This window comes from Gossypium arboreum, chromosome 10, assembly GCF_025698485.1.
Source record: "Gossypium arboreum isolate Shixiya-1 chromosome 10, ASM2569848v2, whole genome shotgun sequence".
Classification (NCBI taxonomy): Eukaryota; Viridiplantae; Streptophyta; class Magnoliopsida; order Malvales; family Malvaceae; genus Gossypium; species Gossypium arboreum.
Window position 1 is genome coordinate 45,631,621 of NC_069079.1, and position 72,089 is coordinate 45,703,709.

General features: G+C 32.4%; 2 protein-coding genes and 2 long non-coding RNA genes across 4 annotated transcripts; 1 reads left to right on the forward strand and 3 right to left on the reverse strand.

The window, feature by feature from the left end:
- Positions 1 to 24,760: 24,760 nt before the first annotated feature.
- On the reverse strand, positions 24,761 to 28,351 carry LOC108487208 (3'-5' exonuclease-like). The gene is made up of 6 exons (XM_017791485.2): positions 28,059 to 28,351; positions 27,796 to 27,975; positions 26,019 to 26,149; positions 25,757 to 25,918; positions 25,441 to 25,551; positions 24,761 to 25,101 (listed from the first exon to the last, which is right to left on the reverse strand). The coding sequence occupies exons 1-6, from the start codon at positions 28,300 to 28,302 to the stop codon at positions 25,030 to 25,032; spliced, it is 900 nt and encodes a 299-aa protein (XP_017646974.1). The 5' UTR covers positions 28,303 to 28,351; the 3' UTR covers positions 24,761 to 25,029.
- A 1,113-nt stretch (positions 28,352 to 29,464) lies between these two features.
- LOC108488936 (uncharacterized) lies at positions 29,465 to 30,425 on the reverse strand. Its single transcript, XR_001871836.2, has 2 exons — positions 30,134 to 30,425; positions 29,465 to 29,833 (listed from the first exon to the last, which is right to left on the reverse strand). It is a non-coding gene; the product is annotated as an uncharacterized LOC108488936 (long non-coding RNA).
- A 7,135-nt stretch (positions 30,426 to 37,560) lies between these two features.
- Positions 37,561 to 40,351, reverse strand: LOC108489305 (serine hydroxymethyltransferase 4). The gene is made up of 4 exons (XM_017793749.2): positions 39,574 to 40,351; positions 38,483 to 38,873; positions 38,295 to 38,396; positions 37,561 to 38,172 (listed from the first exon to the last, which is right to left on the reverse strand). The coding sequence occupies exons 1-4, from the start codon at positions 40,249 to 40,251 to the stop codon at positions 37,928 to 37,930; spliced, it is 1,416 nt and encodes a 471-aa protein (XP_017649238.1). The 5' UTR covers positions 40,252 to 40,351; the 3' UTR covers positions 37,561 to 37,927.
- Positions 40,352 to 55,742: 15,391 nt separating this feature from the next.
- On the forward strand, positions 55,743 to 57,153 carry LOC128281562 (uncharacterized). Its single transcript, XR_008271796.1, has 2 exons — positions 55,743 to 55,815; positions 56,999 to 57,153. It is a non-coding gene; the product is annotated as an uncharacterized LOC128281562 (long non-coding RNA).
- Positions 57,154 to 72,089: the final 14,936 nt, after the last annotated feature.

The window sequence follows — 72,089 nt, forward strand, 5'->3', positions numbered from 1 at the left end:
GAGGGTAAAACAAGAATTACAGAATCGAGAGTAAAATAGTAATTCAGAACCGAGGGTAAAACGGTAATTACGTAAATCGAGGGTAAAACGGTAATTTTACAAATCGAGGGTAAAACAAGAATTCTATAAACTAAGGGTAAAACGGTAATTCAGTAAATCGAGTACTTTGGTAATTTTACAAGTCGAGGCATTTCAAGAATTGGTAAACTAAAGTATTCTAAACATGGATAACAATACGAATGGGCCTAAAGCCTATTCTCTACCAAATGGGCCCACACGCTCGTGTGGCCCTTTTAGCCCAAACCTAGCCACAGATATGCGATTCACCTAGCCTAGTCCAATATTTACTACACAATCAAACAACTTATCCAATTGGGCTGTGAGGCCCATTGGGCCCACATGGCCCCTTTCTACCATCGCGGCCAAGTAGCCATCCAACAACAAGAGTAGTGATAAATACACACCGATAGGAGACTGAGTTAATCCACGCTCCGAGCACTCTTAGCCGACGCCTTGACCCAAACGAGCACGCCATACAAATGAAAGGGATCACCAAGAAAGGTACATTTACTCTCTTCATGGTTCCTCTATTTAAAGCCGACTTCACAACCACTCTTATATTAGCTTCGATGTGGGATCCCTCCAAAGATTAGAGTTTAAATTCAACACCAACTCGCGTCACCTGTTAGCAAAATAAATGCTCTTTGCTTGCCATGGGATTCGAACCTATGCCTCCCCTTAAATGCTCCACACGCTATTGCCACTAAGCCACAAGGCTTTTTTGTGTCATATTTTATCCCCAATTAATTATAAGGTCTAAAGGCCAAAGTCCGGTTCCCTTTAAAAAACAAAATAAATTGCAAGAGCCAAGGCTTGAACCAGTGCTCCCATACAACCTTAATGACACCACAACCACTAGACTACAAGCTTCCTTGTGTCATTTATTTAACACAATAATTTAAAACCCTCATCCAAGCATCCAAGTTTTTTTTTTCACTTAATACCAAAATTTTTGCTAAAGCCCAAGTTTGAACCCAAGATTTCTCCAACACTTCTCAAAGCCATTAACCACTAATAGCAAACATTTAATTGTGTTATTTCATTGCACAATTAAATACCTATATAAAACCTCTTTATGGACCCACACTCAAGGCCCAATACTTCTAGGCCCAAATTCGGGGTGTTACAGATCAATCAGAATGGGAAGAGCTCAATGAAATGGCTCTATCCACTATTCAATTATGCCTTACGAATAATGCATTATAGGAGGTTTTGAAGGAGAAAACAGCATATGCATTATGGAAGAAACTAGAAGTCTTACATATGACAAAATCTCTAGCCAACAGGTTAGTATTCAAGCAACGTCTCTATACATTCAAAATGACCGAAGGTGAGTCCATCATAACTCATATTAGCGAGTTTTTTTACCCTTCTTAAGGACTTAAAGAATCACAAAGCAAAGATTCGTGATGAGGATCAAGCTATGTTGTTTTTATACTCTTTGCCCTCTTCTTATAAAACTTTTAGGAAACTCTGATTTATGGGAGAGATAATCTCTCATTCAAGGATATGAAGGGGAATCTTCTGAGTGAGAATAAACTCAACAATGAGTTAGGCCCAAACAAAAAATTAGATGAGCAAACTTCAATTCTATTTGTAAAAGGAAGACAACAAATTAGAAAAACAGATCGAAACAAGTCTAAAGTAATGTCTAAATCCAAAAATCGTGACAAATATTGTGGCTATTGTAAAAAGGTGGGCCATGTTAAGGCAGAATGTTAGAAACTTCAAAATAAAATCAAAAAGGATGTCGAAAATGATGAAAAAGATAAGTAAAAATCTGAAGTTACTGATGCTAGTATAGTCGAGGATAGATGTGGTGATTTCCTGCTCATGTCAATGAGGGAAAGCTCTCATCTTACTTTCAAATAGATCTTAGATTCAGGGTGCTCCTATCACATGTATCCCAACAGGGACTAATTTTCTACATACAGTTCAATTGAAGGTGGACTTGTGCTGATGGGGAATAACTCTTCATGTAAAATATCTTAAATCGAAACAATACAAATTAGGATGCATGACGGAATTATTCAGACACTTTCAGATGTCAAGTATGTTCTTGATTTAAAGAAAAATGGCTTAAAAGTTTCTCGTAGGGCTCTTTTTGTGCTGAGAGGAAAAAAAAAGGGTAGCCTATACAATCTGCAAGGGTCAACAGTTATTGGTACGGCTGCGATTACTCAAAAAAGTTGAAATTGCCACCACTTTGCGATGAGAATCAACCCGACGTCACGATAACACAATGTGACTCTTTCTCTACCGATTCTAAGTCAACCAAATGTTAGCACATACAACTAGGCCATATGAGTGAGAAAGGTATGACAATCTTGTATAATACAGGTTTTCTCAAAGACACTAGAGTTGGTAAGTTAGGTTTCTACCAGTATTGCATTTTCGGGAAACAAACTCAAGTTAGTTTTGATTCAGCAGTGCATAGAACAAAACGGACTCTAGATTATATTCATTCCAATTTATAAGGTCTATCTTCTGACCTCTCAAAATGAGGTAATAAATATTTTTAACTTTTATTAATGATCACCGCAGAAAAGTTAGGGTTTATTTCTTGAAACAGAAAAATGAAGGCTTTGAAATCTTCAAACAGTGGAAGATACTGTTAGAAAAACAAACTGGAAAATTTGTGAAGCAATTAAGAACGGATAATGGTCTTGAGTTTTATTTGTATGATATTAATAATTTTTGTAAATAGGGAGGAAATGAAAGACATCGAACCATTGTTGAAACTCTACAGCAGAATAGAGTTCTAGAAAGAATAAACAGAACCTTGCTAGAGAAGGCTTGAGGCATGCTTTCTAATGTAGGCTTAGAGAAGGATTTTGGGCTGAAGTCGTAAACCTGGCAAATTATTTGGTAAATCGATCTCCTCATCGAACATTGAACAGTAAAGTTCTAGAAAAGATATGGTTAGGTAATCCTCCCAATTATCCTAATCTTAGAATTTTTAGTTATCCTGTTTATGCTAAAATTAGCCAGGGAAAGCTCAAACCAAGGGTCATTAAATGCATCTTTTTAGGATACTCTGTCGGTACAAAAGGTTTTAAGTTGTGGTGTTCAGAATTTGACAAAATATTTATTAGTAGGGATGTTACGTTTGATGAATCTATAATGCTTCGGTCAAAAAAGGAGACTTTTACTTTTAAAGACATAAAAAATTAGATTGTCTCAAGCAAGGTAGAGTTAAAAGCTAAATAAGAGGTGACGTCAAAACAAGCAAATGTCCAACGTCCCAATGACGCGACGAATAGAGGTCTCATCCTGATGAAAAGTCTCATGACGTCGTGGCGACACAACAAAATTCTGATTCTGGGAAGTTTAAAGCTATTTTGGATTTGTTTGGGGTTCCATTCGACCCTTAGATACCCTTACCATCTCAGTTAACTAATTATAACTTGGCTTGTGATAGGAAAAGGTGAGAAATACGACCACTAAAGAACTATTGTAAAGGAAACCTAGTGGCTTATGCTCTAGGTGTTGCTAAGAGTATTGATTGAACCGATCCTTTATGTTATTATGAGGTAGTTCAAGCCTCTAATTCTAGAAAATGGCTCATTGTACTGGAAAAAGAGATTGAATCACTTCAAAAGAATGAGACTTTGAGGCTAGTTAAACTACCCATCAGTAAAAGAATTGTTGGTTGCAAATAGGTGTTTAAAAAGAATAAAGGTTCGAGTGTCAAGACTGATTGCAAAGGGCTACAGTCAAGTGGAGGGAGTTGATTTTCATGATGTTTTCTGTCTCATTGTGAAACATACGTCTATTCGAGCGCTTTTGAACCTTGTTGATGATATGCTAATTATGGCTAAGAATCCATCTAAAATTGATTATCTTAAAACCATGCTTAACTTTAAGTTTGAGATGAAAGATTTAGATGCAGCAAAGAAAATTTTGGGATGAAAATTTTGAGTGATTGACATTCTAGGAAAATTTTTTTTTTCTTGCAACAAAGGTATATCAAGAAAATCCTTGAGCGATTTAAGATGCAAGATGAAAAACCCGTAAGTACTCCTTTAGCTGCACACCTTAAACTCTCAATTTCATATTCCCCAAAGAATGAAGAAGATGAAAGGTACATGTCAAAAGTACCTTATTCAAGCGTAGTTGGAAGCTTGATGTATGCAATGATATGCACTCGTCCCAATATTTCACATGTTGTTAGTGTTGTTAGTTATTATATGGAAAATCCTGGTAAGTTACACTTGCATGCAATTAAATGGATTTTCAGATATTTACGGGGTACTTCTAACATGTGCTTAGATTTTGGAAGAACTCAAAAGGGTCTAGTCGGATATATTGATTCTGATTATGCAAAAGACTTAAATCGAAGAAGGTCTCTCACAGGTTACCTATTTACTTTTAGGAATTGTGCCATTAGTTGGAAAGCGACACTTCAAGCTACAGTGGCTTTGTCGACTACTGAAATAGAATACATGGCAATTATAGAAGTAGTAAAAGAAACAATTTGGTTAAGGGGCCTGTTCAGTGAACTGGTAAGTGAAAAAAAGGCAAGTATCATATATTGTGATAGTCAAAGTGTAATACATCTCACCATCAATCAAATGCATCATGATAGAACGAAAAACATAGATATTCATAATCATTTTGTTTAAGAGGTGATCATTCAAGGGGATATTCATTTTCTTAATATTGGCACAAAATACAATCCAACCAACATGTTGGACAAAGAGCCTTCTAATTTCAAAGTTCGAGAATTGCATTAACTTGGTAAATATCCGAGGAAGAATCAGTTTAGCCCATAATAGGGCTCAGCAAAGGAGTTGGTCCAAATACGAGTGAAAGTGGAGATTTGAAGGAGAATGCCTCTTATTTTGACCAAAATTTATTTTGGCTTTTTTTCTCCTAGTTAAACTTTAATTAACCTAGAGTTGTTGTAGTCATATATGCTACGAATTTTAGGCTATAAATAGTCCTTAGTTACTCTAGGTTTTACACAAATAAAATATTTAAATTGGGAGAGTTTTGTTCTTTATTTTGAAGGGTCTTTTTCTTGTGGAGCTATAGGTGTTTCTTTTAATTATCTCCATCTTTTGTACTCTCCTTTATTATAGTGAAATCTCCTTTTTCCTGTGGTTTTTTATCTTCTTTAAGGAGTTTTTTCATGTAAAATTTGCGTGTTCGATCTTTTCGATTTTTATTTTCTTCACTTTTTTCGTTGTTTAATTGGGTTTATCCCCTACAATTTTCAAAGGGCATTGAGCTACTTGACGCTGGAGAAGTTCATCAATCTTTGTTTGGACAAGCACAGCTCACTAGAAGGCAATGACCAGGTGGTAGGAAAAGTAAAGTCCCTGACGAACTTACACTCTAACAAAAATATACTTAGACAATCCAAACCGTGTTTACTTCCTATTCGCAGCATTAAATGCTCAACCTCTTCACCCTAGCACTTACTGAATCATAACATCTCAAATGCCAATCTTGGTTTGTCGAGGTGAGACTAAACAAATTTTGAAAAGCATATCATCTCTTTCATGAATCTGCATAAAAAACTTATAAAAATCCACCATAATTCCCTAAGCAATTTCCTAGAAGCCACCCCAAAATAATTTAACTCCCCAAAAATAAATTCATACAAAAACAAATGAAACCCAACCTCATCTAATGCATAAAGAGGCAAATAGAAACCTAGCTTCCATCCATCGTGTTTTGGGCCACCCATAGTGTTTAATTCATTCTCCTTTAGAGGAATGTTGAACTTAAACTTGTAGTTGTTCAACTATAATCCCTAATACCACAACAGTCATTACATCTCGCTTATCCTAAGGGTACACTTAACCAAACCCCCCAACACAAATAGTCATCATCGATCTCTTCGTTGTTGTCTTCCACCAACCCTCGGCACCCGCACTACTACTAGCCTCCCCACCTCGATTCTCCCCAACCATTATCAACTAATATATATTAAAACAAACCCTAAAAACTATAATGGAATAATATACCTTACCAAGAATGCGCACAAAGAATCAAATATGAACTACGTTGGTGAAACACAAACTCAAGAATAAGGGACTTAAGATTTAAGACATAAGAAACTTTCAATTCTAATAAGGGACAACAACCTTCAAATCCTATAGATTTATAAACCTTTTACTCCAAAGAAGCTTCTTGAACACACTCGTTTGAAACACGATGAGAGCCTCACATATGGTAATGTCAAACATTGAAACGACAAGTACTAATTGGTGACACTTCCTGATGATGCATTGTAATGCTTAGATATTAATGCAAGCAAATACACTACGCACCCTGAAACAATATTGTAATGCCCTGATATGTATATCCCTGTTTCTATAAATATCTAGCACAAATGTGTATCTACTTCAGTGGTTAAGTGTTTTGGGTGTGTATGAGAAGTCCCAAGTTCAAGCCTTACCTTTAGCAAATTTTGGTTATTTTTGGATCTAAGCTTTATTCTTTTTTGAGTGGGCTTATATTAATTTCCTATAATCCATATCAGAATGAGCCTGCTGGTTTAAGTGGTAAGGGAGTTGGTGTGCTGGAGATCTTATGTTCGAATCCCTGTGTGAGCGTGGGTATTTTTTTGTCTGATTTTGGTGATTGAGTTTCAATTGTATTCGAATTCTGAGTAGTGGGTTGCTTGATGGAGAAAATATTAGGGGGTTGAGATATGGGGGTTATCTAGGTTTTTTTCTTTTTTTCTTTTCTTTTGTTTTATTTTTAAATTTCGGCTCTCCCTCTCTTAAAAAATCTAACGTTCACTTTGCTTCCTTATTTCTTTCTTCTCTTTTGTTATTTCCTCAATCGGTATTCTCTTTTAATTCTCTCAAATTGTGGTTTTTTGCAATTCATGGGGTTTGTATGCGTTGGTAAGTTTTAGTGGTATTTTGTTCAAGTAGGGAGTTTTTCCTCTTTAATCAGGTTAAGTGATGTTACCTTTTCTGTTAGCATTGAATCTGTGTTTTTTATAGCAAAAAATTGTAAAGAACGAGGTCCTTCTTTTGTAGAATCATAGTCGGTATTCTTTGGGGCTTCGGAGTAAGTGTTGGACGTTCGTTTTGAAATTTGGTAGGTTTAATGATTTCAATTTAGTCATGAATTAAGACTGATTTTGGAGTTTGGTTTGTCAATTTTAGGTTTTGAAAGGCTCGGAAGTGGTTTTACATCAAATTGATACCAGGTGTGTACCCAAAACGCAAAAAAAAAGGAGATTCGGCAAAAGCCAAAAAACTATTCTGTCAATTCCACATGGGCGTGTGGTCACCTGTGTGGTAGGCCGTGTGCGAGGACACAGTCGTGTGGTCGACGAAGGTATAGCTGTGCATAGCACACGGCCGTGTGGTTGCTCGAGTTGGGCGTGTGGGCCTACACAGGCATGACGCACGAGCGTGTGGATTCTTGGGCTAAGCCGTGTGGGCCACACGAGCAAGGACAAACTAGGCGTGTGGGCCACACAGGCATGTGGGTCCAAATTTCTGAAATTTCTCTGAGGGTCGCACAGGTCGTCCCAATTGACTGTGGGCCTACCGTAGGGTTGGTAATGGCTAACCAAACCGCAAAACTGTAGATCTGATAGACTGATAATCTATTCTGAGTATGATTGTGCCATGCATATCTGATTATTCTGCTATCTGTACATAGCATGTTGAGCATGTCCAGTATGTATTCTGTATCTATGTTGTATATGAATGTGGAGTGGGTTTTATATTGATGGAGGAAGTGTTCTATATGGTGTTTATCGTCTATTACCTGACAGCTTAGCTGCACTATATCTGATACGTGTTGTAACGGCACAACCTAGTGTGTAGGGATGGGTGGGTGTTTTTAACCCCACATGGTGTGTTGGGATGGTCGGAGATAGTGTATAGAGGATGAGGGTAGGACTCTAATTGTCTAGTTCTATTTATTGTACCTGTATCTGAAGTGTGCTTAAGCCTGAATCTGTATTTGTATCTGTTTCTGACTGTGTATATGATTTTGTATGATTGCATGCTTAATTCTGCTAGGTTACATACTGAGTTTACGTAAACTCACATCTATTTATTTGTACTTCAGGTAATCCACAATCTTACGCGGATCAGTGCAGCTGAGAGTTGCTGGTAACCATTTTTCTGTAAAACTGTTTAGATTTATTAATTTATGGTTTATTTAATAATTTGGGTTATAATTTTGAGAGTTTGTAATTTTTGGAACTTTTTGGACTATTTTGGTTTTTAACTTGATTTGGTTTGATATGCTCGATATGTTGCATGCTTGATAAAATATTTTACGGAAACGAATTTTACACCAAAAGGAGGTTTTCTAAACACGATACAGATTTCTAAAATGATCTGGTTTTGCTTAACTTCCGCTGTAATAAGTGTTTTGACAATTGAACTGTTAAAATAATTTTTTTGTAATAAACATGAAGGAATGTGAGTTTTATTAGTGATTAGCTAATGGAATCAACTTGTTTTCAAAACCAATTCTTTGTGACATCTCTGGATTCGGCGATAATGTCTTAGCCGGGTTTAGGGTGTTACATTTAGTGGTATCAAAGCCAGGTTGCAAAACTTGGCTATGAATTTTAGGTTTCAAAATTGTGGTTTATAAATATATTTGGTAAAATAGGAAGTAAGTGGTACACCGAGTCTTCGACGCTGATCTTGAAAGTGTTTCTAAAATTTTGGTAGATAACCCTGAAAATGCTATAGATTAGTACTTTCTGAAACCGTAGTGAGTAGTTAGAGACTGTCCACAGCGGGCAGATCAGATGCAAGCTCCGAGTTCTGTGCAGCCTCAGAGGGTAGTTCACCAGCCACCTAGGGGTCGTGGAGTGACTAGGGGTGGTAATGGTTTGGGCCGTGGGTAGAGAGCACCGGGCAGAGCTTCTAATCAGATAGAGGCGAGGTAGACTGCACTTGTCTATGCTACTCAACACCGCGAGGACAGAGATGCTCCAGATGTTATCACCGGTACGTTCTTAATTTCTGATGTACCTTATATTGCTCTTATAGACATAGGTTCTACACACTCCTGTATAGCTAGCATTGTGTCTGAAAACTTGGGGGTTACTGTTGAGAGCACTCCTAGTGAGATCACTGTACTGAGTCTGTTGGGGCAGTCTATTCGAGTTAGTAAACTCTATAGGGATGTTCTGTTAAAGGTGCAAGGGATTTTTTTTTTTGGTAGATCTAATATAGCTTCCGTTCAGGGAGTTCGACTTAATTCTGGGCATGGATTGATTGGTCAAGCACCGGGTCAGTTTGGACTACGCAATTAAGAAGGTCATTCTGAGGACTGAGGATGATAGGGAAGTGGTCATAATCAGTGATCGTTGAGATTATCTGTCCAATGTGATCTCCGCTCTGGTGGCCGAGAAACTGGTCCGGAAAGGGTGTGAGATGTACTTGGCTTATGTCAGTGTTTCTAATTCTAGAGGCTCTTCTGTTGGGAATATCAGAATTGTTAGGGATTTTTCAGATGTTTTTCCTGAAGAGTTACTAGGTTTACCTCCGAATCGAGGGGTTGAGTTTGGGATTGAGCTTCTTCCGGGTACAGCTCTGATGTTTATCGCTCCCTACTGCATGGCACCGAAAAATCTTTCAGAGCTTAAGGCTCAACTGCAAGAGCTTTTGGATCGTGGTTTCATCCGTCCTAGTGTGACTCCGTGGGGAGCACCAGTTCTGTTTGTTAACCAGTTCTGTTTGTTAAGAAGAAAGATGGGACCATAAGGATGTACATTGATTATCGGCAGCTGAATGAGTTGACCGTGAAAAATAAGTATCCGCTTCTGAGGATCGATGACCTATATGATTAGTTCTGATGGGTTTCTGTGTTTTCCAAGATTGATTTTCTATCTGGGTATCATCAGTTAAGGGTTAAGGAAGCTGATGTTCATAAGACTACATTTAGGACTCGTTATAGATATTACGAGTTCCTAGTTATGCCTTTTGGTTTGACAAATACTCTGGCCGCATTCATAGATCTGATGAACTGAGTGTTTCAACCCTATCTGGATCAGTTTGTTGTAGTAATCATCGATGATACCCTTATTTATTCTAAAACTGAGGATGAACATGATGAACATCTTAGGATAGTGCTTCATATTCTACGTGAGAAGTAGCTCTACGTTAAGTTAAGCAAGTGTGAGTTCTGGTTACAAGAAGTAACTTTTCTAGGGTATGTGATATCTGCTGAGGGGATTCGAGTGGACCCGAGGAAGACAGAGGCTGTGCTGGATTGGAAACAACCTAAGAACGTATCTGAGATCTGTAGTTTTCTGGGTTTGGCGGGATGTTATTGGCAGTTTTTCGAGGGGTTCTCTCTGATTACAACTCCCTTGACTAAGCTTCTGCGTAAGAGTATGCCATTTGTTTGGATTGATGCGCAACAATCGAGCTTCGAGAAGCTCAAGTCTGTTTTGACTCAGGCTTCTGTTCTGATACAGCCTGAATCCGGTAAAGAGTTTATGGTTTACAGTGATGTATCGCACATTGATTTGGGGTGCGTTCTGGTGCAGGATAATAAGGTTGTGGTTTATGCTTCCCGGCAACTTAAGACACATGAAGGAAACTATCCAACGTATTATCTCGAGTTGGCTGCTGTAGTCTTTACGTTGAAAATCTGGAGGAACTATATGTATGGTGAGAGGTGTATCATCTATACTGATCACAAGAGCCTCAAGTATCTCCTTACTCAGAGGGAGTTGAACCTTAGGGAGCACCTTTAGATTGAACTGCTCAAAAAGTATGACTACACTATAGAGTACCATCCTAGTAAGGCCAATATAGTGGCCGATGCTTTTAGTCGAAGAGTGATGTCTGATTTGAGGGCGATCTTTGCTCGCATTAGTCTGTTTGATGATGGGAGTCTATTGGCCGAGTTGAAAGTTAAGCCGACTTAAATTGATCAGACTCGAGATAGACAGTTAGTGGATAAAACTCTGGTTGTGCAGTTCTGTCAGGTTGAGAGTGGTACTACTTCTGATTTTGGGCTGAATAATGATGGTGTGCTATGCTTTCGAGGTCGGATCTGTGTGCCGAATGATTCAAATTTGAGGCAGTCTATTCTGAGGGAAGCTGATGGTCACAAAACTATCTATAAACTCGACTAAGGCAAGCGCACCTATCGAATAGTAGTATAGTTCTGGTGAGACCGAAAATATCGTATCCACGAGGACTAAGAGTACTAGTAATTGCTATCTTTTTATTATCTAACCTAAGAATTAAGGTGTGTTTTTACTAAAACTAATTACCTAATTTAACTAAGACTACGACAGAGAGAAAAGTTGGAAAATACTTTAGGAAAAACCAATGGAGAAGACAATACCCAAGGAAGAATCCACCTAGACTCCTCTTATTACCTTTAACTTAGAAGATTTATTCATTTGACTTATTTCGTAGAAATCCCTAATTTATGTTACTATCTCTCTCGAGACTAGAAACAACTGACTCTAGGTTGATTAATTGAAATCTCTTTCTAATTAAACTCCTATTGTTGCATTAACTCAATTTATGGATTCCCTTACTAGATTTGACTCTAATCCGGCAGATTTACATCGTCCTACCTCTAGGATTGCATTCAACTGCGCTTAATTATGAATGACCTACTCTTAAATAGGGGCTTTTCCTCCACTGAATAAGCACATCAAAAACCTGAATTAATACCCTGGAATATTAAAACAAGAATTAAAACTCACAATTAAGAATAAGAACAAATATTTATCATATAAATCAAAGAGTAATAAGATTCGTCCTAGGTTTCATCTCCCTTAGGTATTTAGGGAGTTTAGTTCATAATAATAATGGAAAACATCTTAAAGTTTGGAAAACAACAAAACATAAAGAAACCCAAAGAACTCCTAGGAGATTGAGTGGAAATCTTCAGTCTTAATGTCGATCCTAGCTCCGAGATGATTCCGTTGGCTTTTCTTGAGTAATCTCTGCCTCCAACTCTGTGTGTCCCCTTCAATCCTCCTCTAGGGTGTTTATATAGGCTTTAAAATGCTTCCAAACCCTCAAAAGTGCCCTTTTCTGAATAGAACTAGGCTTGGGCTCGACAGGGACACGACCATGTGCCACGCCCATGTGCAAGTGTTTCAAACCGTGTTAGAGTCTGTTAAATAGACACGGGCGTGTGATCTATTCGTGTGAGGAAGTCCAGGCCATGTTGTTTTCCCATGTTGACCTATTTTCTCCATTTTTGGCCCGTTTCTCGCTTTTTTTACTCTCCTATCCTCAGCTAAGTATAAAATATGAAATTAAGAGATTAGGAGCATCAAATTCCAACAATTTAATGATAATTCATCTAAAAATGTGCTAAGCATGGGATAAAAATATGTATAAATTACGACTTATTAGAGGCGCATAGCAGCCTTTATGCTATGCATCCCGGTGGTAATAAGATGTATCAAGATCTTCGTGAACTGTACTGGTGGCTGGGTTTGAAGCGTGAAGTTAATGATTTTGTTGACCGATGTTTAATGTGTCAGCAAGTTAAAGCTGAGCATTAGTTACCTTCGGGTTTACTACAACCCGTTAAAATTTCCCTATGGAAATGAGAGCGTGTGACGATGGATTTCCTTTGTGGGTTGCCCTTGACACCCATTAAGAAGGATTTTGTTTGGGTCATCGTGGATCGATTGACTAAGTCTACTCATTTTATTCTGGTACAGACAGACTACTCTCTGTAGAAGTTAGTGAAGCTATATATCTCCCAGATAGTTAGACTACATGGGGTTCCTGTGTCGATTATTTCTGATAAGAATCCTCGCTTCACTTTTCAGTTCTAGAAGAAGTTGCATGAGGCTCTGAATTCAAGATTGGACTTCAGTACTGCGTTCCATCCTCAGATCGATAGTCAATCTAAGAGGGTGATTCAGATACTGGAGGATATACTTCGGAGCTATGTGATTAATTTTCAAGGTAGTTGGGAGGATTATCTGCCACTAGCGAAGTTGGCCTATAATAACAATTTCCAGTCTAGTATTCAGATGGCACCTTACGAGGCTCTGTATGGCCGTAAGTGTCGTACACCACTATCTTGGATTGATAGGTGAACATCGAGTTTTGGGTCCTGAGTTGGTTTCTGAGACTAACGACAAGGTTCGACTGATTCGATATCGTCTGAAAGCAGCTTCTGATAGACAGAAGTCTTATGCGGATCTGAAGAGGAGAGATTCTGAATCAAGTTTCACCATGGTTACTATTTTGTTACTTCGTGGTCACAGAATCAGTCTATCAGAATCGTCTAAAACTCTATGGGGGACTTCGTTTTTCTTAAGGTTTCTCCGTGGAAGAAGGTTCTGAGATTCGATCGTAAAGGCAAGTTGAGCCCTAAGATCATTGGGTCGTATCGAAAACGTGTGGGACCGGTCGTGTATCAGTTGGAGTTACCTCTAAAGTTAGACTGAATCCATAATGTGTTTCACATCTTGATGTTGAGGCGGTATCGGTCTGATCCATCTCACGTTTTTTTTGTTGGGGAGGTCGAGGTTAGACCAGACTTGACTTTTGAGGAGGCGTTGGTTTTGATTTTGGATCGCGATGTGAAGGTTCTAAGGAGAAAGTCTATTCCATTAGCAAAGGTTCTATAGTAGAATCATGGTACTAAGAAAACCACGTGGGAACCTGAGGACTTTGTGCGACAGCAGTATCCTCATCTGTTCTGATCAGATAAATTTTGAGGTCAAAATTTCTTTTAGGGGGTAGAGTTATAATGCCCTAATATGTATATCCCTATTTCTGTAAATATCTGACACAAATGTGTATCTGCTTCAGTGGTTAAGTGTTTTGGGTGTATGTAAGAGGTCCCAAGTTCAAGCCTTACCTTTAGCAAATTTTGGTTATTTTTGGATCTAAGCCATATTCTTTTTCGAGTGGGCTTTTATTAATTTCCTATAAATCCATATCAGAATGAACCTGCTAGTTTGAGTGGTAAGGGAATTGGTGTGCTAGAGGTCCTATGTTCGAATCCCTGTGTGAGCGTGGGTATTATTTTTGTCCGGTTTTGGTGATTGGGTTTCAATTGTATTCGAATTCTAAGTAGTAGGTTGTTTGATGGAGAAAATATTAAGGGGTTGAGATATGGGCTATCTGGATTCTTTTCTTTTCTGTTGTTTTTTTTTTAATTTCAGCTCTCCCTCTCTTCCAAAAATCTAACGTTCACTTTGCTCCCTTCTCTTTTTCTTCTCTTCTGTTACTTTCTTCTTAATCGGTATTCCCTTTTGATTCTCCCAAATTGTTGTTTTTTGCTATTCACAGGGTTTATATGTGTTGGTAAGTTTTAGTGGTATTTTGTTTGAGTAGGGAGTTTTTCCTCTTTAATCGGGTTAAGTAATGTTTTCTTTTCTGTTAGCATTGAATCTGTGTTTTTGATAACAGAAAATCGTGAAGAACGAGGTCATTTATTTGCAGAATCTTAGTCAGTATTCTATGGGGCTTCGGGGTAAGTGTTGGACGTTCATTTTGAAATTTGGTCGGGTTTGTGATTTCGAATTAGTCATAAATTAAGACTGATTTTGGAGTTTGGTTTGCCAATTTTAGGTTTTGAAAGGCTCGGAAGTGGTTTTGCATCAAATCGATACCAGGTGTATACTCGAAACGTAGAAAAATGAGATTCGACAAAAGCTAAAAAACTGTTCTGTCAACACCACACGAGCATGTAGTCACTCGTGTGGTAGGCCGTGCGCAAGGACACGGTCATGTGGTCAATGAAGGCATGGTCGTGCGCAGTACACAGTCGTATGGTGGCTCAAGTGTATCCGTGTAGGCCACCAGGGCTACGCCGAGTTGGGCGTGTGGGCCACACAGGCGTGTAAACCCACACGGGCGTGACACACAGACGTGTGGATTCTTGGGATAGGCCGTGTGGGCCACACGGGCAAGGCCAAACTGGCCATGTGGGCCTAAATTTCTAAAATTTCTCTGATGGTCACATGGGTCGTCCCAATCGATTATGGGCTTACCGTAGGATTAGCAAGGGCTAACCAAACACCAAAACTGTAGATCTAATAGATTGATAATCTGTTCTGAGTATGATTATGCCATGCATATTTGATTATTCTGCTATCTGTACATAGCATATTGAGCATGTCTTGTATGTATTCTGTATCTATTCTGTATATGATTGTGGGGTGGGTTTTGTATTGATGGAGGAAGTGTTTTGTACGATGTTTATCGTCTATTATCTTACAGGTTGGCTGTACTATATCTGACACGTGTCGTAACGATACAACTTGGAGTATAATAATGGGTAGGTGTTTTTAACCCCACATGGTGTGTTGGGATGGTCAGAGATAGTGTGTGGAAGATGGGGGTAGGATTCTAATTATGCGGTTACATTTCTTGTACACATGTCGAGAGTGGGCTTGAGTCTGAATCTGTATTTGTATCTGTTTCCGACTATGTAATGATTTTTTATGACTACATGCTTAATTCTGTTGGGTTACACACTGAGTTTACGTACACTCACATTTGTTTGTTTGTACTGTCAAGTAATCCACAGTCTTAGGTAGATCAGTGAAGCTGGGACTCGACGGTGACCATTCTTCCGTAAAACTATTTAGATTTATTAATTTATGGTTTATTTAATAATTTGGGTTATAATTCTGAGAGTTTGTAATTTTTTGAACTATTTGGACTGCTTTGGTTTTTAACTTGATTTGGATTGATATGCTCGATATGTTGCATACTTGATAAAATATTTTACGGAAACGGATTTTACAACAAAAAAAGGTTTTCTAAACACGATACGAATTTCTAAAATGTTCTGGTTTTGCTTAACTTCCTCTGTAATAAGTGTTTTGGCAAATGAACTATTAAAATAATGGTTTCTATAACAAACATGAAGGAATGTGAGTTTTATTAATGAATAGCTAATGGAATCAACTTGTTTTCAAAACTCATTCTTTATGACATCTCCAGATTCGGCCATAACGTCTAGGTCGAGTTTGGGGTGTTACAAATACAGACCATAAGTACATTTCACCCGCGAACTCTTACGTTTCAATTTTCAAGCGTTAAGCAGTAGTTACCACAAAACATCTCGAAGCATTAAACGTCTAGCAACGCCTTAAGGGTGGCCATTATATAACCACTGTAGTAAGTTATGCACCGATTTCAATTGCACCGACCAGTGCACACCTTTCCAGTAATAAACTGGAACAACCACTTCTCCTTTCTGCATTGGTGTAAATTTTTGTTCGTACCAATTGCACCTATTCATTGTGACCAATTTTGATTGCACCTATTCATTGCAACAAATTTCAATTGCACCGGTCGATGCATGAATAATTTTAAAAATAGATAAATTTTTCATTATTTTACTAGCTTTAAAATTTTTAATTAATCAATTTAAACTTTAAACTTTATTCAAGGTAAAAGAACAACTTTAAATTTTAAAGTAGAAAATTAAATAATAATAATAATAATAAACGTAAAGAGAAAAAAATAAAAGACAATATTTCTAAACTCATCATGAAAACAACTTTATGTATATGTTTTATTAAACTTTCATTTTATATATCTAGTATGGGATGATTTTTTAAAATAATGTTGTGGATAATTTTGTTATTTAATGTGTGAGATGTTTATTTTCCTTATTTACTTTAGATTTATTGAATGATGAATTTATGAGAATTTAACATAAACAAATAATATTTTTATATTTAAAATTATTTAATCTAATTCATTTGATATATTTAAATATTTTATATATTAAAGATTTTGCAAATACATCGATAAATCCAAAATAGTACACTGAAACATATAGATACTGGTACGTACCAATTCCAATAGAAAAATGATGCAGCCACTGGTTCGCTACTGACTAACTTGATATAAATCCCCTTACGGTTGGTGGGCACTTTTATACCCGAACTTCTAGGACTAAGTAGTTAGCTCACTGAACCCTTCGACTTAGCATGAGGACCCCACTTATTAATTGTCACATTTGATTTTAACTATCACGTCTCATTTAAAATGATTCAAAACACATCCAATCATCACCCTATCTAAACCTATAATGATAAACCACTTGGTCACTTGCCTCCAACCCATTTGTAATATAAAACTCAAAACTATAACAAGGCAAAGGATCTCTCTCTCTTCCCTTATCTTCTACTCTAACCACCTTTATTAGCAGCCATTCGTCTCGTATCACTTAATTTCGCATCAATAATGATAATAATTATTTTTTTTAAAAGAAACAATAATAATTCATATAGTTTTATTGTAATTAGATACAAATTTTAAATATAAAAATGGTTTTAAGTTTTTAATATAATGTTGTAAAAGAAGATGGGGTTATAACCCAATGATTACTACAAAGTGGGGAAACAGGTGAAGATGGAAGTGGAAAAGGGACAAATAGCAAGGCCACCTTTACGGCTAATATTTGTTCATAAATCAACTGGTTACTATAATTGCTCCTTTTCTTTTTCCTTTTTCGTATTATATATATTTGCATGTCTGAAAGCTGCAATTCACAAAGAAGAAATAGACAAGACAGTGGTGGGGATAAACTGTTGTGTGTTGGGGCATGTGCTTATGCATGTGGATTGTTGGATTTTTTTAAATAAATAAATAAATAACATCCAGGGAAACCGGTGCTCCATTCTTCCGGAGGGACCATTCATTTTATCAAAGATTTTTGTTCCTCGTCAAATCTTCCTTTTTTTGTGTTTACTGTTGTTGTTGCCTCTTTGTTTCATACCATTTGCCATTTGCCATTTGCCATTTGCCACCCACTGACGCCGTAATGGTTCAAGTAATCATATATATATTCTATTGTTATTTTCTCTTCTTCTTTCCTCCAAAATCATGAGGGCGTCAATGTATGAAAATATCTCTCATTAATAAGGAAATTCAGTCCAAAAATAAAATTATATTTACACCATCGCAATAAAAAGTCACAAATTATATTTTTGGGTCAAACTTTTGGACTTTTAACTTCAATTGTTTTAAATAATTTAATTAATTAAATTTTAAAAAATTAAAGATTACTTCATTGAAAGATTTCATAATATAATTTTCTAATCCATAATAATTTTAAAAAAGTAAATACTAAAAATTGAAATTTTTAGATCATTGCTTTAATATTTTAATATATCGTTATGAAATATAATTGGTGGTCAAACATCATTTGATTTTTGATTAAAATACCTCAAAAAGCGAACAAATTTAACATGTGATCAACTTGAATACATAAATGTACTAAACCTCTATTTTTTAATTTATATATTCTTTTTAAAAATAGAAAAAAAATCATATCCTATGAAAATTTTCATTTTGATCATAACTAAAAAAAGTGACAATTTGATCATTAAATTATTCAAAAAATTTCATTTAAGTCATTGGACTAAAATCAATGATATATTACTCTATTAGCATTGTCTCTATCAATAGAAAACTTTTTTTTCCCTTCTATTTTATAATTCAATTTTTTTCATAAAACGACTTTGGACATCACAAATCTATGAACTAAAATTCAAATTTATTTTATCCGATCTCTGACATTGACCGTCAAATCGACTTGGACCTAAGGTATATTTTTCTACTCCTTGATACATACTAATCCACCATACCAATAGTCAAATCATCACTTAGAACACGCTAGTGTGACTTTTAAAATTTTAAAAAAAAAATCTTAAAATCCAAATGAATTGAATAAAAACTTTTGAATAGTTCAATGACTTAAATGAAAACTTTCAAATAATTAAGTGACCAAATTAGAACTTTGTTTAGTTAAATATGTTGGAAAATAATTATTGAGTGATGAATGATAATTATATCTCTTCATTTAATATTGCATTTTCCATATAGTTGTATCTTTTGAAAAAATATATCTCTTGGTTTAATATTGATTTTTTTATATTCATTATCTCTATTCACTCATGTCTATTAATTTTTCAACAAATCTCTTCATTCATTTCCTCTCCTCTATATAAAGTCAAATTAGGAGATTTCGAAAACATATCATCATCAAAACTATCAATATCAAAAATTCCTTATAAATTCATTTCTCCTGGTAATAGAGAAAGGCAAGATTGTGTTCGATTGATCATTGTTGTTGTGCTACTACTGTGATCTTTGTTGTTGTATCTTGAGAGACAGACGTCCGACGTTACTCAATGCACAGAAGAGAGGACGAATTTGTCTAAGGAAACTGTTTATACAGGCCTCAACAAAATTCTTCTTCTAATTTTTTAACTTTGTCCAATTATAGGTATTCTGTTGTGTTACTGCTACTGTATTGTATTACATTATCATTGTTATTGACATATTAATACTACATATGATATCAAATTTTCTTACATTCTTAAGATAGATTAATTGTTGTAGTTATAATCTAAGGCGTACAGATTACCATCATAACTTATTTAAGATTGGTTTATACTTTTGTTTCAGATTTTAATTTATTTAAAGATTTTGGTTCTTTATTCCGATCACATAAATGTCTCATACGTCAAACAACTCATCCAATTCAAAGGCTAAGGCAATTGTCGCTACTCAGGCTCAGGTTGCAAACCAAACGTTACATGTGACTATGAGTCACAATAAAAAGCCTGTGAAATTCACTATAAAGAATTTTAAAACATGGCAACAAAAATGTTGTTCTATTTGACCATGTTGAATATGACAAATATTTTGAAGGATGATCCTCCTATTTTTGGAGAGGATGAAGAAGATGCTATTACCACCTTCAACATTGCCGAAGCATGGAACAACTCTGATTTCTTATGTCGTAACTACATTTTGAACAGCTTATCTGATGAACTTTATAAAGTATACAGTATCAAGAAATCAGCTAAGGAATTATGGAAATCACTGAACCATAAATACAAAACTGAAGATGTTGGTGCTAAGAAATTATTAGTTAACAAATTCTTAAACTTTGTAATGGTTGATTCTAAAGCTGTTGTAAATCAAGTGCATAAATTCTAACTGATCATTCATGGTATTCTCATAAAAAGGATAGAGATAAGTGAATCCTTTCAGGTGGCAGCCATTATTGAAAAACTTCCCCCTGCTTGGAATGACTTTAAGAACTGAATGAATTTAAGAACTATCTTAAGCCTAGAGAAAGGAAATGATGATGGAAGATCTGATTGTTAGACTTAGAATTGAAGAAGACAATCGAGGTTAAGCTGAAAAGCTAAACAAAGAAACCAATCCTAACTTTGCCAAGGAAAATGTAGTGGAAGTTAAGAAGGACTCCAAAAAAAGAAAATATTCTCAAACTAGGTTTAAACTAGGACCAAAAGGCAGTATTTTCAAGAAGCCAAAATTCCAAGAAAAATGCTTTAATTGCAATAAGATGGGACACAAGTCATCAAATTATAGGTTTCCAAAGAGGGTCAAAACAAACGAGGCCAACATTATGGAAAATATTTCTAAGGAAGTATCTAATCTTGACCTCTACTATGATTTTTGAAGTTAACTTGGTTGATTCAAGTCCAAGAGAATGGTGGCTTGATACTAGTGCCATACGTCATATTTGTTGTAACAATGACTCTTTTGTTGAGTTGGTTCCTTGTGAGAAAGGGGAGAAAGTCTATATGGGCAACGTTGCAACTTCCAAGATTAAAGGGAAAGGCACTGTGCTTTTGAAGTTGACGTCTAGTAAAGAGTTGAAACTTCAAAATGTGTTGTATATGCCTAACATACGCAAGAATCTTGTCTCTGGGACCCTCCTAAGTATGCATGGCTTTAGGATGATATTTGAATCCCAGAAGTTAGTTTTGTCAAAAGGAGGAACATTTGTGGGAAGGGGATATGTATTAAATGATATGTGGAAACTCAATGTTATCTCTGTAAAAGTTAATACTATGAATAAGAATAATGTTTCTTCTTCTATTTATATGCTTAAGTCATTTGATTTATGGCATGATCAACTCGGACATGTTAATTTTAATACTTTACGTAGATTAATTAACTTAGAGCACATTCATTCGTTTCACATTAATTATAATCATAAATGTGAAACGTATGTTGAGGCAAAACTAACAATGTCTTCATTTCAATCTGTTGAAAGACATACTGAATCACTTGATCTAATACATAGTGATATTTGTGACCTAAAGTTTTTTCAAACTAGAGGAGGGAATAAATATTTTATTACCTTCATTGATCATAGCACAAAATATTGATGTGTATATTTGCTTAAAAGCAAAGGTGAAGCTATAGACAAATGTGTTCTCTATAAGCAGAAAGTTAAAACCCAACTTAATAAAAGAATTAAGAGGGTGAGAAGTGATCGTGGTAGTGAATATGTTGAACTATTTGATAAATTTTGTACACAACATGGTATTATTCATGAAGTGACACCACCATACTCTCTTCAATCCAATGGAGTAGCAGAGCGTAAAAATCAAACCCTAAAGGAAATGATGAACGCAATGTTAGGAAATTATGGGTTGTTACAAAACATGTGGGGGGAAGCTATTTTATTAGCGAATTATCTTTTAAATAAGTTGCCCCATAAGAAAAAGAACAAAATATCATATGAGTTATGGAAGGGCAGGAAACGTTCCTACAACTACTTGAAAGTGTGGAAGTGTCTTACAAGGGTAATAGTTCCTTTTCCAAAACAAATGAAAGTAGGTCCTAAAATGGTAGATTGTATTTTCATTAGTTATGCACAAAAATCTTGAAATTCACAAGAATACGATATTGGAATCTAAAAATGCCTCATTCTTTGAAAACATATTCTCTTGTAAAATTATGGAAGATAGATCAAGTTCAACAAAATGAACTCTAGAAACTATTGATAATCAAGACTTTTAACAAGAAGTTGAAGTCAAGGCAGAACCAGGAAGAAGTAAAAGGGCAAAAATGGAAAAGTCCTTTAGATCAGATTTTCTAACCTATATGTTAGAAATTGAACCTCAAACTTATAGTGAAGTTATATGCTCATCTGAAAGTATTTTTTGGAAAGATGCTATCAAGAGTGAAATTGATTCAATCATGAAAAATCATTCGTGGGAATTAGTGGATCTACCTCAAGAAATTAAACCACTATATTCTAAATGAATTTTCAAACGAAAAATAAAAGCAGATGGAACAATTGATAAGTACAAGGCCAGATTGGTTATAAAACGTTATAGACAAAAGGAAGGCATTGGTTACTTTAATACATTTTCTCCTGTATCAAGAATAACTTCTATAAGGATGATACTTGCTATTGCCGCTTTGTGGAATCTAAAAGTTCATCAAATGGATACTAAGACATCTTTTCTAAATGGAGATCTTGATGAGGAGATTTACATGGAACAACCTGAGGGTCATGTAGCTCTAGGGCAAGAAAGAAAAGTCTGGAGATTGGTATAATCTTTGTATGGACTTAAGCAAGCACCAAAGCAGTGGCATGAAAAGTTTGACAGTGTCATGATATCAAATGGATTTAAATTTAATGAGTGTGACAAATGTATATATGTCAAAACCACTATTGATGGATATGTAATTCTATGTTTATATGTTGATGACATACTCACTATTGGAAGTAACAATGAAATGGTAAAACGTACCAAAAACTTGTTAAATTCAAGATTTAATATGAAAAATATGGGACTTGCTGACGTGATATTGGGCATCCAAATCAAAAGGTCATTTGAAGGTCTCGTATTGACTTAATCACACTACATAGACAAGATTCTTGAGAAATTTGACAAGGATGATTTTGGTGTAGCTAGAATTCCGATAGATATAAATCAACATCTGTCCAAAAATAACTGTGAAAGTATTAACCAACTGGAATATGCAAGAGTCATAAGCAGTCTAATGTACCTTATGAGTTGCACTAGACCTGATATTGCTTTCACTATAAGCAGTTTAAGCAGATTCACAAGCAATCCAAGGGAGAATCACTGGAAAGCGATTGTGAGGGTACTGAGATATCTCAAATATACTCGGAACTACGGATTACATTATCCCAGATATCCTGCTGTGTTAGAAGGATTCTCTGATGCCAATTGGATATCTGATATTCAAGATACCAAAGGCACAAGTGGTTATATTTTCACATTTGGAGGAGGAATTGTGTCATGGAAATCCTCAAGGAAAACGATTATAACCAGATCCACAATGGAATCTGAGTTTGTAGCTCTAGAAAAATCTGGAGAAGAGGCAGAATGGCTACGAAACGTTTTAGAGGATATTCCTGAATGGCCAAAGCCTGTGCCTATAATATGCATATATTGTGGTAACCAAGCAACAATTGGTGGAGCACAAAACGTAATATATAATGGTAAGTAGAGACACATGCGTCGTCAACACAATACCGTTAAACAATTGATCTCAACTAGAGTTATCTTTATTGATTTTGTAATATCAAAAGATAACATTGTGGATCCGCTAACCAAAGGGTTAAACCGAGATCAAGTTGATAAAACATCGAAAGGAATGGGACTAAAGCCTATGAATATTTAAGGCGCTATGTGAAGGAAAACCAAACCTAATTGACTGGAGATCCCAAGATCTAGGTTGAATGGGATAACTTACTTTCATAGACCTTGTGAGGTCACTGTGAGGGTTCTTATCCCAAGTCCACTCATATGATGAAAACAATGATTAAAATGTGGAAAAAGGTTAAGCAATGCTTTTAATGACCATTGTCTATTTCAGTGAAACAGGCAATATAAGTCACCTATGTGAGAGTGAAGTGAGGTCGCTTCAAGGAGACTATTGGGGCATAATTCTCTAAGCTCTTGTAGAACAAGGAGGATGTTCACGACCATATGAACATACCCATGAGAACCAAAAATCTTGCAAGGGAGGTATATGTGTAAGGAATATCATCGTTTACACAAACGACAGAACAGTTTAAGGACATCGCGTTTACTAGTCAACTAGTAAAGTAAATATACTTTCACAATGGAAGATTAAAAGGTTGATGTCTACCTATCCTATGCAAATATCAAACGAGATCCATCAATTTCATTCATGTGGGGAATTGTTGAAAAATAATTATTGAGTGATGAATGATAATTGTATCTCTTGGTTTAATATTGCATTTTTCCATACAATTGTATCTTTTGAAAAAAAAATGTATCTCTTAGTTTAATATTGAATTTTTTCATTCATTGTCTCTATTCACTCATGTCTATTAATTTTTCAACAAATCTCTTCATTCATTTCCTCTCCTCTATATAAAGCCAAGTTAGGAGATTTCAAAAACATATCATCGTCAAAACTATCAATATAAAAAACTCTTTCTAAATTCATTTCTCCTAGTAATAGAGAAAGACAAGATTATGTTAGATTGATCACTATTGTTGTGCTACTACTGTGATCATTTGTTGTTATATCCTGGGAGGCAAATGTCCAACATTACTCAAAGCACCGAGGTGAGGACGAATCTGTCTTAAGGAAACTACTTATACAGGCCTAGACAAAATTCCTCTTTTAAATTTTAACTTTGTCCGATTACTGGTATTCTGTTGTGTTACTGCCACTGTATTGTATTGCATTATCATTGTTATTGACATATTAATACTACATATGATATCAAATTTTCTTACAAAACAACCAAAACAAAAACTTTCCCATAATTTAATGACTACTGGTATAATTTACCCAAAAAAAAACAAACTAAACTCCAATGCTCAATAAACTTGATCATGTACGAATTGAGTTTTTTCTAATACTAATTAAATGAAAAATATATATTTAAATAATCAATTAAACACGAGCTACGTTAAGATATTCGAAATCGATTTGTAATAAAGTTTTAAGCCGCATGAAAAGTACAAATTAGATGATGTTGAATTAACAAATACAATATTTGTTCATAAATAGAGATGCAGATCATCTTTGCTGCAACATTAAATCATATACAACAATTGCATATAAACAAGGAATTCGAAAGTGGCCAAAAACAAACACATGCAATTACCAACTAGATAAAATACTTTACCTCTTTGTTTCTTGGCCTAAACAAACTGCCTTGACTTAAAACCGACTAACGGCAAGCACAATATCAAACTTACTATGAAAATCATTGAGATGAAATGGTTTCACTTCGTTTATCTGCCGGATCCTTCACTGCATCAGGAAGGCTCTTTAAGACCTGCATTTGCAATGCAATATCAAAATACTTATTAGGAAAAAGAATAGTGCTATAAGTCTACATTGCTCCAACTTCAGTTTTCTTGAAGTACTCATGTCCAACACCCATAGTTCGATGTATATCCAGACATAAATATGGATAAATGATCCTCCAATGACTTTTTAAATACATAAAATCTTGAAAATATTTGAACATATGAGTCCAATAAAAACTCAAGGCCAACATAAATAGTAGCAATTGTAACAATGGTAACGTAAACTTACAATGAAGGCTGAAAATCCAAGCCTATCTACATTTATGATAGGAGAATAGAATATTTTATTGAAATTGTAATATTACCTGGTATATTTGCCATGAAGCGAAAGCATCAGTTGCTGCATACTGTAGTTGCGCATTGGATAAAGGATATAACTCCCAGTTTCCCAGCCTAATTTTCTTGGGCTTCGGAAGCTGCAATACTCAAATTTCAATAAGATTTCCCAATGAAAGCATTCTGCCTCTATGCTCAAAGTGAAACCAAAACAAAATATCATGGTGGAATCTGAAAAGCTAGTACGATTTACCGAATGAGAACTAATATCATATTACGAGTACATAAGATGAAAGACTGCTTCAGTCTTCTCCAGGCTTTCAAATAGAAGAATTATATGGATACCTCTTTGCAAATAAACTCCTCTGTCAGAGCAGCAAGACTCCAGTGCCGGCAATTACTACCAAATTTTTGATTCGCTAGATCTGAAAGATCTTCCAAAGCATTAACAGATACTTTATAGTCACTGAACACCTTGACAGCATCGCCATCAATTGCAACTCCAACCTGTTCATTCACAAGCATCATTTCGAAATAGTATATAAACCTGATACAGAAATTCAGGAGTTTAGGTTGCCAATTAACAGATTAACTGTAGAGATATTACTTTTATAATTTCGGAGTCCTCAAGAAGAACCTGCAGACTTTGAGGTATGCCAGAATGAAAAATATGCATCACATAACAATACTGACTGTCACAACATATCTGCATCACCGCAGCCTTCCCAGGCAAAATTCCTACAGTGTCAAAATTCCAAAGATAAACATTTATCCATGCAGTATTGTATAATGCAATTATAAACAAACTCCTTGTACCCTTTGCAAAAGCATGAAAATGAGTATAAAGTTCTGTTCTTATACATATAATTGAATGGGATGCAAGGATGTAACCGTAGTTTTTATTCCCAAACTAGGCAGCATTTTAACCAATTCCATCCACCCAACACGATGCAAGAAGAGGTTCTAAAGGTGTGTTTGTAACACTTAGATTGAAATGTTAGCAAGTAATTAGTCCCCTGTTATAGAGTTCTAATCTGCAAAGTCCCAAAAAGTCATCCCCATTTCCCTTAAGTACATTACATGGACTTTTCAATAAAGATTGCCACTTCATCAATATGATACGGCACATAATATGTGTTTTACACTTCATCACAAATGTGGATACAACTTACTGTTTTAGTTGGATGATGAAGGGTGGTGGTCCGTCCTTTCTATGATTCACCAATAAAATGTATGTTAATTATTAATATAAAAGTAAAAAACAAATACTCATTATATTTGGTATTGCATTATTTTCATTTATGTATCTTTATTTAAGACATTGTTAAAATATGCATCCACATACTTTTATCTAACTTTTAGATCCTTTTTAGCCAATTCCAAGACTTAAAAAGAAAAACCAAACATGCAGACACATACAAGTGTTGGATATCAATACCAGAGTCCACACAAGCCAATGTCTATAGTACCAAACAGATACTACTTTTCATGAAAGTTCAAGAGGGCAAGACAGAAACCAGATAGACAAGTGATATGTTAGTAGAGGTGTATGAATTCTGTGTACTAGTACAAATTCAATATGTGCATGTTTCAATGCTATACTAAATGCAATCAGAGAATGATCTAAATAGACCACTTCTACCAGAAAGTAGACAAGATAAGGGAAAAACATGAATATAAATAACGGTTTGCAAGCATACAACCATTTAGGTTATCACAGTTAAGAGTATTTCAATTAAAAGGAAATGATTGGTAATGGCAACAGCAACTCATGAAACATGGATTAAAGAGCTATATTGCTTTGACTCTTCATTTTACTAAAGTACCTGTATTCAACGCATAGTTGGACAGGAGTATAGGGATATGACCATTCGAGGATCTCCAAATACATTAAAAACATAGGAAAAAATTGAATATTTCTGTGTTGGGAACTTCCCCATATCCGGCACTCACACCTAAGGCCGAGTAATATAGGTAAAGAGTGCTTACTTTCTGCTTTAAAAGAAATTATAGCAATGCTGCTTTATGGAAGAAAGGAAGAGGACAACACCAAACACGAGATATATATTTTGTTTTAAAATATGGCATATCAGAACCACTAAACATAAAAAAAATAATTAAATTAAATTAAAACCTACGAAAAAAAACACAATGCCAATTCTAGCATAAGTATTCTATCTAGAAATCATGCAATGTGAAAAAAATTCCAACTTTAAGTCTCAATTCTTTAAAATAATGATCAAAGATACCTTAGAGAGGTTTCATATTAACTTAAGAGATTTTCACATTTATTTGTTTTCACACTTTTTTTCTTTCTTAGGAAATAAAGAGAAAGGATTATATGAAATGAATGTAACAAGACAAGGAGGGTAAAGGAAGCAAACCTTTTTGGAAAGAGGGCTTCCACTCAATATCAAACCCTAAAGCAACTTGACCCATTTCTTTCTTCTTAATTTCAACAATTTTTAATAGCTCCATTGCAGCATTTTCTACCTCATCTTCCGTAAAGCTATACAAAATATGACCTCCAAATCTCAACGGCGGATATCTAAGCCTTGTATTAGCTGCCAATCAGAAAAATCAAAGGGTTTACTATTAGTGCATTTATTTTAATTACAAAATGGGTAAAGTAAGGGATAGCAAATACATTGACAACGAGCGAAGGAAGACGGAAAAGAAGGCGGGGGTGAGAGAATAGAATGGGGCAATTGGCGGCTGGTTTTGAGGTTATCTTGATGATGGACGGCGGACTTGCGTTTCTTGCGAGAAGATGAAGGAGGAGAAGGAGGAGTAGGAGGAGTGGCTTCAATGGCATCCATTAATCGGATCACGTCTTCAGTGAAATGGTCGTCCCAATCCAAACTGAAACTATTGTAGTCTTTGAATTCCATTTCTACATCTGAAATAGAATTCTGGATTTGGTTGAACCAGTTTGGGCTTTTAATGGCTAAAAACGTTCAAATTTTGATCATGGCGTCTGGTAGAGTAATGGGCCGATTTTCAAAAAGTTTTTGCAAGGATTTGAGCCCATCCCAGTCCAATTCGCACAAAATACTTTCTAATATTTTAATTTAATTCAGGCCTGCCCGACCCCTGAAACTTTTTGTCAATCCCCATCAACATCTTTAGCCTCGGGTCAACCTTGAATTTTGACTAGTTTTTGAAAACTTTCTCCAAAATTTCTCTAATAAGAAATAAAATTTTATATTTTCTCCAAAATTTGTTTAATAAATTGAAAAAATCAAGTGAAAAGAATATAATTTTGAAAAGATAAATACTAAATCTAAATTATAAAATTTATTTAATATATTATCTTTTGTTAAATAAAAATAATAGTGATAATTTTAATTACATAAAATTGAGTTATAACATGAAAAGAAGTTTAAAAGCATAAAATAGATATTAATTTTATCTTCTGAATATAAAATATTTAATTTAGAAAAACTTTTACACACTCTTAATTCTACTTAACAGTATATCTTATGCCATATGTTGTTCCCAGCATTAAAATTTAAAATATTTTAATAACTAAACATTTAGTATTTCTAATTTAGAGTTATAAAATGGAAAATAACCTAAGAACTAGAGTTTTTTTTATATTTTAATATAAAAATATTTTTACAGACCCTAATTCTGCTTAACCGATCTTCTACCAAATTTTAATCCTAATTTATATTAAAATTTAAATATTGTTATGAATATCTCATTAAGTGGATGTCCATCATGATTAAGATAAAGTTTTATGTACTTTAAATTCTAATAGTTATTAAAATTAGATCTCTACTTCTTTTATACTTCTTATGCCTATAAATAGAGACTCTAATGAAGTATTATAATCATCCATTTGATTAATAAAGTAAATTCTCTATTGCTTTCATATTTTATTTGTTCTTTATTCTCTCTATCTCTCTTTATTTTATAATATGTTGTCAACATGATGATTCTCTATAATTTTTTTCAAAATCTTTCGAAGTCATCCCACAGATCAAATTATTTTTCACCTTAAACTTTCACCTTTACAACTTCATCTTCAAGATGTTGAAAGATTCAATCTCAGAATGAATTATAATTTTTATTCTCGATCTTTGATTTATTGTACAAGCATCGTGTAATAGGTCAATTTTGACCTGGGCTTATAATAAATAAACCAATAATGTCCAAATTTTAAAATCCAAATTACAAAAATTAAAACCCAAACTACAACCCATATCAAAACCCAATACCTAACTTAAGCCCTAAACCCAATTACCCAATACACATCAGCCCACTATCCTAAAACATTTTCAATCAAACCCTAGGAGCTGCCCTAGCCATTGCCCTCTCCCACGTGCTTCGTCGGCAAGTCCAACGCCCGAAAGTCGGCTCCCCTAACACCGCTTGTACCAACATGGCAAGCTTTTGCACCATCGCTTCCGTCTAGGCCTACAAAACGAGAACAAAAAAAAAGAAAGCAAGACAGAGAGCAGAGAAACACGCAAAATAGAAGAAGAAACAAGCAGAGAATAGTAAGAAATCATATGTAATCGGCTATAAAGCCAAAAGAAAAGATCAATGTAAAAGGGGGGGACCGATTGTTCAAAGAAAAAATACTTATCAATAAAAAAGAGAGCGTTTTGAAGGTAGTTTCTTTTTTTTTTTTTTTTTGCTCTTTATTTCATTCTATTCTTTTCATTTTTACATATATTTATACGAAAATCAAAAGAAGAAGGAAACAAAAAATACCTGAATCGGTCTCCCTCTTCGTCGATGGACGTAGTCGGTGACAGAGTGGTTGTATGTTCGTTTGTTAATCATTTTCTCCATTTTAAAAAAAATAAAAACTGATTTAAAGTTCTTTAAAAAAAAAGGGAAAGGAGGTTTCGAAACGGGGCTGAAAGGCCCTTGTCTATACACCGTCGGCCGCCGACGCCATGGTGGCACAGTGGGCAGAGAAAGCGCCTTCGTCGGAAGAGATGAGAGGTTTCAAAACTTTTTTGTTTTTTTTCTAAAAATATATATATATAAAGATGGGTTTTAAGACATTGAATGAAACAACTGTGTCGGATGTGAATCCGTGCATTCCCACCTTGAAAGGGTGATTTACATTTTTAATCCCTCCCTTTTGTAGCACCACTTGATCAGGCTTATTTTTTTTTATTATTTGTGATTTGGCCCTCAAATTTCGTGTGGTTTTTTTTAATTCAGTCCCTTGGACTGTCTTGCTGAACATGCGTAGGGAACCAAGGGAATGTTTTCCCATCTAGTCCCTGCTAGTTTTAATGCGCTTCGTTCGGATCCTTGATTAACTTTCCAGTATTTATATTGAGCACCCCGAAATTTTAGCTTGTTTTCATCCCTGTCCTTAATTCATTTACTTCATTTATTTGCTTATTCTTTTAGAAACTGTTGTATTGCTTATTATTTTATTATTTTGCATTATTTGTTTCAAGTTTTGTATCATTCAACTTAAACCTTTTCATATGTATTTTTTGTTTGATTATCATAAATTATTACATCTTGTTTATTTTAAAATTTGTTTTACATATATTATTTTTATATATTCTATTTATTTTTAGACTGCCTTATTATATATTAATACATTATTTCATTTATCATATTCTTTAAATTTTGTATATATATTATCTAGCTAAAACTATTTTATATATATAACTATTTTATATTCTTTATTTTAGATTTCTTTTATACATTATTTATTTTAAACTTGTTATATTATTCTCAAGCTATTTATATATTATTCTTTTTTCTAAACGTTATTTGAGCTAAACTATTTTTATGTCATTCTAAAATTTGTTAGACGTTACTTATTTGTAAATTTTATGTATCATTTATTTTAAGCTATTTCAGTATATTTTATTTATTTTGAAAGGTTTTACATATATTTGATTTTGAATTTGTTTTCATGTATTATCTATTTAAAATTATTTTATTATTTTAAATTATTTTATATACTTATTTTTAAACTCCATTTTATTTATTTTAAAATGTTTCATTATTATTTATATTAAGTTTTTTCCATATTATTCATTTTACCCTTTTATGTATATATATTTTAATATTATATTTTTATATATTATGTATATAGTTTTAATACTATTATTATGTATACTTGTATGTAGCATTATCGTATTTTTAATATTATGTTTTCATCACCTTACTTATTATTATATGTTTATATATATATATATATTCACTGTTTTTATTTCGTGATTAATAATATTATTATCGCATTTAATATCGCATGCATTGTTATCGTTTCTAACATTATTGTCAGGTTTATTATTTACTTCGATGTATTTCTAACTCTTTTATTTTCTGTTTCTTACCCATTATGTATCAGTTTGCTTTTTATTTCTTTAAAAATTTTCATTCATACTTTCTAACTAATTTCAATAAGCAAGGCAACGTACTGATTTAACATTAAGTCATCGATTTCATCGCTATGTTGGGTGAATGTCAATCGGCTTATGTTAAAAACGGAATGTCCTTCTCAAAAGAAACCGAAATTATAAAAATTATCGTGTTTTGATTGGATCGCGATTAAATGTTGCATTGAACTCGCATTTTTGAAAATTGAGACGACACATGTTTAATGAGATACTATTTTTTGGGCGTCACGAGGGTGCTAGTACATTCCTCGTGCGTAACCGACTTCCGAACCCTATTTTTCTCTAGAGTTTTGACGTAGACCTAAACTCGGCCTTCTTTTTACCCAAAAATAAATTTTTCCGTTAAAAAGAGGATTTATTAGGTGTCCGATCACACCTAGAAAAAAGGATCGGTGGCGACTCCCCTTTTTTTTATAAAATTAAAATTCGGTTTTCAAATTTTCAATAAATCACCTCAATTAGCACCCAAGCAAATTTTATGTTGCTACACATGGGTAAAGTATAACTTTGGTAAGAAACTTTTATATTTTAACCATATGTTTTTTTTAATTAAGGTATAACTACTATTAATTTTTATTTGACATAAATTTCACATTCGATGATATTTGATTTTTGCCTTTTAGGTTAATTTTTTATGTAAAAGATATAATTGCTAATTAGATATGTTTGCTATTAATATGGTATGTTTTCTCTATTATTATTTTTGGTAAATCATTTTTTTGAAGTTTTTTAATTAAGTTATATTATGCATAACATTTAGATGTTTTGATTATTAAATTCTTGTTATTAAATATTCTTAAAATTTTAATTATGGTGGAAAGTGTTATTAACCTACCATTGTTGATTAAAGGAAATTTGATATGATTTATTTAGTCTTATTAACTTGCTAACGTTGAATGATTGTATCATATCTTTTAAATTGAATTTACAAATATTTTATTAGAGCAACATAATATTTTATAATATATATGTGATATTGAAATTTGACACAATGTGTATCGGATAATTTTCAAGCATTGTACACGAAAATTTTGATTGTTTATTAAATGATTTTTACAATTAGATTATAAATGTTATTACTAAAACAAAGTTGTTTTACTACTTGTAATAATGCTCGTGATAATAGTCAAGGTGATGACGATGATGTTAAAGATCTTCGGTATATTTTACTATATTTTATTTATTATACTATGTTTATTATAGTTGGAAAATAATCATGACAACATGAATAGATAGATTTGATTTGAAATTTCACGCATGTTTGCGATGATGATTATGAAACAAATAATCTATTGGGATATTTATAAGTTCGTCTTACTAGATTTGTTGCATTCCCTGAAGTGAATGTAAACATAAAGAAAATAAAAGATATAATTATGGACCACTAAAAGTGGGAACATAATAATAAATAAGAGAATAATGAGAGTTCTCAAGATAACTCTTTAAAGGGTAAAGATAACTTATGTTATCAATGTGGCATGAAATATTATTGGCCACATATGTGATGTATGGCCAAATATTTTATTTCTGTTAATATTCTTTGAGGAAGGATAAGAAAATACAGTAATGAATTTTATCATTACAGATAGAAAATATTTATCTTATTTGGTGCTGAAACAAACAAATATTATTACAATATTTGATAGTACAAAATTAGTTGAAAGCTCGAAAGAGCTAATATATCAATTTAAAAAGCACAAAATTTGTGATTTAATGAATTACTTTTAAAAGATATTTGTAATAAATCTTCTATTGATATTGTGAATGAGGAAAATATTATATTTCATATAAATAAAAAGCTGGATTAGGTTATTAATTTATATTTATTTTATAATCTTTGTGATATTCTTTTATCATCATCCCCATTAAAGGATTGAAAGCAAAATATTTGACTGCGAAAGATTACTTATGAGCAATAGAATATGATAATTCTATCTAAAGCTTATTATGGTTGGATGCACTTAAAGTTGTAAGTTTTTTAAAACTGTGAGTATAACTCTACAGTATTCAGAATAAGTTCTCAATTAAAATTACATGGTAAAATATTACTGATGAGATTTTACAAGAGAGAAAACTTATGTATGAAAAGTCATTGGTTATATACTCTGTGATTTAATGAATTACTTTTAAAAGGATATTTGTGATTTAATTATGACATGATTTGTCAGTTTTCCCAACATTAGGGGGAGAGGATAAAAAGCTGGATTAATAAAGTATTTGAAATGAATTATCAATGTCTATGATCCTCGTACAAAGCAATGTGAACTAGAAGTTCAACAGATGATTCATTTTACAAAACAATTGACAGATTCATTAAATCTCACATACCAACTGAAAATGCTCAAATACGAATTGATGTCCTAATAAGGCAAACTGTTAGTGCAAAAGAAAGTAATTCATGCCTAAAGCGTGGAAGATCGATCGGTTCCAAATATAAAAATCCTCATAAAAGGAAAAGAGCAAACATTTAAGATGGTCTTATAGTGGAGGCGGTGGTTCCTGAAGAGACCAATGACATAACTAATTATAAAACTCAAGAAGAGATTCAGCCACCTAAAAGTGAAAATGAAATTGATGAAAATGAAGAGATCTCAAAAAATTATGTCAATACGAGAAAAAGATGAAACTGAAAAAAAAATGTAGTTGTCGACAACAATTTTGCTTATAATATTGCTATTGAAATAATAAAAGAAAATGATCATCTTGAGCCTAAATCTATTGAGGAATGTAAAAATAGAAAATATTGGGAAAAAATGAAAAGATGCAATTCAATAAGAATTGAATTCACTTTCTAAATGTGAAGTTTTTGAACCTGTAGTCCAAACAGCTAAAGGTGTAAAGCCGGAAGGATATAAATGAGTATTTGTATGAAAATGAAATGAAATTGATGAAGTCGTAAGATATAAAACTCGACTTGTAGCACAAGAATTTTCACAAAGGCCCAGCATTGATTATGAAGAGACATATTTTCCTGTGCTGGATGCAATCACGTTTAGATATCTTATTAGTATGGCAGTACGTGAAAAACTTGACATACATCTAATGGATGTTGTTACATCCTATTTATATAGTACACTTGATAGTGAAATTTCTATGAAAATCCCTGAAGGATTTAAAATCCCAAAAAAATATAAAGTTTATTGAGAAAATTGCTCAATTAGATTAAAGAATCTGGACATATGTAGTACAATCGTCTTAGTGAATACTTGTTTTAAAAAAAAAAGGTTACAAAAACGATCCAATTTGGTCATGTGTCTTTATAAAAAAGTTTGGATCAGATTTTGTGATAATTGATGTTTATATTGATGATCTAACTATTATTAGAACTCTTGAAGAGCTTCAAATTTTAGTAAATTGTTTAAAAAAAAAGAATTCGAGATGAAAGATTTTGGAAAAACAAAGTTTTATCTTGACTTACAAATCGAGTAGTTAAAAAATGAAATTTATGTTCATTAATCAACTTATATGGAAAAGTTATTAAAGAAATTTTACATGGATAAAGCACAGTCATTAAGTACTCCGATGGTTGTATGATCATTAGATGTGAATAAAAATCAATTTCATCCTTGCGAGGATGGTGAAGAGTTTATTGGTCCTGAAGTACCATATTTAAATGACATAGGAGCATTGATGTATCTTGCAAACAACACAAGACCTGATATAACTTTCATTGTAAACTTGTTAGTAAGATTTAGTTCTTCTCTAATACATAGATATTGGAATGGAATTAAACATATATTTAGATATCTCAGAGGGACTATTGATATGAGGTTATTTTATTCAAATGATTCAAAATCCCTATTAGTTGGCTATGTTGATGTTGGATACTTATTAGATCCACACAAAGGTCAATCTCAAACATGATATTTATCTATATGTAGGTGTACTGCCATATATGGCATTCAACAAAGCAAACATTAGTTGTTGCTTTTTCAAATCATGCAAAAATAATTGCAATGCATGAGGCAAGTTGAGAGTGTGTAATTTGCCTTTACAGGAGATATTTATCTAAGGTTATTGACCTAACATATCCAGAAGATATGTAATTTGCCTTTACAGGAAAATATGTTAACTATCTTATACGAAGATAATGCAACATGTATCAATTGAAAGGTGATTATATCAAAGATGACAAAACGAAACATATTTCACCAAAATTATTCTTCACCCATGATCTTGAGAAAAGAGGTGGTATTAATGTTCAACAAATTCGTTCTAGTAAGAATTTAGCAGATCTTTTTACTAAGATATTGCCAACTTCAACATTTGAAAGACTACTACACAAGATTGGAATGTGTCAACTCAAAGATGTAATGCAATGTTGCCATCAGGGGGAGTCTAAAAACAAGTCGTACTCTTTTCCTTTAACCAATGTTTTGTCTCATTGGGTTTTCCTGGTAAAGGTTTTTAACGAGGCAGTTTGTAATAGAAGATTGTATACTCTTTTTCCTTCATTAGGTTTTTTATCCCACAGGGTTTTTCCTAATAATGTTTTAACGAGGCACATTATCTATCAATGGACATCCAAGAAGTAGTGTTATGAAGATCTTATTAAGTGCATGTCCATCATGATCAAGTAAATTCTAATTGTTATTAAAATTAGATCTCTACTTCTTTTATATTTCTTATGCCTATAAATAGAGACCCTAATGAAATATTGTAATCATCCCTTTGATTAATAAAGTAAATTCTCTGTTGCTTTAATATTTTCTTTGTTCTTTATTCTCTCCATCTCTCTTTATTTTAATAAACATAAAATTATGTTAATAATAAATATTAAATTAAATTAAATTTTAATTTAGATTGAAAATAAGTCTAAACTGAGCATAGAGATTAATTATCACTTAATTTATATACCAATTAAAATTTAACTTTAACTTTATAAATAGCCTTTAGTAGTTAGACACATTGAATCAAATAAGATATAAGAAGAATCACTAATAAAAAGAATGGAGATTATTAACATTAATAAGATGGAAGTATATTTAAAAAATGAAACATTATTATAATGAATCATTACTCTTAAATGTATTATTAATGTAGTGTAAATATCTTTTCTATTTATCATGAATCATTATTATAATTGTTGTATGTTGTTTTGCCTAATTTTTGTTTTTTAATTTATTTTCTTTTATAGTTCAAAATTTCTATGTTATTTTTAATAACTTGATTTATTTATTTAATGTTTAATTGGTTTTAGTTAAATATTAATTTTATATTTAATTTAATTTTTTATGGAAACTAAAATTTAAGTAGTGATGTTAGGACAAAATTTATTTGTTTTATAATGTTGTTTCTTTTGATGCTATAAGTACATAGACAAGTAAATATGTATAGTTTTTTATTAACTATAATATATTATTATTTTTTACTTTGTATAATCTATATTATTAACTAATATATATATATATATATATATATATATACTAATGTGGCTATTAATAGGAAATCAACTTTTTAGTAAGAATGAAACGAAGTAGGATGGATTAAAGGAAACAAATTAGTATGGATTAAAAGTAAAATTATCAGTCATTAATAGGTAATTAATCTTTTGATTAGATATTCTAACCTTAGTTTTATATAAATTTTAATTTAGAAAAAATGTTTTAATATTAAATAATTTTTGTTTCGGAAAAATGTTGAATAATTTTTAAATTTAGAATATTACAGCCGTCAGCCTTCTTTACTATTAATTGTTACAAGTACCAACATTATGAGTTATAACAAAAGACAAACTTACGATGCGAGAAATTAGTCCACAAATTTTATGCAGAAGGTGAATGATTTTTCCTCTTTTTATTTTCCAGAGTTTGGGATGTTCAATCAAACACCATTCATTTCTCTCCTTTATCTCCCCCCCCCCCAAACTTTTCTAGCAACAAAAAAGAATACATAAAATTAGTACATACGTTTTATGCAAACTCTTATAAAGACAGAACAGCAAAAACTTGACAAATATCATATCAAATTGACCAGTAAATGAAGACACTTAAAACCGTACGTGGAAGGCATTTGCATCCTTCTCTTTTCCCTTTCTTTTTCCTTTCACTCATAAGACATCAAATGGGGGCAACCCAAAAAGTGGCAGATGCTGATAATAACATCAATTAGATCGTATGGTTATTTAGATCTAATCCTTGTACTTCATTTCGGACATCTTGAAGCCAGGCATATCGAATGACGATGCGAACTTCTCAACATCAACCTTCAGCTCTTGGATCTCCTTGTTGTTGTCCAACCCTTTGTTGAAGTCCTTCAAAAGCTTACCATATTGCTTTTGGATGTTCAAAGTGATTGTCACGGCTCGGTGGAGGAACTCGCCTATCTGTTCAAAGTCCTTCTCAACCAAACCCCTTGAAGTCATGGCAGGTGTACCTGTCATGCATACACATCTCGCATCAAATGACCGTATGAGATAAAATTTGAAATTTGACCAAACTTGCAAGTGTTAGGTAATCTCTCACTAGCAAAGGATTCATTTTGGTACGCTAACTTACCAATTCGTACACCTCCCGGAGCCAATGCACTGCTGTCACCAAAAACAGCATTCTTGTTAACAGTGATGTTGCAGAGGTCACAAAGCTTCTCAACCTTGTTGCCTGTAAAAACAACGATAGATAAAGATGAGAATTCATCAAAGGCAATTGTTCAACAACCTTGAGGCCAAGTAATTCAACTGCCATACCAGTCAATCCAAGAGGTCGGAGATCCCAAAGAACAAGGTGGTTCTCAGTTCCACCAGTAACAAGCTGGTATCCCTTGCCCATCAGGTACTTTCCAAGGGCAACTGCATTGGCCTTCACTTGTTTAGCATATGCCTTGAACCCAGGTGTCATGGACTGTTTCAAGGCAACAGCCAGGGCACCAATCTGGTGATTGTGAGGACCACCCTGAAGGGAAGGGAAAACTGCAAAGTTGATCTTGTCTTCAAAGTCATACACTGCATCTTCGGGTTGGCCCTTCTTTGGTGGCTTTGGTCCCTTGCGGTAGAAAATCATACCAGCCCTAGGACCCCTCAAGCTCTTGTGGGTGGTGGTTGTGACAATGTCACAGAACTCAAACGGATTGTTTGCCTCCTGCTCGAACAATAGAATCCGTAAAAGTTAATAACTTGAAATTTAGTTAGTGCACAAAGGAATCTAATAAAGCAAAAACAATTACTCGAAGAACTTCATATATAAAATGAATGTTGAAATAGAGATTGTGGGGTGAACTTTGGAAAGGAACTAACAGCATTAGAAAAATTGATGGGAATCATATTTAGATTCACTCAAATCTCCATTGTTACTACCAAAAGCATTATTTGAAACGAATTCGGACTGAACCACATTTAGATTTCTCAGATTTGGTTTATGTTTTAATGATAAAGCACTTCATTTCTGAAATAGATTCCACTATTAGATCTGCAAGACAGCTTAAACTTTTCGAGAAAAGAAAAAAGTACTAAGTTGAACACATTTTATTCAATTTTAATTTTCACACCCTAAAAATGCACTGCATGTATGCATTAAAAGACAAGAGAATGAAGCCATAGACAGACCTTGAATTTTTTTATAAACTATGATTAATTTAATGCAAAATGAAGTCGCATCAAAACCCCAAATCCAGATGCTAAAGATCATACTAAATCACACAAATCCCAGATCCAATCCATAAAAATTTTAAAAACATATAAACAATTGAAATCCCAAATAAAAAACCCAGATCTCAAAGCCACCCATCAATAACATGTAAGATTAAAGAAAAACAAAATAAGATCCAACTAAAATTACATACCTGAGCAGCAACAAGGCCACTAATGTGAGCCATATCACACAACAACAGAGCACCACACTTGTCAGCAACGGCCCTGAACCTAGCGTAATCCCAGTCCCTAGGATACGCACTTCCACCGCAAATGATAAGCTTAGGCCTGAAATCCAACGCCTTCTCTTCCAACTTATCGTAGTCAATGTACCCCGTAGTGGAGTTCACCTTGTAAGGCAAACTCTCGAAGTAAATAGAAGTAGCAGAAATCTTCTTCCCACCGGAGGTATAATACCCATGAGTCAAATGACCGCCTGAAGGCAAATCGAGTCCCATGATCCTATCATGAGGCTGGAGAACGGCCGTGTAAGCAGCGAAGTTGGCCGGGGAACCGGAGTAAGGCTGGACATTGACACCCCATTTGGTAGGATCGAGGTGGAAAGCCTGGATAGCGCGAGATCTGCAGAGGTTCTCGATCTCATCAATGAATTCATTTCCGCCGTAGTAACGGTTACCAGGCATGCCCTCGGAGTATTTGTTGGTGAGGGCACTGCCGAGGGCTTCGATGACGGCGAAGGAAGTGAAGTTCTCGGAAGCGATGAGCTCGATGCCGCGGCATTGGCGACGCTTCTCTTTCTCGATGAGGTCATGGATTTCGGGATCGACGGAGTCGAGGGAGGAATTGCCCCAACTGCTTACTGGATCCATTGGATTTCAGAGAAAATGGAGAAATTGAAGGGAATTGGTAATGGGGGAAAATTGGTGAAGACAGATCGGGAAGTGTTTGTAGCTCTGCTTATAAAAGAGTGTGATGAAGATATGAGAGTACCATTATACCCTTTTTCTTTTCTGTCATTTACTATATTTTAGTGGCCCGCTCTTGGTTGGTTGGTGATGGTTAAAACAATTTTTTTTTATATTATAATTATTTAGGAATAATTTCAAATTTGGTACCTATACTTTCATAAAATGTTCAATGTGCTACTTGAGTTATCAATATAAATTTTATTATGATACATGTACTTTTATAAAATATCTAATGTGGTACTTATACTTTGAAAATATATAATGTGATACTTAAATTATCAATATGTGTTTTATTATAGCATTTAGTGTTAACATGGTTAGTGAAGTGCTAAACTAGTCAATAAAAATTCGATATGTAGAATTTCTTTTTCATATTATCAATTCCACATTAATAATATAACATTATGTGAAAAATAAATAAAATAAAAATAATTAAACATATAATTAATAAAAAGAAATAAATACTAAACTTACATGAAATTACTTATACTTTCATGAATAAAGAAAAATATTATTTTAAAATCAACAAAATATTATTTCAAATGGAAAACACTTTGGAGAAGTTGACCGTTTACTTAAATGGAGAATATGATGGTCGTAAGTTTAGCCATATGTTTAGTTTTTTTTTAATTTAAATATAAAATTTTGTTTTATTTAGTTTCTTCGTAATATTATATTATCCATGTGAATTTGATGGTTTAGAAAATAATTTTTATGTGTTGAATTTTCATTGGTTGGTTTAGTAATACACTAACGGTGTTAACACCAATGGTGGGTTTAGATGGGCAGTGGGGTGCGGTGCGATGCGTTTAGCTTACTTTTTGTCTCACGCTACAGTACCGCTACAATATTTAATCTTATCACCACCGTTGTTTTCACTCTAACTACAGGTAAACGCGTCGCCCATCCAAACTCACCCCAAATATCATAATAAAACATATAGTGATAGTTCAATTACCATATTGGACATTTTCAAAGTACATGTACCACATTACACATTTTATGAAAGTATAGGTACCAAATGTGATATTCTCCCTAATTATTTATTAGGTGTTTATGGTTAAAAATCTTGTTAGTCCCTATATTTTGACAAAATTTGAGATTTAGTCCATGTACTTAAAAGGTTAGAAATTAAGCCTTTCAACTGTTTTAATTTAACATCTTAATCCAATTATTAAAATAGCAAATATATTTATAATAATTTATTGTCGAATTAGCATGTTGATTAAATTGTCATCTCAGTCCAATTATTAAAAGTGGATTATGGATGAACGAAAATATTTTATATTAAAATATATATATTATAGACATGTTAACAAATTATTATTAATGAGGTCGTTAGGGTCTTTTATATGTATCTATTGGTTTAAGGTTTGATTCTCAAATTATTTTTTCAAATGTTTTATTTAAAGATTATATAAAAATATGAAGAGATTAAAATGCTCTTATAATAATATTAATTATCATTTAAGATAAGGGTATTTTAATAACTTCACAATTAAGTTGGTGTCGAGTTGACTTGTAACATCAACTCAACCGGACACTTTATATGTATAGATAGTAAGTATTTTTATTAAAAAAAATTGTCAATTTAGCATGTTGATTAAGTTGTCATCATGCAAGGTGTCATATGATTAACGAAAAATAAGTATGTTAAGTTGAAAATTTAGAATAGAAATTACTGGTGATGATAATGATTAGACTACAATTTTTAAATTGAAAAAGTAATATGATTGAATTTTTAACTTTAAAAGTATAGGATATTTTCTACTCATAACACACATAAGCGCACTCGAATCCATATCCTTATAATTGTTGCAATAACAACAATGCCAACTAAGTAAAGGCTCAACCAATAGTACTTGTGCTTTAATTTAATATAATTTGATACATCTATTTTTTTAATATCATTAGTTAATTCAAATAGTTGACAACCTTAATTATTTCGGTTAAAATTTCTAGGTTAAGTTTTTTCCTTAATATACTCATTCCGACTTATCACGTCGAAATAGTTTTTTTAGTGTTATAAAAGATGATTTTAAGAAAAATATACATTAGCATTTTAATTGGAATAATTAAACAAGTTAACTATTTGAATTAACTAGTATCATTGTAAAAGTAGAAATGCAAGTTATGTCAACTTAAAAGATAATGATTGAATCCTAAATGTTGGCAAAGTAGAGGATCAATATTGCAATTTAACTATTATCTTATAATAGTTTATATCTATATTTTATATATATATATATATATATATATATATATATATATATATATATATATAAGCATGAGTTTAAGATTAAACAAAAGTTGTGCTAATTTTATTAATGTAAAATAGAGTTATTACTTTTTTAACATTAATCTCATTATAGGTTATTTACCGTATATGCTCTTTTTGACAAAATACTTAAAATTACCCATAGCCCTCCCAACCTCTAAATAGGAATATAATGCGTTTCAACAGTATTCGAACTCATGTCCTCCTACACTGGTAACAATGTTGACGTCAATTGAGTTAAGACTCAATTGGTAAAATAGAGTTATTACTTGAATAGAGTTCTAAACATCTTAATTATCATTTAATTAATATTAGAGTTAATTATGTTAATTTTTTATTATTTTGAATAATGTTACTTTACATTAATTACATAAAGTAAACTATTTTGTATGTTGAATATGTTAAATATGCTTTGATTATTATTTGAAAAAATTTATTATAATAATTGAATTGATAATATATTTTATTTATATTCAATAATTCAAATAAAAAGATTATTTTACTGCGAACTATTGCAATTAAAAATATAATATTTAAAAATTTAATCAAATATAAAAGCATAAAATCACATATAACATATGTGACATTAAAAGTTAATTATATATAAAAAAACATGAGTTTAAAGAAAATTTTGGATTAATTAATATATTGTTGTTTAAATATTATTGACTTTGAAATTTTAAATATATTATTTATAAAAATTTCATATTTATAAATAAGAATTTAATTTATTAAAATATTTAATTAACTAAATTTATTTAATAAAAATTTATCATACACAAAAATAAGAATTATGATTATGATAAAAGACATTTCTAAATGAACTTTTATACAAAAGTTAAAAATTATAAAATATTTTATATTAAAGTGCTTTTTCACTAAATAGAAAAGTTTAAAAATCATATTACTTTAATTTTAAATATCAAAATTTAATTATGTATAAAATAACGTTATAATACATTTGTATAACTCAATATATTATTTTGCATTAATTACCTAAAATAAAACTATATTTTTAATAAATTACATATTTGAAACACTTAATATCATATATGATGTACATGGCACTATAAACTAGCTAAAAGAAAAATGGAGAAAATGAAAGTAAAAGTATCATAAAGGTCTTTATACTAAAAATTAGATTGCATTTTACTCTTTCTATTGCGGATTTATCATTATACATTATATTAAAAAGAAAATGGGTCTTTTTGTTAAAAATTTAATTTATTTGTACTATTAAAAACTGACATGACTAACAGAATAACTAGACAGTAACACGTGATGTGCACAATAACGTATAGAACTAGTTTTTAACAGTTGAAATTGATGAAATTTTTAACAAAAAGACCAATTTACTCTTTGATCTAACGTTAAGGATTAATTTATTTATTTTTTTAATATAATAACAAAAATATGATTTAATTTCTGGTACGAAGACTTCCATAATACTTTTGTTGAGAATAAAAGCTGAGAATACTTTAGGACCTTTCTTCTACACGCTAATAATAATAATAATAATAATAATAATAATAATAATAATTGGTTTAAACTTAATTTAAAAACTACAAATATGTATTAATATTTTTAATTTTACATCTTATAATTTTAAAATTAAAAATATAAATAGTTTAATAAATATTGAGTGCAGTTATAAAATATATTATAATTTAAAAATATAAATTTGAACTTTAAAAATGATATTATTAAAGAAAATAATTTTAAATCTTAAATATATAACATTAATTATAAAAAAATTGTAAATTGTTATTGATTTTTTTAAATGATAGGAAATTTGTTTGGGCGTTGGGTCCAATATGACGCCCCAAAAGATGTTGAAAGCTTAAACAAAGGGGAAGATATAAAATTTTGATTTAAGTTTTAAGAGGCTAGTTTCATGTGGATAGAACTGTTTAAGAATTAACTCATCTTTATTCTACTTTCTATCAAATTTTATTTATATAATTAGGTTTTGGGAAGAAAATAACAGGTTTGAAAATTGAAGGGGTAAAAGATTACAAGTATGGAGAGATGGAAAAATAGAAAAAAAAATAAAATTTGGTAAAATTGAAAATGAAAAGAAAGAAAATAAAATATTTAAAAAATGCATAATTTTGAACTAACATATAAGATTGATTGAAAACAATGATCTCTCATTGTTCTTTCCAAAGAAGCAGACACTCAAAATTTATTTTATTTCCACTTTTAATGTTTGCATATAATGAGATTTGAATCCAAAACATTATGATAATTGAGCTTTTAACTTTCCCATTTCAACCAAAGTCTTTTTTAATTGTTACATACAATTTTCACCCACACCTTAGGTGTGATAATATCTAGTTTACACTTAAGTACTTTACTAAATTGGTGTCATCCTTAGTTATGTAATTACAAAAATACCTCTTCTTTTAAATTATAATTAATATTATATATTTAAGTACTTTCTTGAGTTGGTGTCACCCTTAATCAAGTCACCAACTCAATTATACAATTACAAAAATATCTTTTCTTTTAAATTATAATTAATATTATCATGATGGTACTTTTCTTTATTTTCATACTTTTATATCGTTTTTAAATAAAACAATTAAAAATTACAAACAAAGGATCGAACACTTGTTTAATAATATTAAAATACAAGTTTACCACTCTATTTATATTCATTATTAAATAGAATTTAAAGAAATCTTTCACCCACATCATGGGTGTGACAAAATCTAGTGTTTATATATGTAAATGAATCATTCAAATTTGTTTTAGAGTCATTTGTTTTTTAATTTTTTTTAAATATGCTATTTTTAATTTAATATTTAATATATTTTTCTAATATTCATAACATCTGTATTTTTTTTTGGCTTATTGGTAAAATAAACCCTCGAATTTTTTACGAAAAATCAAATAAACCCCTCCAAACATTTTGCACCGATTTAAACCCCTGAATTGACAATTTTGACCGATGAGAGCCTTTGGCTAACATTCATTGTTAATAACAAACAACAATGTTAATGTGAATGTTGACAAATGCCATTTTACCACCATTTGCTAATGTGACAATGCCACGTCATTATCGTTTGTTGATGTAGCAGTATCACGTTAGTGAAAATAAAAATTGAAATTATTTTAAAAATAAGTACACCAATGAATATAGATAAATGATTGTCCAAGTTAATTTGAATATAGACATCCATTTGTCTAGATTCATTCTAGAATTATAGAAAAATAAAAAATGATTAAAATGATTAGAAATTAATTTAAAACCATAAAATTTTATAAAATTTTGAATAAATCTTGACAACCATTTGTCAAGATTTATTGTGTGCTTATTTTAAAATAAAATTTTAAAATTTTTACTTTTTATTGATATGATATCATTAATGGCAATGTAAATCGATTAAAATATCTCCTTAAATTAAATTATCAATTCAAAAGCTGAATTAAATACAAAAAGTTGGAGAAGCTATTCCAATAAGCTTTTCTTTTTAATTGAATAGAATCGGCTTGTACCGTGAACTATTATGTTATAATAAAGGATAGTAAGGTGAGTACCAAAACAAAAAGAAACCTTCAAGAATCAACACCGAGAATGTTGATAACAATGCAATTGTAAGAGGCAACAGGGACTGTTGAATCTTCACCCTCAACCAACTTAACAGCTGTGGATGATGATGTCCTCAGCATTGCATGTTATGTCGCTATTTAGGGGTGGGTAAACTTTTGGAAATACCAACCTCTAATGTCCAAAACCTCCTATACTCTCCTAATGGGGTTGTTGTTGTTGGGTGGCAATTCAGTCATTTCAAACATTTCAACACCACCTACCTTCCACCCTACTTCTCCTTCTCTCTAACATTGTATAAATAAATATAAATACGATTAGTGTGTACTATAAATTTTAATTTTTTTTTAAATTTAAAAAATTAGTCCCAGTAAAATAATAATCATTAAATTTATTAAGTTAAACTACAATATGTCGTAAATATATTATCACATATATAATACTTAAAAAATCATATCATTTAAATTCACTAAATACAAGTCATAAAAAATCTATAAAATATATGAAGGAGGATAATGAAGATACCATCCAAGCATCCACCTTTTGGGGGTTGGTGGTGGAATGATATCACTTTCAGGTTTCAACGATTGTTTGCCTAATTTCAAAACCCTCCACCCAATCAAGCTTTTACCAGTTCCCTTTTATTATTTATTCCCAAATCTTTTAATATAATAATTTGGGATTTTTTTATCGATTAATGTTAAGTAAGATTGCAAAGCCTTACCAACCCCTCACCAACCCAACTAGTTTAGGAAGGCACAAAATTCCTCCTCTCCACTCTACGCTTTGTTTCACAATAATTATTACTTTCTTATTTATTTTATAATAAATTATTAAATCACAAGGAAAAAAAACCCTTTTTTTTTTAAGATATTTTGAATTGTGTTGATAAGCACTAAAAGAAATATGTTTTAACTTCATTGTTAATGTGTTTTTAGGTGATTCTTTCATATTAATTATGAATTTTATACTCTTAATTTTTAAAATTTATGTTTTAATACTTAATAGAGTACTTGGGAACAAAAGGAACGAAAATTAAAGCGTAGGAGCAAGCTACAGGAACCACACAGGCTGAACCTGAGTATTGTTTTTTATTTATTTGTTAATCGATTATTTATTTGTTTTATTCTTTGTTGTATTTGTTAGTTAATTAATTTAGTTAGTTTTAGTTTTAATCAATCACTCGAATTATTCAGTTAAATAATAGAAAAACAATAATTACTAGTACTTTTAATTTTCATGGGAACAATATCTTTGCTCACCATAGCTATACTATCAATTGATAGGTGCACTTACTTTAGTCAAATTTTTAATAAGTTTTACAATGCTTCAGATATTTAAGGGTGAAATAAAAAAACATCATTTTAAGGAGCTAAAATAAAAGCTTAATTATGTAATACATGAAGTTAACTCTAATCTTTTAACAGGATGGAAATTCAATTATATTTTTTATAGATTAAAATATAAATTTATCATATATTAATTTATAATTTTATTATTATCAAAGGACTAAACATTTTTTTTATTTTAAGAAAGTTAAAGTGTAATTTTACTATATATTAATTTATAATATTTTTATTTATAAAAAGACTAAACTAAAATTTTTAATTTTTAAAGAGCTAAAATAAAATTTCACCATCAATTTTGAGACCAAAACCCTTACCTATCCCACTGGATTTGCGTCTACTCTAATATCATCCACTTGATCCATACTCACCTTACTTATCAAACTAAAACTAAAAGATTGGCAATGCATTATGTATTTAATATATTATAAAAAAATATTATTTATTTTATTTATCCTTGCCCCACATAAATAATTAGCAATGCTTGAACCTGTAGTTGACTCTAAAACAAATAGATGTGAACACCAAAGAAGCAAATGTTGTCATCCTTACTCCCACCTACTACTACTCTTTGGCTTGCTTATAATTTCGGTTTTCTTGCCTTTAGATTTTTTTAATTAGTAAATTTATATTTAAATGCATTGTTTTAATATTTTATATTTAATTTCATGGTATTCAAAAATAATTTACTACTTTAAAAACTGCACATGTAAAAGAGCACTAGCAATGGAATCTATGTTTCCGCTTCAGAGGCTTAGACATTGATCTAGATCTGCACCCAAACTTCTTATTTTATTTTTATTTTAGACTTATGTTGGGAGCTTGATTTGATTTATACTATATTTAAATTAAATTAATTTCCTAACAACTCATATATATATATATATATATATATATATATATATATTACAAATCAATACATATAAACAAAGTGGTTAAGCAAACTGAAATGTAGATTTATGTAGAGTGTGCCTCGTATTTTTGGAATCTTTCAAGTACTTATCGTTACCCGTATCACGACACGAGGATGTAAAAAACGAAACACCTCTAACAGGCAACAATGTCGCAACAAGGAGGTTTTCGATGTCACGACGACGTGACGTCACAGCGAGGAGTTTCACAATGTCGTGACGAGGCGATTCGGGACGTTACGATGTGGCGACGTGTTTCCACATAAATCAAGTTTCTTTTTTCAGTTAAACATTGCTATCTTTTTCCAATTGAACTCTGATTATTCTAAGGATATTTTAGTAATATATTCACACGAATTTCAGCCTATAAAAAGACCTTAGTAACCCTAGAATTGACATCTTCATCACATTAAGATTAAGAGAAGATTAAGAGAGTTTTTAAGGGAACTTCGTGTTTTAGCTAGAGAGCTTTGTGCTTTTCGAGATTCAAAGTTTCTTTTGTTTGTTTTGGTTATCTCCATCTTGTACTTTTTCAAATTGTTTGCTTATTTAGTAAATCCTACTTTGCCTATGGTTTTTTTTATCCTCTTCGGAGGGATTTTTTCACGTAAATATTTGTGTGCCCAATTTTCTTTTCTCTTTTTTGTTATCTTTCGTTGTTTATATAGATAGATATCGCATGTGAAATGATATGCTATTTGTGCAAGTATATACGTCGAATCAAGTAATAAAGTGATGAATGAGTATCGTTCCCACGAGGATCAGATTGAGGAACAAAAGTGGTCAAGTTATTATAATAAAATGCGATTAATGCTATGGTAAAATAATAATAAGAATGCAATGGTAAACAAAAGGAATATTAATGTGACCAAAACGTGTAACTAATGAATAATTGAAAATGTTATGGTAATGCAAGAGTAAAGATGTAACAACAATTATGCAAATGATTATATGAATAATATGTAACTAACAAATAAACAACTAAGGATGTAATGACAAAGATACTATGACAAAATATAAGGGTTACGCAATGTTGATTGGGATGGTCGGGATTACTAAGAATCTACTTTTCCTGTCAACAATGCCTCAGCAAAATCAGACTTAACCTACTACTTAGAAGAGTTCCAAAGTGGCCTACTTCTTTCGAGAGCAGAAACCTCAAGTTACCTTGCCTGTGTCTATAGGCCTTTAATATGGTATCCTGCACTGTTTCCTTCTGTATAAACGCTGCTCTATGTCTAAAGTCTACTACAAGTATCTGTTGAGTACTTGATCATATCATTCAACCACGGTTTAACTAATCTAACCTTTTGAGAATTTAGATTAATTTAAAGGTATGTTGCACACTCGACTATGTCTAGGGATTGCTCACATACATTTTAAAGAATAAAACAATTGAATGAACAGTAAAATAGTTCAGATTTATATTGCAGCCATTACAGACAGTTAATGTTTCATCAAAGTAATCCCAACCCTATAAGATTTAGCTCATAAGTTGGAAAATAAAATTCAACTCAAACATCATTTTCATCACTATAATTCACGAAGGAACGAATTAGAAATAATGGAAGAACGTCGGGAATACAACATTCACTTGCCCAATCCACACTCCAGCTGCTCTGTGTCCTGAGGTGTCTGAGAGGGATTGCTTTCGTTTTTCTTCCTTCCTTCTCTACTCAACCGCTACCCTCTAGTTTCGCCTATGGATCTCCACATTTGTTCGTCGTTTAAGGTTTCCTCCTTTGGCTTTTTATAGCTTTTTCCCTAGGGTAAACCCAACAACTCATGTTTATCTTCTCTTCTTTTTAATTTCTTTTTTCAACAACCCAAGATTATCTTCTCCTCTTTTAAATTCTTTTTTTAGGATAAAAACCAACGTCCCAAGATTATAGAGTGAGCATGGGCTGGGCCAGGTTCAGGCTGGGCTCGACTAAAAATTTAGGCCCGTTTGCTAGGCCCAGGCCTGGCTCAGCTCGAAAAATGGGCCTAAAATTTTACCCAATCTCTACCCGGATAAAAATGCTAAAACCCGGGCTCGACCCGACCCGCCTATATTAATTTTTATATAAATTTAAAAAATATATAATACATCAAAAATACTAAAAACATCAAAATAAATATTTCCCAACAAATTGAAAATAAATTTTAAAAATATGTATATTTAAATAACACTAAGATAAATGCAATTTAACAAGCAAATGTCTCTAAAATAATAACAAAATTAACAATAAAATAAGTTTTATACAATATCCAAACAATAACAACAAAATAGTAGCAACATAATAGTAAAATGGTAGCAAAATAGGGAGAAAATAACAAGAAAATAATATTTAAAAATTCAAATTTTTTTTTGTCCTTTAGTGAATTAGGGCTGGGCCGGGCACGAGCAAAATATGCCTTACCCGAGGGCTAACCCGTCTTAAAACCTAAACCTATTTTTAAAATAGGCCTTATTTTTTTTGTCCAAGCCCATTTTTTAAGCCTATATTTTTGTCCAAACCCTCTCACATTTCGGGCGGGCCTTCGAGCCGGGCTGATGGCCTGATCTATGCTCACCTCTACAGGTTTATCTTCTCCTCTTTTTTAGGCAGATTTTTCTAGTACAAGTATAGTTGGGTTGAAACCGGTATGCGTTGAGTGATGACTCGATCTTCCTAGAATTGCCACGGCATTCATGCTAACAAAATGTCCAACCTTTTGCCCCGATAAACATTCACTCCTTTATTTCTCGTTCCTCAACCTGCACTTGCAAAACCACTAAACACAGCCCTACCACAAGCAATTAAAAGTACCTAATATTTAAATATAGTCTAAGCTCATAATGAAATGATGAAAATACGAATGAAATATCCTAAAATGCAACTAAATGTACCAAGTACAAACATTGACCCATTCTTAAGGCATTAATTATAACTCTTTTCAAGAGTTATCAATATACCCCTAACAAATTGCCATCAATGAGATACAATATCGAGAAGTTCGATGGGATCACAAATTTCAATTTATGACAAGTTCGGATGACAACAATTCTAGTTTATAACAGCTTAAAAAGGGTCATTACCAGGTAAAAGCCCAAAAATCTAAACTAGTCAGAATGGGATAAGCTTGTTGAGAAGGCTTTGTCAACAATTCAGTTATATATCACGAACAATTAAGCTTATTAAGATTTAGAATTTAGTCATTTTCATAATCTAAGCTTATTTTCTATTAATTTCTCAACAACGATAACTCATCAAAATTTCACTAATTGAAAAAATTGATACATAGGCTAGCTAAATTAAGCCTCCCATAATAAAAGAAACTATAAAAATCAAAAGAAAATGACTTAGGGACTTACTTAAATTTTGGTTGAATATAAAAAGGGTTTCAAATCTTCCTTTCTCTTTAGAAATGGTAGATTATGGTTTAAGGTTGAAGATGATGACTTTTGCCATCTTTCTCCACTAAAATTTAGCTTATATACTAGGTTTAATTATAATTAAACTTAATTAATTAACTTAATCTTCATTAATTATACATTAATCTTCAATTAGTTAATTCTAATGACATTTACCACCATCATCCACTAAAACTTAATTAAAATTGGTTTAGTAACCATTTTAGTCCTTTGGGTAATTGCTATCTAAGTCCCTAAGCTTTTTCCTAATTAAAACTCTATAGCGATTGAACTTTTATAATTTAATCCATGTGCCTTAATTAACCATATTTTTGGCTAAATTACTTATCCGAATTTCAATATATCTATATTGTAACACCCTAAACCTGGCCTAGACGTTATGGCCGTATCCAGAGATGTCACAAAGAATGGGTTTTGAAAACGGAGTTGTTGCGTTAAGTCATCTTTATTAACTCATATTTTTTTATAACAATTGCTGAAAATGTTAATTTATTGGTTTATTTGCCCAAAACATATTTTACAGTGAAAGTCTAATATAACAGTTATATTTTGGAAATCCAATTCATATTTTCAGAAAAACCTTTTTGTTTGAGTAAAATCATCGTTTGCTTAAACGTTTGGTTAAACCATGCAAATAAACAAGCAAACAAACCAAAACCAAAAGTCTAAGAAACAGTCCAGTCCAGAGAGTTCCAGAAATTACAAACTCTCAATCAACTCTAGAAAATATTAAGTAAAAACCATAAAAATTACTAAGCATAACAATTTTCTGTAGAGTGGTCACCCCTAAGTCTTTGCTGCACCGATCTGCCTAAGTCTGTGGATCACCTGAACAGAACAGACAATGGATGTGAGTTTTCATAAACTCAATGTGTAATCCAATAGAATTAAGCATACGAATTATATAGAAATCTCATATATATATACAGTCAAATATATATTCGAACTAATGTCAATTTTAGATATAGATAACAGATATAGTTATGCAGATCAGATAAATAGAGTCCTACCTCAATCCTCTACATACCAACTCCAACCATCCCATCACACCATGTGGGGTTAAAAACACCCACCCAGCCCAACACACCATATCGTGCCATTATGACACATATCAGATAAAATGCAGCCATGCTGCCAAAATATAGACGATGAACGCCATACCGAACACTTCCTCCACATATATAAATCTCGCCCTAAAACAGATACATAATACAGATACAGATATAACAGGCTTATCATGTTTGTGTACATATATTAGATATATGCATACATCAGATTAAATCAGACATGCATAACAGTGTTAAGTTCATATTAGAATATCAAACTAGCAGAACACATAGTTTTAGGGTTTGGTTAGCCCTTATCGACCCTATGGTAGACCCACAGTCGATCAGAATGACCCATGCGACCCTAGAAAAAAATTTAAAATTTTGGGCCCACATACCTGTATGGCCCACATGGTCTAGTCCAAACCCACATGCCTGTGTGGCCCACATAGCCACACTCACACCACTATATGGTCATGTTTTGCACACGGCCATGCCTTTGTCGATCACAAGGTCGTGTCTAGTACACGACCATACCTTCGTTGATCACACGGTTGTATTTAGCACACGGCCACCCACACGGCTGGCCACACGCCCGTGTGGCGTCGGCAGCAAGCAGTTTTGGCTCTGTTTTTCACATTTTGGAAATACCCCTGGTTCGTTTTCTCAGCAAAATCACTCTCGAGACCACCAGTACCTAAAACAGAATGTCCAACACCTTTTAGTAATCAATTACGAGCCTAACACGATTTACTCAATTACACAAAATTGCCCTACTGCTTATGCAAAACCGACCACCACCTCGAACCAAGCCATTGAAGTGCGATTTCCTGCCTCACAACCTTATCCTAATCATAGAATTCATCGTTTAACCACTATATATTTATATTGCTAAACCCAAACCAAACGTTAAAGGGCTGAAAAGTCACTTACCAGCCGAATAGAGAACCAAGAGCGCAACATCGGTGATTTAACAAGAAGAATCCAATAGGGATCAGAGGAAAGCCACGAACAAACGAAAGAGTAAAAACGAAGAAGAGGGGTGAGGAAGAGGAAACGCCAGAAATAGAAAGGAGAAATTCAAAAATAAAAAATAAAATAAAAATAAACTAGATAACACCCAACTCCCCACTAACCACATAATCTCAATTTCCTCAGAATTTTAATTCCACGGAAATTCTATCACAAAACTGAACAAAAATAATACCCACGCTCGTATAAGGATTCGAACATAGGACCTTTAACACACCAGACCCCTTAACCACTCGAACCAGCAGGCTCATTCTAATAAGAATTGATAGAAAATTTAACATAAGCCCACTCAATAAGGGTAAGGCTTGGATCAGAAAAATAAAAAAATTAACAAATTTGGGACTTGAAACCAAGACCTCATACACATCCCCAAAACACTTAACCAGTAAAACAGATACACATTTGTGTCAGATATTTACAGAAATAGAAATAAATTATTCAGGGTGTAACATATATACTAAGTTTGTAAATATCCCTATTTAATATTTAAGGACTCGATTTATAGAAACAATGTTCTAAAACTACATTTTTGACACTATTAGAAACTTAGTCATTACAACTTAGATGTAATGAATGATAATAATCTGAGCTGCTCCGGCAGTGAATGTGACATCCTGCATTTAGATCTGCATCTAAGTTGGATGTGGGGTTCCATACATGATTTGAGCAAATGAGTTATAAAATTTGGACTTATAGAGAATCCTTATTCTAAAAGCATTTGGTGTTGTCAAAAGCTCTATCAAGTCTTTCCCAAACTTGATCATTGTCTTGCTTATTGTTAATCCAAGTAAAATATAGACCTTTAGTAGGAATTTAAAACAATCCACACTTATTAAGCTCTTAAGTTTTTATTATTTATTACTATAAACAGTAAAAAAATTAATAAATTTATATTTTTAAAATTATTCATGCACTAGTCGGTACATAATGTTTCGATCAGTGTAATCGAAAATGAGCGAAACGAGCATATACAACCAATACAAGTCAAATTTTCATAGGTGCAGAAAGGAGTTGACTGTTCCAATTTATTATTGGAATGAAGCAAACTGATTAAAAAAAGTGTGGAATTAACTACATTTTTTATTACTATGTTGACAAAAAGATGGAAACTATAGAGACACATCTTCCAACTATCATGTGGTAAGTGCACGATTGGTAAATGTATCACGGAGACCCCTGTACTAGCTATCAGGTTGCATTTTGCCGCTTCTACTAAAAAAAGGGCAAATTAGCCCCCGTATGTTATAAAAAAAAGTGAAAATTGGTCATCTTGTTAAAAATTCCATCCATTTGTGTTATTAAGTGATGATTTGGCTTTTTCAAAAAAAGAAGAAGTTAAGTGATGTGGAATTAAAAGGATGAGTATGATTAGATAAAAGTACCATAGAGACCTTTATACTAGGATTTAGATTCAATTTTGTCCTTGATGTCAACGAAACCTGTAACATCCCGAAATAGGGCCTAAACGGAATAGTGGTTGCAAAACCAAAAATCCGAGGTATAAAAATTTATTTTATTATTATTTTGAGGTTCATGGTATGATTGCATGATTGTGTGAAAATTTCGTGATGAAATTCTATGCATAAAGTGCTTAAGTTGAGGTTAGGGACTAAATCGAATAATTTGCAAAACTTGCATTCTAGAAGTTTTTAGTATGAAATAACTTTCGAATATTTAATAGGAGGGTTTAAATAACAATTTGACCAATTTTAAGTTCATGGACAAAAATTAGGACATGGAAGGAATTTTTGAAAGTTTAGTAAGGAGGGGTAATTTGGTCATTTGGATATTAAATGAATTAAAAAGGGAAAAATAACACAAAAATGGTCATCTTCTCAATTAGTTTCTGCTGATTTTTGCTCTCCTCTATAGTTGGGGTTTCTTCAACTTTCAAGCTTCATAGTAAGTGATTCCAAGCCTCGTTTTTAATGATCTTTACGTTTTTGGAGTCCCGGTAACTTGATTAAGCTTATTCTAGCAATAATTCAACCTAGGGTTCATATTTGGAAAAATACCCATGGCTGAAACTTGTGTATTTTGGTGTTTTATGATAGAATATGAGGTTTTAAATTATGTTAAACAACTTATGCTACTCGGTTTTAAGTGAAAACGAGTAAAATGGCTTAAATTGGAAAAAAAATACCAATAGTCATAAGTATATATTAGAGTGTGATTTTGATATTGCCATAAAGGGAAAAATGATCAGCATGTCATAAAACATAAGAAAATAGGATGAAGTTTAATTTACGAGCCTTGGGGAAAAAGTGCAAATATGTGAAAGTTTAGGGGTAAAAATATAATTTTTTGCAAAAGTTGGGTGAAGGACTGTTTTAATAAATGTGAATATTAAACAAGTTAAATTTACTATTATAGATCAAGAAGAACGAAATTCGGGAGTAGATCGGGGAAAAGAAAAAGTAAATGACTAAATTGTAAAGTTTAGTCACATTTTGTATCAAGGTAAGTTACAGTAAATAAATGCAATATTCTTTTATTTTACATTATTATTGTCAATTTCCAGCATTTATATATTATGTTATGAAAATATTTAAAGTGGAATTTAAGGTGAAGTGACAGAGGAAAAGTGTTAGAAAGCCCCGGTTGAACCCTAGGAATGTTAGGATATTAGGGTTGATAGGACAGAACAGAAATGAGCCATGTAAGTCCATATTAGAAATATGGCTTTGGAGACAGGATTGAGCCATGTAAGTCCATATTATATATGGCATTGGAGACAGGAATAATTCATGTAAGTCCATGTCAAAAATATGGCATTGGTAGGATATTGATAGACAGGAACGACCGTAGTATCCTTAGTATTCCGAGTGGTACAACGGGTCAGGATACTAGTTAAATTACAGTGAATTAACAGCAAAGGAAAAGTTTATTATACTTATGAAAAAGGAAAGGTCAGGTAAGAAAGAAGGTAAGGGAATAAAGAAGAAGATAGAAATTGAGAAGTAAAGAAATTTATGATGTTAGATGATATTATGCATAATTATCCATTATGTTGAATGTTGTGATTTATTTGCTTGTAAGCTTACTAAGCCTAGTGCTTAATCTCTTTATTTTCTTCTTCTTATAGTACTTATCTAGTCACTCGGGGATCGAAGGAAACGTCGGAGGCCGATCACACTATCAAAGAAATAACTCGGTATAACTAGACGTTTTGTTTTGGGTATGGCATGTATAGAAACTTAGCTACTTTTGGTATAATATGAACAATGAATGATGTGTAAATACCTGCTAGTGATTAGCTAATAAAATAGCCGATGATATACATGTTTATTAATATGCATGATTGAATGATGATTATCACATGAAAATTATGAAAAATGTGAAAGTAACCTAAAAACAGATTCAAGTAACAGAAATGACGTAACTTTGAAAAATCACTAAAAATTGTAGAAACATAGTTTGAAGATGAATAATATATGAAATTAAATATTATTATGTATATTTTCTTATGGAATAAGAAAAACAGGTAAAGGTATTATATTTTATGAGATATCTGAGTTTTAGTGAAACAGGGTCAGAGCAATTTCTGGATCCCTTATTTCAAATTTTTAAATTCACCATAAATTGTACAAAACTAATTAGAAGGTTTAATTTATATGGTTAGAATCCTTGTTGAATCTAGTTTTTATAGAAACAAACGGCTTAGTCATATGAATTTTGTACAGGAAGAAACATGGTTCGTAGTAAGAAGAGGTCAGTGCAGTCGAGTTTTGAAATAGGGGAAACTTTAACTAATAAACTGTACTAATTGGCCAAGTCAAAAATTCTAGAAAAAAATTATTAGATAGATATATGAGCCTAGTTTTAGGAAAAATTTACGGATCTAAATTTTGAGTTTTGAAACTCGAGAAATGGATTTTTAAGCAACCATGACGCAGAAAAACAGTTTATTCCAAAAATTAAAATAAGTGGTTTAGAGTTGTTTAAAAGGTAAGATAAGTTTAGTAACACCTCAAGCTTGACTCAGGTGACGGTTTCGGGCGTGGGGGTGTTACAAAACCAACTAAAAATCTTACTAAGGCAAGTGCACTTATCAATTAATAGTATAGCTACGGTGAGCAAAGATATCGTTCCCACGAAGACTTAAAGTACTAGTAATTATTGTCTTTCTATTATTTAACCAATAAATTGGAGTGATCAATTAAAACTAAAATTAACTAACAAACATGACAAATAACAAATCAGGAAAATAATCGAGTAGACAACTAAGAAGCGAAACAATACCTAGGAAAGAATTCACCTAGACTTCATCTTCCATTATCAATCTAAATTACACAATTTCTTCATTTAGTATCTTGATCCATAAAAATCCCTAAATTATGCTAATATCTCTATTTAGAATAAGAGCAATTGACTCTAGGTTAATTAATTGAAATTTCTTTCTAATTAAAACTCCTATTATCGCATTAACTCGATCTATGGATTCCCCTGTTAGATTTAACTATAATTTAGTAGATTTATGTCATCTTATTTTTAGGATTGCATGCAACTCCACTCAATTACGCTAGATCTACTCTTAAACGGGTCTATTCTTTCTCTGATTTAAGCACATAATGGATCAATAGTCTAGAAATATTAAACCAAAAATTAAGCACACATAATAGAGAACAAGAAACTAAGTCTTTATTGTGTAAAATAGAAATCCAAAGACAGGATTTGTCATAGAATTCATCTCCCTAGATATCTAAAAAATGAGTTTATGCTAGCAAATAAAAACATCCAAAATACAATATAATCCTAAGAAACAAAGAAACTCATAATAGTCTCCAAAGAACTCAAAAGGGAACCTTCAATCTTGATGGAAATCTATTTCAAATCGGCTTCAATAGTGCTTTTCGAATTGTTTTCTTGAGTATTCTATGATGACTCACTCCTATCTTCTTATTTTGTCATAGATAGGTCTCAGAATACTCGAAAAACCCTAAAAGTTACGTTTTTCCATTGTTCGAAATGTAATTTGTGAAATTGAAATGACATACCACATGGCCATGTGGCAACCCATGTGGCTCACACAGCTGTATGTCTAGTTCGTGTGGAATGGTCCAGCCTGTATGGCTCCTGTAACTTATTTCAATTTTTTGATTTTTGTTCATTTTTTTCCCCAAATGCTCTCATAAGTATAAAAACATGAATTTAAAGGATTAGGGGCATAAAATTCAGCATTAACATCGAATAATCACCCAAAAATGCATTAAAAATAAGATTAAAATATGTTACTTTTAGCACCTATCAGTCCCTTTACTTAAAATGGGCAAATTAGTTCCTGTATATTAGATTAAAGAGCAAACTAGCCATTCTATTAAAAATTTCATCTATTTTTATTATTATGTGACAAAGTGGCTAATAAAGCAACTAAACAATGACACATGGTGAGCCATGTATACCTCATGTTGATGTGACATTTGTTCATGTTAATAAATATTTTAAAATTAAAAAAAACATAAAATTTAAATATGTTTTTAAAATTATAGAATATTATTAAGAATATAATTCTTAATATGTTTTAAATAATTTTCTATAGTTTTTATAATTATTTAAGAAACCATTCCGAATGAACTGCATTTGTGCGAGTTCATTTGAGCTTGAACAACCATTTGTCTAGGTTCATTTTGAACTTTTTTTTTATAATTTTAAAACTTTTTATAATTCTTAATCATTTTAAATAATTTTCTATATTTTCTATTTTTATAATTATTTGAAAAACCATGTCAAGGATTTATCTTGGATGTAGAATTTAAATAATTACGAACTTTTATTTATTTTTAGGATTTTTAAATTTGTTTATATAATACCAAGTCAGCATGATATATACATGACACACCACGTTAGCACTTAATAGTAGAAATGAATGTATTTTTAATAAAAGAACCAATTTGTCTAATTTTTTTTTTTGTAGAAGGGACTAAATGTAATCTGACTTTTAGTATAAGAGCCTCTACGATAATTTTACCATATTAGATTTTATGTTATTTTGAATAAAAAATTAATTCGGCATGGTTATTCCACGTCATCATTTAAGCATAAAGTTTTAATAGAGAGATCAATTTACACTTTTTTTTCAATATACAAAAATAAATTTACTCACTTTTTCAATAAACTAAAAAGTAGAAAATACAACCTTAGATTCATCATAAAATACAACCTTAGATTCATCAAACTTTTACAGTACACGATGACACTAGAGGTTGTGTTAGTACAAGTGTGTACCAATGAATGCAAGTTTCATTAGCAAGCAGAGGTGGGAAGTTAAATGGCAAGAGATGCTTCATGCTTGGAAAGGTGGTGGGTGGAAAAGAATTAGAATACCATCTATCGATATTCTATTAAAGAGGCATATTGCAAAAATGATTAAGGTATTGTACTACTCCTAATTTATCTGATTTGAAGGAAACCAACAAACTTAGTTAGGGATCTACTGATCCATAAACATTGAAATGGGGATATGTCTTCTGAAATTCCGATTTCCTATTACGAAAAGTAGAAGCGGCCTCATAAGATCCCGTCGGTGCGGCAATGATGAGATCCACAAGGATACAACCCAGCGCACGTGGCAATATTCCCCTGGAGCATGGTCTTTGGTCCTGATCATCCAGCTGCTCCACAGTCCACTGCTTTTTTACATATATTTTCTTTTTCTTTTTTAATTAAATTAATGTTTACATAAATGACCACCGACAGACACGCACTTGGCTTTTCTCTTTTTTGCTTTTGCCTTTTTCTAATTACAATCACAAGTTGGATCTGAGCCGTTAAATGCAACTGGGTCCCACTCAAATCAATCAGCCAATAGTCAGAGATCGATGATATTAAGTCCTTCATTTTTTCTCAAATAAAACAAATCCATTGAAAATTAAATAGTTTTTAAAAAATAAATATAAATAGTTACAAATATAATAAAGTACAACCATATGATATATGAATGTTGTAACATTCACTCAAGTGATTTCTTTAGCAACGTGGGGACACCACCATGTTCCCTTACTTCAGATTTTTAAAGACATAGATTGTCTTTTATTATTATTATTAATTTTGTAATCTTAGGCAAAAGACATATCTTTCAAGTTTTGTGTGAAATATATGTAGTTTGCTATGGTTTTAAGAATGTACATTTACTTTTTAATTTTGAAGTCAATCTTTTCAACCCATTCATTATTTATGCATTTTTTATTTAATTTTTAATTAATATATGTGTACATATAAATACATTATGTTTAATATATTATTATATTAAAATGTAATACAATTATAATTTAATGTAATAATAAATAAAATATTTTATAACTATTCATTTTTATTTTAATTGAAAATTATTGAATATAATTACTTAATAAATCTGTAAACTGAAATTCATTTATGTTCGGTTTGATTACTTGTGGTAATAATATATTACACAAGTACAATTATTATATTAGGCAATTGTGTAATAAATCAACATATATTATGAATTTGATGTATTTTAATGTTGGCTAATTTATTATTTTTAAGAAAACATAAGTAGAATTATAAATATAATCAAGAATAATATACGTCGAATAAACATAACCCAAACCAAACATTATAACCATGAATAAACTCAAAACCAGAATTAGATTAGAATAAAATCTAGGAAAACCTAAAAATGGTTTACACAATGTGAGACTTGAGCTTAGAATTTTAAAGTTTTCAGGGCCTCAACATTATTATTAAGTCAAGGTCTCATTAGTTGATCAAATTTGACTTTAGGTTATGAAATTTCCTTTATATGTATGACGAATGGTTCGGATATGAGATGACACCACACGAATGCATACACACGGTATACAAATTTCAAAAGATTAAACCTTCAAAATAATTTTTTAAATCTCATTAGATTAAGTTTAGAGAAACTTAGAAGCTTTGAAAATCATTTTGGATCATACCAAAGAGGTTTGGTGTAACACCTCTTGTCCAACCAAATCACTGCGTCCAAGCTACAGGATGCTACATTCGTTGTCAGAGAAACTACAACAAACTTCAATGCAATTCAATCATTCCATCATGCTCATTAGCATCACATTTTCAATATGATATAGAAACATTTTAGGGTCTTATACGAGCTTACAAAAGCTCACTTGCCAACTCGAGGCTGGTTAATGACTAAATTGTAAAGTTTTCAAACTTGCAGGCTGACGTAGCAACATCATGGCTTTCACATCATGACATTTTCAATCAGTGAGTTACATGGTGACTTCAGAAATCTCAACGTTACGACGCCACTCACTGTCGATCAATGTCGTGACGTTGCCCTCTTTTTTTTGGCAAAAATCACATTGGTACTTATTTCATGCTCCCTACCTAACATGTTTATACATCTATATGAACTTTCCGTGTTCAAACAAACATAAACATAACAAAATTTTTACCAATGCATAACATCATACAAAACTATGCCAAATCAATTTTATAACACTTTTGCATTCATGGTATCATATCCTGAAAATTAGGTTGGAAGAAATTGGGTTAGTGAAATCTAGAGGGGTCAAATTGTGATTTTTGAGTTAAGATTATGAAACTATTCTACGTAATTTGTGTTAGTTAAGTGGTTAGGGGTTGTGCTTGTATGAGAAAGGCTCTGGGTTTTAAATCCTTTCACTTGTATTTTTGCCAATTTTGTCTAAATACCTAGTTTTTGGTATTTGGTTTAAGAAATATTTGAGTGCATTTGTTAACAAGAATGAGTCTCCTAGTTCAGTGGTAAGGTGATTATTAGCTTATCCTTTGATCCCGTGATTGAATCCTTATGTGAGCAAGTGGATATTGCTTTTATTTTGAACTATGAGGGAATCTAGTGGGTGGTTAATTGTGGGATTTAGTGGGGTGTGGACGATTAATTATGGGACGTTGTAGGATTTTGGTGGTTAAAAAATTATCCCAATTGTCTCTCCCACTCTCACATTCCTCTTTCCCACTTCCCCCTTTCTTCATATTTTCTTTTCTTTCTTTTGGTTTCCTCATCCTTTGCTTCTTTTGAATATTTTGAGACTTCTTTTTCTTTTACCATTGGACATTCCTTGCTGCCATTTTTTCTTGTGGGATTTTGGTGGTCCTCTGGATTTGATTATATCCAAGGTTTGAATTTTTAGTTGAGCCCGGCCCAAACCCGATTCAACCCAGCCCAGCCCATGCACACTTCTAGACCCGAATTATCGTTCGAAACTTAAGAAATTCACGAAACATGGGTTGTTTTTTAAACTGACCGGTAACCACACGGTGTATGGTGGATCGTGTGGAGCACACAGTTGTGTGTGTTTTTGTAGGTCGTGTGGGTAGTCCGTGTGAAACCATGCAGACCGTGTGGGTAGACCGTGTGAAATCATGCAACCTGTATAGCTTGGCCGTGTGAGATTTTGCAAACCATGTGGGTAGACCGTATGGCCCACACTGGCTAGCTTTTTAGGTTGTGTGGGCCTTTTGGACCAATTTTGAGGCCTAATTAGGAGTCGATTATGAGACACCAAAATTAGGTTTATGGGCATTATGTAGGCCTAGAGAAGTGTAAGATTCAGTAAACAAACATGAGTAAATGTTGAAGGTATGTTAAATAAGTTCCGATAAGTATAATAATGTGTTGTGATTTGCTATAAGTAAGTACGTGAGTTAAGCTTGTGTGTTATACGTATTTTGTTATCTGTTCTGATAAGCTATCTGATTCGACTATGTAATATGTTATGCTATGATCTGTATAAGTTATGTGTTATGTTATGCTTCGTATAACATCTATTTATTTGTGCATGGCATACAACCTATGTGATATGTATCTATATTAACGTGACTTTGCATATACATTGGGTGGGTTATGATATGATGGAGGAAGTGTTATATGGCAGTTTATATTACAATTATAACGACTAGACTGCAAATTTATATTTATGGCAACTTAATTGCAATTATGTGAGTGGCACATCGCCACATATTGGTGTGATTGGATGAATGGACTCTTATAGTCCTATTTGGTGTGATTGGCAAGTTGGAGATAATGTGTAACGGATGGGGGTAAGATTTTATATGATATGATCAAATATGATATGATATGAATCGATATGGTATGATTTATGATATGCTCTAGTATGATAAGATATGTTCCAATATATGTTGAACTTTGTTATGATTTATGATATGCTCTGATACATAGTATGATATGAAATTACAAGTTGCTTATTGTATATGTAAAACCATAGTAAAATTTATTTTTGTGGGTCAGGTCACGCACTGGGCTTCTAGCTTAATTGTTTGTGTATAACTTTCAGGTGAACCTCCGACTTAGGACTGGACGGCATGTAGGAGCTTGGATTGTTTTCTCGGCTAAGTAAATATGGTGATTTACATTAGCAAATTTATTCTTGGACTTTTGGAACTGTATATTTTTTTGGGTTGTGTTTTGGTTTTTGTTTTGTTAGTCAACTTTTGGAAGTTTTAACATAAAACTACAAAATCATATAAGCTAACAAATTAGAATTTAGTTTTTCAAAATTTAAAACCCTAAAATTCTTTCGCTGCGAGTTAAGTAAACCCTGAAGTGTTTTTCTGTAAACAAATAAACTTTTTTTAACTAATGTTTGCATTACTCGGGAAAGATTTGTTCAAAATCAATATTTTCAAAGAAAACGAATTTGAAATAGATTTTGGCATTTGAAATAAATGTTTTTGAGTTTAAGTTTTTCTAAACATTTGTGATAGTTTTTCCAGGTTTTATGTTTTTAAAACGCTCAACCAAGTTTGGTTAAAACAAATTTTTTTAACAAACTAATGTAACTCTTCTAGATTCGGCCATAACGTTTAGGTTGAGTTTGGGGTGTTACATTTAGTAGTATCAGAGCCAGGTTGCAAAACTCGGGCTATGTTTTTTGGGTTTGAAATTATATGCATAGCGTGTTTTGAAATTTTCGATTATTAAGGAAATTTTTTGAAAATATGATGTGGGGAATTTGTACAAAAATTTATTAAAATTTTGAAAATACGAATCCGTGACTTTGACACTGATCCAAGTAAATTACTTATAACTTGATTATTTCCACTTTAACTACTTTAGATAGCCTAATAAACATTAGAGATTATCGAATAAAATATTCCTTGCTTTAAGATAACTAAGCACTTCTGCCAAACATAAGACATAGGATTTTTAATAACCTAAGTTAAAATTTAGATTTCTGAACTGAAGCTTTGTAAAATAAGTTTAAGCGGTATCTGTGGTCGCGATGCGCAAGGATATAGTGGACGTTGTCAAGTGGCTCATGCCGAATCCTTTTCTCGGGGCAGCATGCCCAACCTAAAAATTCATGAGTTTGCTAAGACGTTTGAATCTGAGGGCGGTAATTAGGAAGTTAAGGATGCTGATGTGTCCCAAGTTACGTTCAGGGATTTATAAAGGTCATTGGGGCCCAACCTTTATCTGTGAGTCGAGGGTCTGTCACTGCACGACTTCGGTCGAACGAGACTAAGTTAGCGAAGGAAATTAACCGCTTTAAAAGCGAGGAAAATGAAAAGAATAAAGTACAAAATAAGAGGAGTTTTGTTTCTATTGATTTGAATCTGCAATCTAGGAAACGAGCTAGATTAATTAGGCCTCAACGAGTTTAGGCAGATGTGAGTGTATATTAGGTTTTTGATTTGTGCTTTCTGTGATGGCGCCATTCGAGCGAATGTTAGAGGAAACGGGAGTGTGTTTTAAATATGGATCCGTTGAGCATTGTGTTAGGGACTGTTCATGACATTCCCTTATTCAGATGCAAGTTTCAGCTCAGAAAGGGAAACAGAGACTGGTTTGTGCAATTAGCATTGTGAGGATTGAGACGTATTTGGCATCAATACAATTACATTTAGAATTATACCCTACATTGATTAAGTGTTTGGTGGTACTTGACATTCCCTTATTCAGATGCAAGTTTCAGCTCAGAAAGGGAAACAGAGACTGGTTTGTGCAATTAGCATTGTGAGGATTGAGACGTATTTGGCAGCAATACAACTACATTTGAAATTATACCCTGCATTGATTAAGTGTTTGGTGGTACTTAAATATTTCATCTTCATTGGAGTTTTGAGACTTTGAGATTGGGGAATCGTAAGTAATACCTCTGTAAAAAGTTTCTGAAGACAAATATGAGATTGTGAATAGAAAGTTAGTTAGAAATATTTTCTGGATCACGTTTGCATTAAGACATGAGTTGCGTAGCGATAGCGTGGTGATTAGTATGAATAAGAAATTTCAGAGTTTGTGATTAAGTGTGTGGTGGGATAGCAAAAATTTCGAGGACAAAATTCTTTTTAAGGAGGGCAGAGTTGTCACATCCCGAAAACTGGGTTGGAAGAAATTGGGTTAGTGAAACCTAAAGGGGTCACATTGTGATTTTTGAGTTAAGATTTCGAAATTATTCTAAGTAATTTGTTCTAATTAAGTGGGTAGGGGTTGTGCTTGTGTAAGGTGGGTTCGAATCCTTTTGCTTGTATTTTTGTCAATTTCTTCTAAATACCTAGTTTTTGGTATTTGGTTTAAGAAATATTTGAGTGCATTTGTTGACAAGAATGAGCTTATTAGTTTGGTGTAAGATGATTGTTAACTTACCTTTTAGTGTTCGAGTCCTTATGTGGGCAAGTAGAAATTATTTTTGTTTTGAATTATGATGGAATCTAGTGGGTGGTTAATTGTGGGATTTAGTGGGGTGTGGCTGATTAATTATGAGACTTATTGGGATGTGGCTGGTTAAGAAATTATCCCAATTGTCTCTCCTACTCTCACGTTCCTCTCTCCCACTTCTTATTTTCTCTATATTTTCTTTTCTTTCTTTTGGTTTCCTCCTCCTTTGCTTCCTTTGAATCTTTTGAGACTTCTTTTTCTTTTTCCATTGGACATTCATTCTGCCATTTTTTCTTGTGGGATTTTGGTTGTCCTCTGGATTCAATTATATCCAAGGTTAGTATAAGTTTCAGTTATTTTGGTTGTGCTTTTTAGTTCTATGTTGTTTGTCGTGAAAAGATGAATTCGTTGGTATTATCCTCGTAGGTTGGTTAATGAACAATTATTGGTTTTCTTTTTAGGTAAGGGGGTTTTGAATCGAGAATTATCAACAGTGTAATTGTCATGAGTTTGCTATTCTGGAATGGGTATGTATTTGAATGTTGTTTGGGATTATTTTCATAAGAAAATGAAGTGTTTTCGAGTAGGTTTTTTGGGATTTAATTGCATTATATTCAATTCATTTAAACGTTATATGTAGGATTTGGAGTGTATTTGTTGTGTGGTCAATTAATTCTACTACCAGGTGTGAGATTTTAACTCTAGTTATTGCTCAAAATTCGAGAAATTCACAAAGCATAGGCTGTTTTTGAAACTAGCCAGCAACCACACGACCGTGTGGTGGACTGTGTGTGCCATATGACCGTGTGCTAGGTCGTATGAATCATACGATCGTGTGTGTTTTTGTAAGCCGTGTCGATAGACCGTGTGGGGTATACGACTGTGTAATTGTGTAGGCCAAGTGGGGCATACAACCACGTGAAATCATACAGCCCGTGTGGCTTGGCTGTGTGAGATTTTGTAGACTGTGTGGATCACACGGACTAGTTTTTTGGGTTATGTGGGCCTTTTGGACCAATTTTGAGGTCCAATTAGAAACTGATTATGGGACTTAGAAATTAGGTCTATGGGTATTATGTAGGCCCAGAGAAGCACAGTAAACAAACATGAATAAGTGTTGGAGGTATGTTAAATAAGTTCCGATAAATATAATAATATATTATGATTTACTATAAGTAGGTATGTGTGTTAAGCTTGTGTGTTATATGTATTTTGTTATCTATTCTGATAAGCTATCCGGTTCGACTATGTAATATGTTATGCTATGATCTGTATAAGTTATATGTTATGTTACACTTCGAGTAACATCTATTTATGTGTGCATGCCATACAACCTATGTGATATATATGTATGTTAACGTGACTTTACATATGCATTGGGGTGGGTTATGATATAATGGAGGAAATGTTATATGGCAGTTTATACTGCAATTATAGTGACTAGACCGTAAATTTATATATATGGCAGCTCAGCTGCAATTATGTGATTGGTACACCGTCACATATTGGTGTGATTAGATGAATGGACTCTTGTTGTCCTATTTGGTGTGATTGGCTAATCGGAGATTGTGTATAGTTGTTGGGGGTACGACTTTGTATGATCTGATCTGATATGATATGAACAAATATGGTATGATTTATGATATGCTTTGGCATGATAAAATATGTTCCGATATATGTTGAACTTTGTTATGATATGATATGATATGATATTAATGTTTGCATTAACTGGGAAAGATTTTTTAAAAATAGGTATTTTCGAAGCAAACAAATTTGAAATAGATTTTAACATTTGAAATAAATTTTTTTGAACTTCAGTTTTTCTGAACGTTTGTTAAAGTTCTGCCAGTTTTTATGTTTTTGAAACACTCAACCAAGTTTGGTTAAAACAAAAGTTTTTTTTTTTAACAAACTAATGTAACTCTTCTAGATTCTGCCATAACGTTTAGGCCGGGTTTAGGGTGTTACACATGGATTACATATAAAAAAACATACTCAAACTTAAACATTCCAAGTCATGCTCCGGCATTAACGTGCCACGATACCTCATTTTGCAAATTATGACATATAAGACTTAAGTAAACTTCAAATCATGAGTTCAAATAACATTTACCATGACCAAAACAAAGCATTATTTTGGCCATATATTAAGCTTATAATGCAAACACAAACTTAGCTACAATTACCACCTTAACATTCACATTAAGATGATTATTACATAACACAATGACCTTATATACATGCCACAACTTTAGGAACCAAATAAACATATTTTTACCGTTTCGACGATAGTTTGATGTCGACAAAGATCTGACTTTGAGAGTTCCGCAAGTTGGAGATCCACAAGTGGGAGAAATAACTAGAGTAAACATATAAATGTTTAGAAAGTTCAAATGGAAATTGCAACTCTTACCTTGCTCATAGGTGAACTTATTACAACCAAAAGTTAGACATACATTTAGCTAACACATAGTACTTTAAGTCACAACAAAGTGTACATAAGAATCATAAGTGTTCATCTACATTAAACATGATAGAAGTAAACACCAATTTGCATCATTTCACATAGGTTTATCATTAATTCATCTACTTTCATTAAGATCATTACCATTTTATAATATATCATCAATGTACAAGATCAAGTTATCTTAATTTGATTCAAATATCATAATAACATATCAAATTGGTTCATTTTCCTCTTTTCAGTTTCTAGATCCATTTTCAATATTTCACCCAATGGAACCCTAGTAAAATGGACTTGGATACACGGGTGAACTACATCATACCAGACAGCTCATAGGAGCTTAAACTACACCACACTAAGGTACCAAAGTGCAAAGCTTGTAGGCATCAAATGTATAAACATTTTCAATTATATCCCTCCATCACACCAAAGTCTCTGTAACAACAAATAATGTTTGATGATTTGCAACAAATGTTGGATCTCAATATAACCTGTCATAAACTTTGTATCATCACATATCCATACAAGCACGCATATGACCCTATTGCATGCCAATAGTATCTTAACATTTTACTAAGTTCACATAGGCATCAATTATACATGTAAGCATTACCATTCCCTATAATCAATCATTTGTACATGTTTATACCCTACACTTATCCATATTTACATATCGTACCCTATAAATGGTCACATTTGCATTTTCTCATTCTATAATCATTCATATTTTCATTTCATGTCCTATAACATTTCATATCAATCATCAATCTTAATACATTTCAATTCAATTCAATCCAATCCAGTTCCATTTCATTTTCTACCCATGTGTGCCAGCTTAATCAACATTTAAAGTCATGTTCAAACATAATTATAATGAAATAAACACAAACATACATATAACATAAAGAAGGGTAGTAAGTTCCATATGAACTTACCTGTTCAAAACACAAAATGAGTGGATTCTTCAGGGACTAATCCATAATTATTGTTTTCCTCTATTAGCTCCACATTGGTCCAATTCTTAATCTATAAGAATATTTTACATACCAAATCAATAAAATACATTATCACACAATGTCATGAGATGCATAGTCCAAAATAAAGTCTAATTTTATATTTCCCACATATTTTACATTTCATTCAATTTAGTTTCTATACTTGGGATAAGCATATCTTTTGATTGCTTACTCTGAATTAAAATTCGATTTCACATATTTTCATTAGAGACCTTATAATTTCTATTTCTAACATAATTTTATGATAGCTTTTACATTTATTCAATTTGGTCCTATCACATCCCATAATTTTATTTACTATGTGCTAAGTTAAAAACAAGAAAGTGAATGGCCTAGTGGTTACGTGCTCTAAAGTTATCCTAGAGGTCCTAGGTTCAAGTCTCCATTTTAACATCTTTTTAATTAAAATTTTTGTGAATTTCCTATGTGCTAAAAACACCTTTGCCATCCACCTATACATGCCTTTCTTAGGGAGATTCTTTTCCATATTTTATGAGTCAACATTCCATGTTTAACCAAACATGGTCCCTTTTTTCACTCCCTTGTCTCCTTCTCTTGCCTTTTCTCTTCACAAATGCATTGTGTGAGGTTCAACTTGATCATGTATATTTAGGTTAGATCAACTTGATCAAGTAAACCTCACACATTTTAAATTAAACTAAATAAAGAGACAATGAGGGTGGGTATGCCAAATTAGGTGAGAAAGACGATCGTCAACCATGACTAGGTTCATTGAACTTCACACAAGACATTTGTGAAGAGAAAATGCAAGAAAGGGAGACAAGTGAGTGAAATAAGGGATCATGTTTGGTTAAACATGGAATGTTGGCTCACAAAAGATAGAAAAGAATCTCCCTAAGTAAGGCATGTATGGGTGGACAACAAGGGTGTTTTTAACACATGGGAATTCACCAAAAATTTAAGCAGTTAACCACTAGGCCATTCACTTCCTTATTTTTACCTTAGCACATAGTAAATAAAAATATGGGATGTGGCAACTCTGCCATCTTTAAAAATAAATTCCGTCATCGAAATTTACCTGGTTGGAAAATGTGAAGATTTTGCTTTTGCATCGATTCTTCTAGTTCCTAAGTGGCCTCGCTAGAACCGTGATTCCTCCACAAAACTTTCACAAGCGAGATTTGTTTCTTTCTTAACACTTTGACCTCGAGATCAAGGATTTGAACTGGTTCCTTATCAAATGACAGATTTGGATGTACATCAATCTCCTCAATCGGGATCACATGAGATGGGTCTGACAGATAACGTCTCAACATGGACACATGAAATATGTCATGAATACGATCGAAGTTTGGCGATAACTCCATCTGATATGCCATTGGTTCAACTCTCTTAATAATGTGATAAGGTCCAATGAATCTTAGACTCAATTTCCCTTTTAGGCCAAATCTCAACACTTTTTCCAAGGTGATATCGTCAAACTCTATAGCCTTTCTCTTCAAATCAGAATAAAACTTTTATCGATCAGATGTCGTTCTCAAATGATCCTGAATGAGCTTCACAGTATTCTTAGTCTCTTGCATTAAATCCGATCCCAACACTTTTGTCCCTCAATTCGGTCCAACACAAAGGTGTCCCACACTTACGACTATAAAGAGCTTCATAAGGAGCCATCTGAATGCTTGATTAGAAGTTGTTATTATATGCAAACTCAATAAGGGGCAAATGCTCTTCCCAACTGCCTTGAAAATCAATCATGCAACCTCTTAACATGTCCTCAAGAGCCTAAATAACCCTCTCAGACTATCCATTAGACTGCAGATAGAATGTGGTACTAAAGCGTAATTGCGTGCCAAGAGCCTCATGCAGTTTCTTCCAAAATTAAGATTTGAAACGGGGATCCCGATTAAAGACATCGAAATCAATACCCTATGGATACAACCTTACTAATTTCTATAATGAATAATCGGTGCGCACTGGTAGAAAATGAACTACTTATTTAGTCGATCAAGAATCACCAAACTGAATTTTTGTTAGAAGATGTCAAAGGTAGCCCACTAACAAAATCCATAGTAAGACGCTCCCACTTCCACTGAGGAATCTGAGTGGGCTGAAGCAACCCAAAAAG

Coding starts and splice junctions, on each gene's coding strand:
- LOC108489305 (XM_017793749.2), bottom strand. CDS start 40,251: ATGGATCCAGTAAGCAGTTGGGGCAATTCCTCCCTCGACTCCGTCGAT. Junction 38,874..39,573: donor GTGGCCTTGTTGCTGCTCAG/GTATGTAATTTT, acceptor TTGTTCGAGCAG/GAGGCAAACAATCCGTTTGA. Junction 38,397..38,482: donor CCGACCTCTTGGATTGACTG/GTATGGCAGTTG, acceptor TTGTTTTTACAG/GCAACAAGGTTGAGAAGCTT.
- LOC108487208 (XM_017791485.2), bottom strand. CDS start 28,302: ATGGAATTCAAAGACTACAATAGTTTCAGTTTGGATTGGGACGACCAT. Junction 25,919..26,018: donor AGGACTCCGAAATTATAAAA/GTAATATCTCTA, acceptor GTGAATGAACAG/GTTGGAGTTGCAATTGATGG. Junction 25,552..25,756: donor AGGAGTTTATTTGCAAAGAG/GTATCCATATAA, acceptor TGAGTATTGCAG/CTTCCGAAGCCCAAGAAAAT.